The following is a 72,089-nucleotide window of genomic DNA, read 5'->3' as shown; positions in this document are numbered from 1 at the left end:
TCCACTGCTGCTCACAAAACAAAGCCAAAAAGAGAGGTAACTCTATGTGGCACTCCATCCACAAGCAATACATTCATAAATAATTAAAAAGCTCTCTACTTCATTTGTTACCCATTCAGCTGATAATTTAAATGAGTAACTGAGGCCATTTTATCAGCACTTTTAATAGAATGCGACTCAGAAACTTCACAGTGTTATTTAAGAAGAAATGCTCACGTGTTAAGGTTTTTATTTTTTTAAATCAACAAAATAATTTTCAAATATTAAAAGCAAATGTCTCCTTTTCCTCCAAGTTTCCTTGCTATGTCAAAGTTACAAATAAATACATTAAAATCGTATTTTGAGTAGTAGATAAAAACAAAAGTTTTGAAACTGTGGGTTGAGTGTCTGGGTTAACTTGTATAAATATCTGAACTCAATGTATTTAGACTTTATTAGATTTTTTTTTAGACTATTTAAAAATACATGCTGAGATAATGACAACATTATTTTATTCATTTTAATAAATAAATTATTTTATTTAATTATGTTTAGATATTTATTTATTAAATTAATGATTTAATATTTAATAATCTAAATTTGAAATATTTTAAATTCTAAAAATATTTATTTAATTAAATTGATATATTTAATATAAATATTTAATAAATTATTTAACCATTATTATAATTATGCAATACATTATGTATTGTGTAATAATTGCATTTTAATAAATAAATAAATGTATTATTTACATTATTTTATTTTATTTTATTTTATTTTATTTTATTTACTTGACATAGAGAGGGAGAACGCAAGCAAAGGGAGCTGCAGGCAGAAGGAGAGGGAGAAGTAGGCTCCCAGCTGAGTAGAAAGTTCAACCTGGGGTTCCATCCCACGACCCTGGGATCACCACCTGAGTCGAAGGCAGATGCTTAAGTGACTGAGCCATCCAGATGCCCAAGGCTTTGTATTCTTCGCTTCTAAATATTGATGCTCCTTCATCTCTGGAGTTAGTAAATTGATGTTGAGAATTCATATCAAAGAATTGATAGTAGCTGTTAAACAGAAACATGTAATTTAGGGGGAAAAAAAGAGCAGAAGGAAGAGAAAGGCCAAAAGTAAAAAAGCACATTAATATAAAATTTAATTAGATAAAAAAGCTGATATTCCTGAAGGGGGCTAATAAAAGAGCTGCAAAGAGCTGATAGGATTAGGAAAATTGTCCGCTCCTGGTCATTTCATAATTTTAAACTATTCCTTATTAATAAATATACTTAGTTCCAGAAACACAAGCACATAAGAACATTTCCACCAAGTTTCCTCTAACAGCATTTACAAATTAGACGTTCAAACAATGCAGTTCATTACATGTTGCATCTGTATCTTAAAGTTTAAACACTTTCTGTGACACATTTTCTAACAATTAAAATTAAAAATATATATATATATATATATACATATATATCTATGTATATATACATATACCTTATCCCTAAATGGAAAAAATATATATATATAGAGAGAAACCTTATCCCTAAATGAAACCTTTCTTTGTTTATTAGCATAAATAGGTAAATTAGCAACAACAACAACAACAAACAGCTAATATTATAGAGGTAGGTACAATTGACCTTTTCATTCATTGCTATTTTCTAAAAATTCCTATTTTATTTTTTTCTCAAGTCTGTCATAATAATTTTCTAAATCTCCTGCCTTATTCAATTTTTTTCTTTTAGTGGAAACCTCTATTTCATATTTATTTTCTCTTCCTCCACTCTTTGCTCTAATAATTCAATGTATTATTAGATTTTCTGTTTTTCTCTTTATCCAGATATATCTTTTCTTTCTTTCTTTCTTTTTTAAATAATTTGATTTGCTGGCATTTTACATCAGTACATGCTTTCTTATGGATGTTAGAAATGTCTGTGGAACTACTAGAAGAATAAACTTTTTTACCTTTAAGAAGTTTACAGTCTAGAGTGCCTGGGTGGCTCAGTTGGTTAAGTGTCTTCCTTCAGCTTAGGTCATGATGCCAGGGTACTAGGATCCAGTCCTGCATCAGCTGCCTGCTCAGCAAGGAGTCTGGTTCTTCCTCTCCCTCTGCCCCTCCCTCTCTCTCTCTAATAAATAAATAAAATCTTTAAAAAAAAGACTTACTGAAATCTGAGACTGAATTACTAAATTCAGTCTTAATAGAAGACAGCTAAACAAAGCAATGATCACAACTGGAAAATTTAGCGAGATCATGGTTTAACATTTTTGGTTGACACAGGACCTCTTTCAGTAACAACTTTCCCTAAATATCAATTTCTTTGTAAGGCAAAAAATTTTGACAAGAAATCCAGATCCTTCTGATCATTTTCATATCAATTTAAGGTGACATCCTCAGAGTATATAATCAAATATGTAATTATTCTATCTGTTGCCTTGTATATTGCCTGTATCTTTTTCAGACTCAAAGTTCCATTGAGGTAGAGTTTTTTTTTTTTTTTAAAGCAGAGATTTTTTTTAAAGTGTTTGATATATACAAGATGCTTAATAAGTGTTTACAAAGCCTATGTATTACAGAAGCCTTAAACAGGCTTTAAAATAATGTAGGTGATATTAGTGGTCATATCAAACAATTTTTAGGTTTCAGTCATGTAAATAACTACATTTCTCAGAGACAGAGAAACATACAAATGGTCTGGGTCCAGTAGGATAATGCTAGCATGTGTTGTAAATTCTTTTATATGACCTTATTCTTGCAAGAATTGGTTATGTGGCAGAAAAAAAGGTATCACTATCTTATACTTTATTATTTAAAGAGATTTATGGAAGTCTTAATTTCTTACACTACCCCTTTGTTTCAGTGGACCCAATTTCCGTGGTAATGGTGAGAGGAAAGTAGGCAATTTAGGCAGCAGCCAAAATCTCCTACAAGGCACTATAAAATAAGGCTTGTTCTAGATCATGGGTCTGTCCAAAGGGGAATGTTAAGGGGTAGAATGGATGATGGATGCATTGTGGACTTATAACTTTAAGATTAATACTGTTATGCCCCAATAATGGGTCTATGATTAAAGGAGCGAGACTGATGTAAAGCAAAGGTGAAGCAAAGCTTTATTTCATGCGAAGCATCAAGAATCTAACCGAACGTTTGGGGCCACACCTCTTATGAGAGAAGGCAACCCTTTGCTGTTTCACAGTCTAGCTTTTAAGGGCAAAGGCCATGCAGTCAGGCCTGGCCACGCACAGGTGACCAATGAGATTTTAACACACACAGGAAACTCCACAGTGAGGCTAGGTGACCAATTGAGGTTCAATTTACCCTAGTATAGACATTTGACCCAGCCTATTACACCTTGATTAGGATTAGTGCCAAAAAGGTTCCCAAAGAGCAGAGGAGTGGGGCATACTCATTAGTATCTAGGGAGACAATATGCAAACGCCGCCCCCCCTCTTCTGCTCATTGATGTCTCCACCTGGCCTGACCCACCCTTGTATATGGGCTTTGTTACCTGGAGCTGATTTCCAGGACTTGTTTTTAAGTGAATCCCCTGGGGGAAGGGGAGCAAGGACAGTTTAAGGGTTAACCTCAATGAAAGCCTCTTGCTAAAATATAAAAATATAAATAGGTCCTTACATTACAACAACTCAGTAGGGAAAGTCCCAGTGTGGTGATAAAAGAAGTGAGGTAACTTGCATTACACATTTTTTTTTATATTTTATTTTATTTATTTGACCGAGAGAAATCACAAGTAGGCAAAGAGGCAGGCAGAGAGAGAGCAGGACTCGATCCCAGGACCCTGAGATCATGACCTGAGCCGAAGGCAGCGGCTTAACCACTGAGCCACCCAGGCGCCCCTGCATTACACATTTTATTTTTAAAACGTGTAAGTTGTATTTTTCCGTGCCATGACATCATCCTTTATCTTCATCTCTGTCTACTAGTTTAAAACTAGTTAAACAAATTCAACTATTTTTTTAAAAATATTTTATTTATTTATTTAAGAGCAAAAGCCAGAGAGAGAGAGAGAGAGAGAGAGAGAGAGAGAGAGAATGAATGAGCAATATGGGGCTCGATGCCAGGACTCTTGAGATCCTGATCTGAGACAAAGGCAGACACTTAACTGACTAAGCAAATGAGACTCCCACAAACTCAACAATTTTATTAAATTTTTATTTGTTGGGGTGCCTGGCTGGAACAGTCAGTAAAATATGTAAATCTTTATCTTGGGGTTGTACGTTTGAAATCCACCTTGGGTGTAGAGGTTTTATTTAAAAATAAAATCTTTAAAAATTTTTTTTTCATTTTTTTATTTAAGCCATTGTATGGCAGTGTTGATCACTATATTGTACACCTGAAACTAATATTAACCTTATTTTAACTAACTGGAATTTAAATAAAAACTTTAAAAATAAAATAAAAATAATAATCATAAAAATAAAAAAGAGGAAAAATTATTTGGCAGGAAATTTTCTTAATTGCATTATTATTTATTATTATCATAGTCTGTGTGTGTCGGTGGGAAGTGGCTGGTATTACAGTGAGTTCCATATCTGTGTTACACTGAGTTTCATGTCTGTAGTCAGTCTTTTTTTTCTTTTAGTTTATTTTCAGGGATCCAAAATTCATTGTTTATGCACCACACCCAGTGCTTCATGTAATAAATTCCCTCCTTAATACCCACCACTGGGCTCACCCAACCACCTGCCACCCTCCTCTTCAAAACCCTCAGTTTGTTTCTCAGAGTCCACAGTCTCTCATGGTTTGTCTCTCCCTCTGATTTCCTCCAGCACACTTCTCTCCATCTCCCAGTGTCCTCTACGTTATTCCTTATGTATTGATTCTTATAAGAACTTTTATTTCTTTCCCTATTCTGCTTTGCATATGCTTACCTTAGATGTTAAAATGTTATAAACCTCTCCTGCCTGGTCCATTTTCTCTCTCTTCTCTCATGATTTCTCATGCTCTCCCTGCCAACCCCACATGCCTTACAATATCTGGATATGACTAATTTCTTCCTGAGCTACTTTATTCTACTCTGCCATATGGTTGCCCTTCCCTCTTCTGTACCATAACTTCTATCCCCTGCATTTGTGCTTTAACAATACCTAATTCTTTTCACTGCATCTGTATCTTTGAGGTCAATACTCAGTAGTGCAATCGCTGGGTCATAGGCTAGCTCTATTTTACTGGAAAGAAGGGCCATATGCACCCCAGTGTTCATAGCAGCAATGTCCACTATAGCCATTCTGTTGAAAGAGCCAAGATCCCCTTCAACAGACAAACGGATAAAGAAGATGTGATCTATGGATACAATGGAATATCACTCAGCCATCAGAAAGGATGAATACCCAAATTTGCATCAACATGGATGGGACTGGAGGAGATTATGTTAAGTGAAATAAGTCAAGCAGTGAAAGTCAATCATCATATGGTTTCACTTATTTGTGGAACCTAAGGAATAGCATGGAGGACATTAGGAGAAGGAAAGGAAAAATGAAGTGGGGGGATTGGAAGGGGAAATGAAACATGAAAAACTATGGACTCCAAGAAACAAACTGAGGGTTTTAAAGATGAGAAGGATGTGGGGATGGGTGAGCCTGGTGATGGGTATTAAGGAGTGCACATATTGCATGGGGCACTGGGTGTTTTACACAAACAATGAATCATGGAACACTACGTCAAAAACTAATGATGTATTGTATGGTAACTAGCATAACAGAATTAAAAAAAAAAAGGAGGGGGACAATACCTAACACTCAATCTTTGCTAGTTTCTTGTTTACCTCCTTTTAAGAGTAAGCTCATTAGTGTTTTTTTTTGTTTGTTTGTTTGTTTTTGTCTCAACTAAAAGAAGAAAAATAATACACATTATTTTGAAAACTTTTTCTACAGTGTACATACGTTAGTCAAGTCCACAATGTCTCATCTCTTCTTCCTCCTAACATGGCTAAGTTGAAAAACCCTTTATCTGGGAAAAGATCATTCTCCTGCCACCTTGTGTAAGATTTTGGCTTTAGCTTAGATTATCCTTTCTTTCCTTTTCTGAAAATAAGTTGAAAATATTAATAGCCTCAGTTTCTTCTTCCAAAATATGACTGCTTCTTTACCAAGTGCAAAAGCAACCCATTTTGACCATAGTAAACAGCTTGGACCTACTTTTTTTGGCTCACTGTTTTAGTGAGACAAGTGGAGTGAAGATGACACACCATTTCCAAATGTATTAATAATTGGTAGACCATACTTCTAAATTGAAGATTTGTTGCCATTAAACTACGACCAGACTCGCTATAATTACAGAGGTAAATTCTTTATATTTACTATATTTGAAATTACCATATAATACCAAAATAAAATTATGATTATGTGAAGAGTCTGTAATATTAAGAAGATGACTTTGAAATGATTGCTTATCTAAATGAAATTTCCCATTTTATAATCTTGTATAAGCTTCCGTTGTCATTTCCTATTTAAAATCTATTAGAAGGCACTCTTATTTTCCCTTAAGTGGGAAGTCAAATGTGGAACAAATTCATCCCAAAGGAACTGATTCTATATTCCACTGAAGACCAGGTGGCTTCCAAGTGGCATTTTGCCTCTTGCATATTGTTCATCTCCTACAACAAATGGGGGTATGCTCTTTAGTAAACTAATTCAACTCAATTAGAGGCATTCTCTTCAAGGGATAACATCATAGAGACTAGAATCAGAATCATACTTTTGGGAAAATTGGGCCCAGGATTTTTGTTTTGTTTTGTTTTGTTTTAAGATTTTATTTATTTATTTGACAGACAGAGACCACAAGTAGGCAAAGAGGCAGAGGGAAGGGGGAAGCAGGCTCCCTGCTGAACAGAGAGCCTGATGCAGAGCTCGATCCCAGGACCCTGAGATCATGGCCTGAGCCGAAGGCAGAGGCTTAACCCACTGAGCTACCCAGGTGCCCCTGGGCCCAGGTTTTGATGGCTTCTTTCCTCAATCTTATAAAACCTATGTGAACTCTACTGGATGCCAGAACTGCTTAAAAATATTTGGTCCCTTGTAATTTTAACCTTCCAGTATTCAATGCACCTGATCTATGTAATATCCTATAGTATTTTTGTCAAATGAAGACTCTCAAAGTGTGTTTCTTGGGAGACACTTTTCAATTGGTTGCTTACATTTCTGCATTTATTATTTGTTCTAGGCCATCCTTTGAAGATTGTTGTATTGAATAGACTTAGAAGACAGAAATAGTATCTTTTTTTTAACTTAACCTGTTGTGTTTGCAAATATTATCTGCCTCTGTTTTGATTCTTCTTGTGGGAACTAAGGCTCAGAACTGATATATAACTCCCACCCCTACACACACACACACACACACACACACACACACACACAAATACTGTTAATATTCTGGCTACCTCTATTGCTGTGAATATTAAACTATAATATTTCTGAACCATGAGTCTGCGTCTTCTATCAACACCCAAGAAACTATGGCAGACTCATACACCAGCTTTCAAATAAGGGAAAATAATCTCAGATGCTTTATATTTTTTGATAGTGTTACCTACTTCTGAACATATGACTGAACACATATAAAGCTGGAGCCCTGACCATTTAGAGCTTCTTCTGTGGAAGAACTATGCATTCACTAGTAAGCAAAAGTAGTTTCATCTTTTTTTTTTCCTCCTGGACACCATTTCCTCTCTCACACTGTTGCTCAAATTGGATGGAGTCTAAGGTCCTTTGAGGAAATTTTTATTTAGTGACTCAAAATAAAATAGGAAGAGTCTAAAGTGCTAAAAATACTTCTAGATAAAAGGTATAAGATCATGCCAGAAAGGATAGTAATTTTATCTAACAACTGCCTGTTCACCCCTTATTTGTTCATTAACTAATCTCCAAATTCCTGACTAAATCCCTTTTGTAAGCCAGAATGGGAGCTAAAAACTGGGATTTTAAAAAATTTTCATTTGAAATCCAGTTAGTTAACATATATGGTTGTATTAGTTTCATGTGTACAATATAACATATAGCACTCAGTGCTCATCATGACAAGTGCTCTAATTAACCCCATCACTTATTTAATCCATCACTCCTTTCAGATCCCCTCAAGTAACCATCAGTTTGTTCTCCTTAATGAAATGTCTGTTTCTTGCTTTGTTTCTCTTTCTATGTCTTATTATTTCCCCTTTGCTTGTTTGTTTTGTTTCTTTTATTCCATATATGAGTAAAGGTATTTGTCTTTCTCTGACTGACTTATTTCACTTTTAGCATTATACTGTCTAGTTCCAACCATGTTATTGCAAATGGCAAGATTTCAGTCTTTTTTATGGCAGAATAATATTCCATTGTATATACATACCACTTATTCTTTATTTATTCATCAATTGATGGATACTTGGGCGCTTTCCATATCTTAGCTTTATAAATAATGCTGCTATAAACATAAGGGGTGCTAGCATCCCTTTGAATAAGTTTTCTTATATTCATTGGGTAAATACACACCAACAGGATTGTTGGATCACAAAGGACTTCTCTTTTTAAATTTTATGGAAATTCCATACTGTTTTCAAATATGGCTGTATCAGTTTGCATCACCACCAACAGTTCACAATTGTTACTTTTTCTTTTTTTTTTTAAGATTTTATTCATTTGACAGAGAGAGATCACAAGTAGAGAGAGAGAGAGGAGGGAGCAGGCTCCATGCCTGGCAGAGAGCCTGATGAAGGGCTCGATCCCAGGACCCTGAGATCATGACCTGAGCCCAAGGCAGAGGCTTAACACACGGAGCCACCCAGGCGCCCCCAGATGAAATACATTTCTGACTTAGAAACTTCAGATAGAATTATTTTGTCCATGATGACAACTGAAGAAAATGTGTCATCCCTAAACCTAACCTTAAACCCTACCAACACTGAAACCTAAGCTGACCTTAAAGCCCAAACTAGAACCCTGAATCCCAAACCTGGAATGGAACCCAAAGCCTGTACCTGAGCCCTGGATCCAAGCCCTGAACCAAGAACCCAAACCCTAAACCAGACCTCCAAGTCATGAAACCTGAACCCAAATCTCAGCATGAAGTCAAACCCCAAATTTGACCTTGAACTTTATCCCATAAGCCCTGAGTCTTAAAGCCTAAATCATAAACTTAAAGCCCTAAACTATAACTCTGTTCCCTTGTCCTTCACTCTAAATCCTCACCCTAACACTAAACCCAAAGCCTGATCTAGAACTCTGACTAAAACCTGAACCTGAACCCAAATTCAAACCCTTTACCACACTTTGCTTATGCACTTGCCATTGATGGATATTTGCAGTTTCTACCTCTTGATTTTTGTGAACATTGTTTGGGTTGGGGGCTAGGGTTAGGGTCTTGGATTAGGGTAGGGTCCAGGCTTGAGACCAAGTTGAGGTCAGAGTGTGGGTCCGCATCAGGGCCATGTTCAGTGACACTGTTTGGGTCAAGGACAGTTGTAATTCCACATTGTTTCCAATTCATTGTTCCTTAGCTATTTGGGGGGAAGTTGGGGGGTATTGGGCTCCATGCAGCTTGAATTTCCGGAATGAAATGGCGTCAGCTGGACCCCAGGAGGGAGCAGGACCTTCCACTGAAGGGTGAGCTCCCACAGTCCTGCACTGCCTTGCACCGCCTGCAGAGGGCGCCAGACCCCAGCTCCCGCCCTGAGCCCAGGCTGCACAGCCACAGTTGGGACCTGAGCCCTGCCTTTTCAGGACCCACTGTGGAGACTTCTGGAGAATGTGGGGCGCCTCCAACCCTGACAGGACAAGCTGAGGAGGGAGTGGCTCTGCATCCACACTGACCGGACCCGTTGTGGAGGACGCGCCCACACTGGCAGCAGTCCAACCTCCTAAGGACCAGACGCTGGAGGAGGTGAGGAGAAGTCCCTTAGTGGACTGTCAAGGGGTTCGTGGTCTCAGGACCCCACAGAGAAAGGGCGCACTGTGTAGACACTGGGGCTTCCGTCGTTTTGTGTGAGGAGACGTGGACTCCTGCTGTGCTGTGCGCGGGGCTGTGGGGTCCCCACTTTCTGGGCTCGGGTGATCCTTGGTCCTTGTCTGTGTTTGTGTGCTCGCGGATTGGGTTCCTGGGGCTCCTCAGATGGTCTGCAGTCAGGGAGCGTCTGCCTTCTTTGGTGCTTGTGCTCTCCCCACCTCAGCCCTGCGGGGTCCTTCCCGTGTCCACACCCACTCCAGGCTTGCGCCGAGTCCGGAAATTCGGGAGCCAGAGTGAGGACTCTGTAGCCGGTTTTGGGGGAGAGTAGGTATTTTCCCAGTGTGGGTTCTTCCCTGAGCACAGTGCCTCCCCATCTCCGTGTGTACCCCTCCCTGTCTGTCGTCATTGTTGCAGGGCTGTCACTTTCTTGGTTCAGGGGCCTCCTGGGTATCTTGCTATCTTGGATGCAGGTGTAAATGAGATCGTTCTCAGCAGTCTCTTTCTGATGGGTCCTTCCGAGCACCTAGGAGTGCCACTAATTTGTGCATATTGATTTTGTTCCTTGCAAGTTCTTGAATTTATTAGTTCAATTGGCCTTAAACTTAATCTGCCAGTTATTTGACCAGCAGCATGGGTTTAATTGGGAAGAGCAGAGAATGGCATTCTGGGCTGAGCAAGCTAAGGTCCCATCACAGGCAAGTGCGAGAAACAAAGGAGAGGAACATTATTTCATGGAGGAGGAAGAAGTTGGGAAGGGTGCTTGAAGGAAAGTCCCTTGGAGAAAGGCAGGGTGATGGAGAATTCTCACCAGCTGAGCTGCAAAGCTCCTACAAAAAGTCAGGAGATGAACCTCCAGCTTCCCCTGTGGGGCCTAAAATTGGTGAGTCTCTCCTGTGGGGGATTGCAATGTGGGGTCTGTAATGGGCACTGAGCACCAGGCGCCCCCTTCCAGCCTCCCCTTCTGGCATCCCCAGTCCACTTTACTGGGGCTTCCCTTCCTGCTTTTGCACAGTTCTAACCAGCTTGTGGTGGAACGTTGTGGAAAAACTGAAATTCCAAATCCACTGCTTCTACTGCACATGAGATACAGGGGCCCATGATTTAATCCTCCCACGAGTCTCTTGCTAGCCCCATCTGTCCGTTACTCATTTTGATAGTTGATATTACCAAAGTACTGTAATTCTAAAAATTTCTGAATTAGCTGTATTATTTCTTTTTAGGTATGAAGTTAACTTCCAATTATATGAATTTAATATTTTGGTCATTGTTTTCTAATTTTATTGCCTTATTCTTGGAAAATATAGCCTGATATTTAACTCTAGGAATTTATTGGCATATACTTCTGGCCTAAATAATGGCCTGTTTGTGTAAATGTTCAACTTATGCTTATATACTTACTGAAGACTCTTGTTTTGGGGTCAGGATGGCTACATTTATTAATAGATCAGGACTATTAGATTCTCTAAATTTTGATGTCTCTTAATTTAATCTAATTAAATTATCAGTTAATGAAAGAAGTTAAATTTTTTATGTACTACTGCATCTAAACTTATCAAAGTCTTTGCTATAATTAGACAAGTATGTCATCCTGTTTTTATACCAAGTCTCACATTAAAAAAATCATACTATCTGAAATATTATTTATTTTTATTATTATTTATTTTTTTTAAAAGATTGTATTTATTGGGGTACCTGAGTTAAGTGTCTACCTATAGCTCAGGACATAATACCCGGGTCCTGGGATAGAGCCCCGCAGGGGGTTCCCTGCTCAGTGGCGTGCTTCTCCCTCTCCCTCTGTTATTCCCTCTGCTGTGTGCATGTTTTTCTTTTCTCACTCTCTCTCAAATAAATAAGTAAAATTTAAAGATTATCTCTCTCAAATAAATAAGTCAAATTTTTTTTTTCTCAATGGGAGGGAGAAGCAGACTCTCCACTGAGCAGGGAGCCTGATGCAGGGCTCAATACCAGGACCCTGGGATCATCACCTGAGCTGAAGGCAGACACTTGAACCGACTAAGTCACCCAGGCACTCCAGCTGTTTATTTATTTATTTATTTTTATTATGCATATGTTTTATCTCTCTTTTCTACAAGTCTTTTTTTTGATCTTTTTACTTTTTTCATAAAACTGAATTATTTCAAGATGACTTGGTCATCCTCTTTTCCCCAACCTCAAAGATCATAGAGTATATTTTAACTGTTAAAATAATATTAGTATTTAAGTGCTGCCTACACAAATTAAGGCAAATTATCTGTGGTCTGTATTCCTGAAAATATTTTTTTTATTATGCCTTCCTATGCCAATGACATTTTATAAGGATCTAAATGTTTCCATTTGTGATTTTTTTTCAAGATAATAAAGCTATTACTTCATTCTTTTTTATATCTGATGTTATTTAAAAATTTCTGTCAGTCTGATTCTTCTTTCTTTATTAATGAATTATTTTTTTTCTCTCTAACACTTGTGATTTTTTTTGTGTGTCTTTGGTATGTATGCCCTAGTTTGGGATTCATAGAGTCAACTCTAGTTATGAATATTTTCTTTCTTTTCTTGTATGTAAGTTTTAATCCAGTGTCTTGACTATTTTATGCTTGAGAAATAGATGTACATTAATATTCAAATATTTCTTTCCTTTTTCTTCTTTCATTTAAAAAAAGTCATTTATTTTATTTTATTTAAAAATATTTATTTATTTATTTGGAGTAGAGAGAGAGGGTCATGAAGAGTGGCTGATTATATACTTTCAATTTGGGAGGAGGTTAGGGATAGCACAAGCCTCCAAGGTATTTTATAAACAAGGTTTCCAGGACCTTGAGGGGGCTAGCTATTGTTAGGGAAAGGTCATTTATTACTATTTAGTAAAAACTCAGGGAAGAGACTCTTCTGATGTGTATCAGTGGGTATATGCTTGGGAGATGATTGCCAATTTATATCTTGAGGGCAGGGGTGGGGAGTAGAGATAAAGAAGTTTCCAAAGTAATTTTTACATGTGAAAGTAGATTTTCAGTATCCTGGGGGGAGGACTAAGAATGCTTTTTGCCCTGAGTGGATGTGTCCACATGGAAGCAGCTGAGTCCCCAGAGGAGCTTCAAGGACTTGTCAACAGGCTATGAGTAGTAAGGAAATCTAATTTCTTCTCTAGCTTTTGTTCCACACACATCACCTACATCTTACACCTCTTTTATATTGATAATTTTAATGCTTTGCTGGTATCCAGATGACTATATCCTTAAGTGACTTCTTATCTCTATTGAATCCATTACATATTCTATCCATTGTATTCTTAATTCAACTAGATTACATATATTTAATCTATTAGTACCACTAGGTTCTTATTCTTGTTTTTATTTCAAAATCTTTCCTTATTTCCTTACATTATTTATTGGGTATATTTTAAATCCCTGAAATACTCACTTATTATATATAAGCTGTCAACCGTATTCTTATTTTGAGGTAGCTATATCTTTTTGGGTTTTAGGACATCATACCAACAATGCCAAATAATTTTCAGACAACAGCAGGATCTCCAAGAATTCAACTAAATTCTGACACTATCTACCTGAACATAGTGTAAGATTTCATCAGTTAAGGGATCAGTCCTCCAAGACTATCTCCAACCCCACCTCAGATGCCAGTCTCACTGTAGGCCCCAGGTTATTACCTGTGCTTGTGACAGAGCAACTACAGGTTGGAGGTCCCAATGGCCTACTTCTTACGTTCTTTTAATTTGCTACAGGGACTCACAAAACTCAGAAAAATACTTACTTTATGTTTGCCAGCTTATTAAAAGATATAATAGAAGATTTAAATCAATAGATAGATAAAGAAGTGCACAGGGCAAGGTATGGAGAATGGGCACAGAGCTTCTATTACCTTCTGTAAGACTGCCACTCTTCCTGCCTTTTCATACATTTCACAAACTAAAAGCTTTCTGAACCCAGTCCTTTCAGCTTTTCTGTGGAGGCTTCATGACATAGTCATGACTGACTAAATCATTGTCATTTGCTGATCTAATCTCCAGATCCTCTTCCCTCCCCAGATAATCCTGTATTGGGAGGAAGGGGAGGCACGTTGGGCAAAAAGTTGTGAAGGCTTTCACCAAGTGGTTGGTCCTTCAGGCAAACAGCCCTTGCCTTGAGTGAGGTCTGAAGGTCACTTCATTAACAGAACAAAACACACCTCTCTCACCCTTATCACAGGAAATCCCAAGAGTTTTAGGAGCTGTGAGTCAGTAGCCATGGTTGAAAACCAAATATTCAGATGACCAAAATATATTTCTTGTAAACCACTATATTACACTACATGCTTAAGTATTTAATTATGTGATCTTTTAAACTAATATTTTTCTAAGAGTATAAACTGTTCTGGCAGTAATCTGGATTGGGGAGTGATGTATTGCCAAATTTCTGTCGTTTTAGTCCAGGAAGTCAAAGAGAAAGAACAGGAGAGCCCCGTAGGGCAGGAAGTTCAAAGTAACAATGTTGACTACTACTCCCTTTTCTTGATTTTTTTTTTAAACAAGCAAATCTTCTCTTCAGAGTTGCAGTTTAAAGCCAAGAACATGCGGAATTGGGAGAAAAAATAGTTAAATTTGGAGACTTGCAGAGGTAGAATCAGAGTAGTGAAAGCCATTACAGCAACTGACCTAACTGAGGTCAGTCTTTGGTGAATCACAGAAACAGGTGGAGTTGTCAAACAAAGGAATCTTTGTTTACAACATACAAGGAGATCACAGGGAATAAGTTCCAAAGCCTTGACTGTTTGAACAGGAGAGAGATTTTTATTTAGTATTTAAGATGAATACTCAGAAGGGAGAGTTTTATTATTCCATGTATGGTTGGTCATAAGGTTGTGGCTGCATGCACATCCACATATGTATTTGTGCAATATGTATTGCATGTTCACCTGAATGAAGCTTGTATTCCACCGAGGGCAGAAACTTCAACGTTAGAATAAAGCAGAGGTAACTGTTGGACAAGGGAAAGGGACTCTGCAGGCTTCAAGAGCAGATAGAAACTAGATGGGGTCTTGGGCTCATTTTCTGGGACAAGGAATGCAAGGCCTTGATTGCTTTTGAAATAGCACTAGGAGTTTTGCCACTGATTTATTGTCTCAATAGCTTAGGCTATTTCCTGCTCTGGTGGTGACTGTTAGTTTTCCCATTGCCTTGTTCCCTCAAAATCCTTAAGGAGTGAGGTTTTTGCATTTCTTTGTAAGAACCTCCCAGGAAGTTTTGGAAGAAGTGTGCTTGGGCAAGTACACAGGTGGGGTATAGATCATTGAAAATAGCTGGGGACCAAAAATGACTTTTCTTATGTCAGGAAAACTATATGTCATCTTAATTTTCTGGGAACCTCTAATTCTTTCTGCTGATGTTACCAGCAGGCTTCTGAGATATTACTGATTGTTCTCTTGAACCTAAGGAAAAAGAAATGTAGAAAGCAAAAGACAAAACTTTAAAATCTATCCTCCAACTCATCAATTCACTGCAGCCACCTCTCTGTCTTTCCCTTTCTCTTTTTCTTTATCTTTCTCTCTCACTTTCTCTCTCACATATGCACAACACACACAAATCATCTTAAAACAATTTTTAATTTTCCCTATTCCATTTTAATATACTTGAGGCATGATCATTTTCTTAGTAAATACAAGAAAAAAAAATCTAGGATTCCATCATTCTGTGTGATTAAAGTATAGAGGAATTTACTTCTAATAGCACTTATAAAAACACATTTTATTTATGTAATATTATATAATCAGGTGCCTGCATTTTTCTTATTCTCCAACTAGTGTTATTTGGCAATTAATATTTTGTCAATCAATATTCCCCTATATCTGAATGTGTGGGCAGTGAGAGATGAGTTAGAGGCAAGGATGGTGAACACTCCCAACAACTGCAGACTACATATATCTTAAGCCATGATTTTCTTTGCAAAGGTCAACATTGATAATGTTCTAGTCATACCTCCGTGTACCAGGAAAGAAGTAGCATATTTCTTGAAAGACACAGCTATCAAAGCTCCATTGAGAATCCGTAAAGATGGAGAAGGGATTTGCAAATTAAATATCTGATAATGGACATCTACTCTGATTATTTAAATATGAATAAAAATAAAAAACCTTACTAATAACCAAACAGAGTATCCAATTTTACATGTGAAGGAAATAATGGAAGAGACATGTCACCAAAAGTATATGGATGGCTTATAGGCACATGACAAATTTCTGAACATTTAGACATTAAAGAAATACAAATTAAAATCATAATGAGACATGCTTACATATCTATTAGAATGGCTAAAATTATAAAGGCTAATTGTACTTGGTCTGAGCTAGATTGAGAAGCAACAAAAAATCTAAACTGTTGTTGGCATATATCATGATACAACCACTTTGGAAAATAGTTTGAAAATTTTTTTAAATGCAAAATATGTTGCAGTTACAAAAATAGCCATTTTACTTCTAGGCATTTAACCAAGAGAAACAAACCCTATGTTCATACAGGGACTTGTATATGAATTTCATAGCAGCTTTATTTTTAAGAATTGAAAACAGTGGAAATGTTCATCAATGTCCATCCATAGAGCAAAGAAAAATTATGATCTATTCATTAAAGAGATTACTATTCAACATCAAAATGAACTATTTACAATTGGAGATTCTCAAAGTAATGATGTTGAGAAAAGAAAAGCCAGGCAATGAATAGTTTATACAGTGTGATTCCATGACTATAAAAAATCTAGAAAATACAAATTTATATATAGTCACAGTCATCAAATATATTGGTGTGATTTTAGTGCCTTCTTCTGTGATCCTATAGCTTCCTACACTTGTATCTCTGAGCATTTGTTACACCATGTGTAAATATGAACTCTTTCTCTTCATTCTGTCTTACTAGAATAAGAGTCCTTGAAATTTTATGGACAATTGAACTCTCAGTTATTAGCAGAAATTCTATCACACAGTAAGTTTCCAAATATAAAAGCCAGAGTTTTACAATGACTTCTAAGCTTTACATGATCTAGCCACTCATTTAACCTCTGTGACCTCTTTCCCTGCTACTCTTCAGTCACTCACAGTGGCCTCCTTGCTATTCCTCAGATATGCCAGGCATGATCCAACCTTATGGCCTTCAAGATAGCCAATTCCTTTGTCTGGAGTGACCTTATTGCTGATAGTTCTGGGCAAATTCATCACCTTTCCATACCTTTGTTCAATTGTCAGCTTCATTGTAACTACCCTGATCTTCCTATTAAAAATTTTAACTCCCCATCCCCTGCCTAGCAACCTTGATTTTTCTCACCCTGATCGAGTTTTTCTTTTTCCCCATTGTACTCATCCTTTTTGAATGCACTATGCCATTTTTATTAAGGTTTATAGCTTTGAATTGTCTCACCCATTAAAATAAAAGTTCTACAAAGCCAAGTATTTCATTTACCAGTGTAGTCTGAAGTAATATCTGCCATATAATAGTTCAGTAGACAACTGGTAAATTTCAAAATAAATTAATGTTGAGAATATACTGAATTTCACAAGTCATTTCAATATTTATTTCCAAAAAATAAACTATGTAAAACATACCTTAAATTTACTTTCAAAATATTTTATAGCATATAATGGACAATATACATAAGCCTTAAAGAAACAATCCTATAAATAACCATTTCATACCTACTTAAAAACTACATAATACCACACTCCTAGATCCTCTCTGAACGCTCTAAAATAACCCTAAAGGAAATACATTTTTAAAAATAACAGATTTTTTGTCAAATAATTTAATAAAATAAAAGTTTCATTCATCTATGTAGATCATAATAAATGTTTTTAATAAGCATGAAATTATAACTCTGAAGTGTGCTAAAATGAAACCACCTGCTAAGGGTGAGAGAATAAAAATAAACATCATGTTTCCAAATAAGAGGAATTTATTACCTTTGAATCAAAGCATGTGGATTTGTTCAAACTGGCAATAAAGGAATATGGAGACACAAACCATAGAAAGTCATATTTTAGATTTCTAAAAGACTTCGAAGTGAAGAGTATACATTCACTTCTCACTTATTGCTCCTACATATTCATGAATTTGAGAGAAAATATAGGCCCTGTGTGTCTTAGCATCTAATGGGATATTTTTTGATATTTACATGCTTACACATAGTATGTGTTATAGTCTTCTCTTTTACATGCTGTAAAAAGGTTAACCCCTTTTCTGCAGAGATCTGAAAATGTGAAACAGTGCCTGAGTAGCTGAATTCATCTAATTCAAATTTCTTGCAGGTCTAAGACCTATTGTTTTTCACTTGACTGCCTCCTTTTTCATCTGTCAATTGGTTACAAATTCTGGTACTGAAGAGAATACATTGGGGCTGGTGGCTCAGTGTGTTAAAGCCTCTGCCTTCAGTTCAGGTCATGATCTCAGGATCCTGGGATCGAGCTCCACATCGGGACATAATGTAACGACAGATAGTTTATATGGGAGCCCTTTGGGTACTCTGGTGGATGAATGTTTTTAAATTAGTTTTTCATGGACATGGGGAGTTAGAGACGAGAAGGGAGGTGGGGGAAATTGGAAGGGGAGCTGAATCATGAGAGACTATGGACTCTGAAAAACAATCTGAGGGTTTTGAAGGGGCGGGGGATTTGGAGGTTGGGGTACCAGGTGTTGGGTATCATAGAGGGCACTGCTTGCATGGAGCACTGGGTGTGGTGCAAAAAGAATGAATACTGTTATGCTGAAAATAAATAAAAAATTAATTTAAAAAATATTAGTTTTTCGTAAACTACAAAAAAAAAAAAAAGAAAAGCGCTCCCATTTATAGCGTACACTTTATGGTTCACAAAGCACGTGCCAACAATAAAAATAATAATGGGTTACCGTTACACTTCATAGAAAAGGAGGTACAGGGAAATTGAATGAAAGGGAATAACAAAGTAGGTTCATAAGTCAATCTTCCTTGTAAAAAAATTAACCTGAAAGTGCGTTTCTGCCACCTCTCTCCTGTGTGACATTTTATCGATGGGAGATGGAAAATAAATGGTCTGGTTAACCTTTCCCTCCCCCTCAAAACCCATTATTTGAAAACACAAAAAGGGAAGTGAAGGGAGAAATCCTCCCACTCCCATTCCCACTCACCTCCATAGCCACCTCCTCTTCCAAGAACCTAGCAGACAAGGTGCCAAGAAGTGTTAGGTACCAGCAGTGGTCTCAGATCTCATTCAAGGATCATGGTGAAAGGCATTCAAAGAGATTGTGGGGGCACAGGGATCCAATTAAGGGGGACAAGTTTAAGGTTTGCCTGTTCCCCTAAAAACTAATGGCACTAGAGAAGATGACCTTTGGGAACTATAGCATAATGGATACAATGTGTAAAAAGCTTCAGTGAGTCATGGTGGGAAGAGGCCAAGAGGGCAGCAAACACAGTCTTAGATGATGTTATTAATAGCACTACAGGCTCTAGATTTCCTGTGGTGGTGTTCTTGGCAAGACCAGCCCGGCCAAAGTGGATACTCTCAACCTGGAACAGAGGGTCTTGGAGATGCCAGCACGTGAGGTATGATGAGAGGGTAAAATGATAGGAGGTGTCCTTTGGAAGGACTGACTCCTTGACTTTAAAAGGGAGAACCCAAATCTGTAGGTGAAATCTTTCTGGCTACAAAGAGGGCCAAGGCCTCCTAAGGTCAAGGTCTCCTCGTCACTTGCAAAGATGTCGAAGAACATATTCAGACATTTCAAAGATGTCCTCATATCATTGGTTCCCACTCTGGAATTCTATCAATAAGGTGAGAGTTCCTCTAGTTGAAAAAGAGATCTAAAAAGACTTCCCTTTCTCATGTAATTTCTGTAACCTCCAGGACACACCCACCTCCCCCTTCCAGCTCTGTAATGAAGCCACAGCTGGTGCCAATTTGTGGAACTCCTTAAAGGCTATTCTCCCTTATATACCCCGGGACCAAGTTCCCATGCTCCCTCACCCGATTTCCTGCACTCACCTCCCACCTGGTGTGTTCACACCTGCAAGTGCCTTTTACCAACCCCTTTGCCAAAAGGCAGCCAGAGTGACCTTTCAAAGACCTATCAGTTCCTGGCATTTGTCTCCATAGAAATCTGCACTGATCTTCTAACAAATTCTCAGTCCTCCAAAGGCACCCATAATCCTCCCATCAGTCTATTCATACCCCTCCAACTGACTGATGCCTGTTCTGTCCCATCTCTCTGCCCTTCAACCACACTGCCTCCTTCTTCCTGTGGAGACCTCTCATGCCACCTGCCTCCAAGCACAGGTGATTCCCATTGATGGGAAGACCCTCTTCTCTCCCCCATCTCCCCACTCCAGTTACTCCCACTTATTCGTGAGCTCACAAGCCCCATGGTACACACTCTCCATGCAGCCTGCTCTCTCTTTTCTAGCACTGGCCTCCGTTTCTAGCTGTGCTTGTGTCATGGATGTCCCTCCCCAGCTAGCCTCCAAGCTCTCTTTCCCTTTAGCTCCAACACCTGACACAGTGCCTGGCACGTAGTAAGCCCTGGCTAGCTTCTAAGAGCCTCACTGAGGGACTGAAAGCATTTTAAAAATGTCACCACGTAGGCTCCAAACTGTAGGCAGAAAAAGCTTTGCCTGGATTGACATTTTAGAGACGTATTCGTCAAGTTGGATATGTTCACTGACTTTACCTTGTAAAATTTAAAAAAAAAAAAAAGTCCTCTGTATCGCTTCGCATCTACCGAAGGCGCATGTATACTCCTAGACCACGTTATGAGCTTAATGGAAGGAGACAAGATGTTTTCGCTAAGAAAATGTATAAGACTGTTGAGGTCAAGTGGGAGGAAACAGTCCGTTTGTTGGAGCATTGCTATCTTACTCTATCACAGCCACTCATAAAAATCTGACACGGGGTGAGTCAGAATTGTCTGTCGGAGATGAGTTAGATCTGGCTCATGTTCCTACAGACATGAAAGCCAGAAACGAAGAAGGAGGCTTTGAAAGCGTGGGTTGAGGAGGCCGTGTGGTTCACTGCGATGAGCTAAGTGCCCAGGGCCACCAGCAGACATGCTGGCCTGTATCCTTCCTTTGTTCTGGGGTCCCTCTTGCACCATGTGGTGAGGCTGGTGGCTGGGAGCAGCTCAGGACAGTACCCGGTGGCATCTTAATTCTCCCACCCTCCTGTGGGCTCCAGTGGGCTCCAGTAGGTCCCAAGGGACAGCCTGCCTTCCTTGAAAAGCCCAGTAGCACTGGGAGCAGAAACTGGGGCCAAAGAGTGAGCACCCTGTTTGACAAGCTGTACCAGCCACCTCTTCTTCAGATGCAGGGGGAGCCCTGGCATGCTGACTCCTCCCTTCTCCCTTTCCCCTTTCCTCTCTTCCTCCCTCTTTCCTTCCCCTCTCTCCTTCCCTGGTGGTGCCCTTTCCCAATGCCCACTTCATCCCTTTTCCTTTCTACATACCTGTCTTCTAGAGTTTCTTCTCTTTCCTCCCCATTACTTCCCTTCATCTGAATCTCCTCTTTGGTCCCTTTGTCCCTGCTCTCTGCTCCTCCTCCCCTTCCCTGGCCCCTGTTCAGCTCCATACTGAATGCAGGCAGAGCTGGACTAACATGCTCACTTGCTAGCTCAGCCACCCTCCAGAGAAGTCACTCTTCGGTGGCCACCTTCCTGACCCCCTGGTCGCTTCTCCACTTGTTCAGATATTGCTCTGAAGTCTGAGGAGGACAGAGCGGGGCTGCCACAGAAGCAGGCCAGAGGAGAAACCAAAACATGTGTCCACACTGTCCCCCAGCACTGCTGCTCTGAGAGCTTTCAGAGTCCTCAACAGGGTTAGGATTTAGGGGCTTCTTCAGAACCGGGAGTGAAAACAACCATAGGTCAAAAGAAAAGCTATGGCACCCACAAAAAATAATAATCACAAATGAAAACTATGTTAACTCTGAGTCCCAAAGTCGAAAAATTGCCTTGAATCTGTCACTAGAAAGCACCCAAGGCCTCACTCTCTGGGTTCTGGGTGCCCTGGAAATGGCAGGAGGCTCTGAAAAGCGCGTGGGGGTGCCGAACTATGGGGGCTAGCCTGCCCTCTGGCGGGGGGGGGGTACCTCCTGTGGCGCTGTCCCCGCCTGACCCCCTGCGGACAGGGTGTGGCACAGCGTCTGGGGTGGTCCTGGTGCCCTGGGGTTGGTGGGAGGCTGGGGCCCAAACATCCCATGCCCAGCTCCTGGACCGCGTTTTCTGCTTCAGGTGAGGGCGCGTCGTGGTGTCACTTTACCTGTGAGCAGAGGGTCCTCCAGAGAAGCCATTGGGCGGGGAGGGGCAGCAGGCGGCGGGAAGGGGAACAGGACACCACGGCCTCATGGGCTAGGCTGGAGCATGAGAGTGCAGGGGCAGCGAGTATGGTGGGTCCTGCAGTCCCGAATGGGCTGCAGCACAGCACCCTGGCGCTGCGCGCCCCTCCTTCCCGCCTGGGCAATTAGCAAAGCCCCTTCTCCCGGCCGCCCTCCGACCCGCCCCCGCCCCCGCCCCCCTCCCTCCTGAGTCCTCTGAGAGCTCACTTCCAGCTTTGGAAATTAGCAAAGACCCTTCTCTACGCTGGCCCCACCCCCTCACTTCTGAGGCCGGAGCCCATGCTGGGGTGCGGGGCTAAGCCCTGGCATGCTGCTGCATTGCCAGCGCCTGCGCTGGGCAGCCGCCTAGCCTGGCTCCCTGAGCGGGTGTCCACGCGCAGCCTGGCTGCCAAAAGATCATCAGTCCTAAACGCCGGCTGCACTCTTGGGTCAGTTTGCTGGCTTCCAGTTTGCGCCCAAAGCCAGGAACCAGCTTCCCCAACACAGGCCTGGGCTGAGATGCCTGCCTGGGATCTGTCTGAGCAGTCTCCTCCACTCCAGGCAGGGATGGCACTTCGACCTGGATGTTTGAGTTTTTGGTTTGTTTTTTTGGTCATTGGTTATTACATGACCTCCAGGGTAGGTGCTCCACAAAGGGAGTGAAAACAGGACGGCATATATAGCATACAGCCATTCTAGAAAAATAGCTTGGGGTTCTCTCGGGAACGCGGCATTGGTCCTTGCACTATGGTTTAATAGAAAAGGGATTATGCACCAAGTTACTTAAATGAGCATAGGTTGAAATCGTTTACTGAGAGTAAATATTTTAAATAGTTATATTTTAACTAAATCTATTATCAATCATAAATCTATTACACGAAGGTTACAGGCAATTTAAAAGCAAGAGCACTCTCTTCAGGGTTTTAAATAACCCCTGTCTGTCTTGGCACAAGAAATGCAAAGATAGGAAATGGTTTGTAAAAGATCATATAATAGATTTTACTAATTCTATTTATTTGACAGACAGAGATCACAAGTAGGCAGAGAGGCAGGCAGAGAGAAAGATGGGGAAGCAGGCTCCCGGTCAGGCAGAGAGCCTGATGAAGGGCTCGATCCCAGGACCCTGAGATCATGACCTGAGCCCAAGGCAGAGGCTTAACACACGGAGCCACCCAGGCGCCCCCAGATGAAATACATTTCTGACTTAGAAACTTCAGATAGAATTATTTTGTCCATGATGACAACTGAAGAAAATGTGTCATCCCTAAACCTAACCTTAAACCCTACCAACGCTGAAACCTAAGCTGACCTTAAAGCCCAAACTAGAACCCTGAATCCCAAACCTGGAATGGAACCCAAAGCCTGTACCTGAGCCCTGGATCCAAGCCCTGAACCAAGAACCCAAACCCTAAACCAGACCTCCAAGTCATGAAACCTGAACCCAAATCTCAGCATGAAGTCAAACCCCAAATTTGACCTTGAACTTTATCCCATAAGCCCTGAGTCTTAAAGCCTAAATCATAAACTTAAAGCCCTAAACTATAACTCTGTTCCCTGTCCTTCACTCTAAACCCTCACCCTAACACTAAACCCAAAGCCTGATCTAGAACTCTGACTAAAACCTGAACCTGTACCCAAATTCAAATGCTTCACCACACTTTGCTTAGGCACTTGCCATTGATGGATATTTGCAGTTTCTACCTTTTGATTCTTGTGAACATTGTTTGGGTTGGGGGCTAGGGTTAGGGTCTTGGATTAGGGTAGGGTCCAGGCTTGAGACCAAGTTGAGGTCAGAGTGTGGGTCTGCATCAGGGCCATGTTCAGTGACACTGTTTGGGTCAAGGACTGTTGTAATTCCACATTGTTTCCAATTCATTGTTCCTTAGCTATTTGGGGGGAAGTTGGGGGGTATTGGGCTCCATGCAGCTTGAATTTCCGGAATGAAATGGCATCAGCTGGACCCCAGGAGGGAGCAGGACCTTCCACTGAAGGGTGAGCTCCCACAGTCCTGCACTGCCCTGCACCGCCTGCAGAGGGCGCCAGACCCCAGCTCCCGCCCTGAGCCCAGGCTGCACAGCCACAGCTGGGACCAGAGCCCTGCCTCTTCAGGACCCACTGTGGAGACTTCTGGAGAATGTGGGGCGCCTCCCACCCTGACAGGACAAGCTGAGGAGGGTGTGGCTCTGCATCCACACTGACCGGACCCGTTGTGGAGGACGCGCCCACACTGGCAGCAGTCCAACCTCCTAAGGACCAGATGCTGGAGGAGCTGAGGAGAAGCCGCCTGAGTGGACTGTCAAGGGGTTCGTGGTCTCAGGACCCCACAGAGAAAGGGAGCCCTATGTAGACACTGGGGCTTCCGTCGTTTTGTGTGAGGAGACGTGGACTCCTGCTGTGCTGTGCGCGGGGCTGTGGGGTCCCCCCTTTCTGGGCTCGGGTGCTCCTAGGTCCTCATCTGTTTTGTGTGCTCGCGGATTCGGTTCCTGGGGCTCCTCAGATGGTCTGAGGTCAGGGAGCGTCCGCCTGCTTCGGTGCTTGTGCTCTCCCCACCTCAGCCCTGCGGGGTCCTTCCCGTGTCCACACCCACTCCAGGCTTGCGCCGAGTCCGGAAATTCGGGAGCCAGAGTGAGGACTCTGTAGACGGTTTTGGGGAGAGTAGGTATTTTCCCAGTGTGGGTTCTACCCTGAGCACAGTGCCTCCCCATCTCCGTGTGTACCCCTCCCTGTCTGTCGTCATTGTTGCAGGGCTGTCAGATGACAGGTCTGTCACCTTCTTGGTTCAGGGGCCTCCCGGGTATCTTGCTGTCTTGGATGCAGGTGTAAATGAGATCGTTCTCCGCAGTCTCTTTTTGATGGTTCCTTCCGAGCACCTAGGAGTGCCACTAATTTGTGCATATTGATTTTGTTCCTTGCAAGTTTTTGAATTTATTAGTTCAATTGGCCTTAAACTCAATCTGCCAGTTATTTGACCAGCAGCATGGGTTTAATTGGGAAGAGCAGAGAATGGCAGTCTGGGCTGAGCAAGCTAAGGTCCCATCACAGGCAAGTGCGAGAAACAAAGGAGAGGAACATTATTTCATGGAGGAGGAAGAAGTTGGGAAGGGTGCTTGAAGGAAAGTCCCTTGGAGAAAGGCAGGGTGATGGAGAATTCTCACCAGCTGAGCTGCAAAGCTCCTACAAAAAGTCAGGAGATGAACCTCCAGCTTCCCGTGTGAGGCCTGGAATTGGTGAGTCTCTCCTGTGGGGGATTGCAATGTGGGGTCTGTAATGGGCACTGAGCACCAGGCGCTCCCTTCCAGCCTCCCCTTCTGGCATCCCCAGTCCACTTTACTGGGGCTTCCCTTCCTGCTTTTGCACAGTTCTAACCAGCTTGTGGTGGAACGTTGTGGAAAAACTGAAATTCCAAATCCACTGCTTCTACTGCACCTGAGATACAGGGGCCCATGATTTAATTCTCCCACGAGTCTCTTGCTAACATGTGTCCTCTCCATGTTGGGTGACCTGGATTTGGGAGGGCTTGGCCTCCATCCCAAAGTCTGATGTTCTCGCTGCTTCCGTGTCATCGTGCTAACATGGATATTTGGAAGATTCATTTCCTCTGTGGTGATTTCAAAGTGCAGTCAGCTTGTTATAGCAGCACAAATACGTGCTGTCTCCACACTCAGATTCCCCAGCCGTCATTTCTTTACCACGTTTGCCACTTCACACGGGATGCTTCAGTGTGTTTGATCCCACACCAGGACAATGTCCTGCAGAACCACCACATAACCTGAAATGAGGAGATCATTACAGAAACCATCCAAGGGTTAGTGTTAGGAACCAGGGACATGGCAGGGCTGATCTGAAGACCCCATGGAGAGCTGTCTGGGTGGCTGAGTTGACAGTGGAGGTGAGGGTGAGTGTCTGGCTCTGGCTTTGTGTCCAGGAGTCAGCTCTGTGTGGGTGTGTCCTTAGCTAGGCATGCAGATTTCTGCTCCTCTGAATCCTTTCCGGAGTTCCAAATGGCACAGTTTCCTTCTGGGCAGCAGGCTGAGTCCTCTGGGATTGCCCATGTGTCCCCAAATTGTAGGGCACCTACTGCAAGGCCTTTGGGGTCAGAATCTTGAAAAGCAAACCAAAGGTTATGGTTAGGGACCACAACATGGCAGGCCCGATCTGCCAGCACTCTGTCCATCTTTCTGGGGGAGGGGGCAGTCGAGGGATTTGTTCAGGTTGAGTGTCAAGCTCCAGGTTTGCATCCAGGGGCCTGCTGAATATGGGGCTGTCCAGAGGTAGGAATGCAGATTTCAGTTCCTCTGAATCCTTTCTGGAGTTCCAAATGGCATGGTTCCTTTCAGGGTGGCAGGGTTAGTCCTATGGTGTTCCTCACTGTCCCCAATCTCTGAGGCTTTGGAGCCAGGCCGTCGGGGACAGACAAACACAGGCTGGAGAGCTTTAATGTCAGAAATGTATTTTCGCACAGATCTGGAGGCCAGAAGTTCCAGATCAAGGTGCCAGCAAGGTTGGTCTCCAGTGAGCTTTTTCTTGTTGTTCTATAGATCACTACCTTTTCAACTGTGCCCTCAGATGACCTCTTCTCTGTGGGCCCCCAGAGGGGAGGTAGGGGGAGTGCTTTCATGTGTTTCACCCTTATGAGGACACCAGTCCTAGCAGATTAGGACTCCTGTGACCTCACCAAGCCTTCAGTACCTCCTTCTAGGTAGGCCCTATCTCCAGATGCAGTCACACTGGAGATTAGGAATTCTTCATATGACTTTTGTGGGGACACAATTCAGTCCATAACAATTAGTACAGGAGAAAAGCCATGGAGAGAATTCTAGAGGAGTCACACGTTGATGTTATAAGGTAAGTGGGTATAAAAGAGCACCTCTGAAGTCCAATAGGTCATTAGAGCTAGAGGCTGACAGGAAAGTCCCGTACGTGCCACAGTTTTGAGTTTGATGCAAGCGCAACTCTGAAGGGAAGATATTTGGGAGGCCTTGGCCGACCACTACTTCCAGCCAGGGGTGATTCTGGAGGGAGTATCTCTCGGAGTGCTGCCTAGAATCAAGACTTTGGGGTTGGAAAAGTGCCACTTCCAAAGCTGGAGAAGGATGGTGCTGTAAGTTACTTGAAGAGTACTGTTCTGGGAGATAGGAGATCTGGGGTGTCTTCTTTGTTCTGCTGCTGACCAGATGTGAAAATGCAGATTAACTCCCTAACCATCTCAGTTCTACCACCATGTGCTGCTGTCATGTGTCCCAAGCCCCAGAGTTAGTTTGATCCATAAGCAGAAGCCGGTCTTTTAGTTCCCAATCTCTTAATCGGGCTGATCGTCACAATATATAGCGGACACGTGACAGCCACCGGGGAGAAGTAAGGGTTGTCTTCCCCTCAGGGAGAGTGGAAAAGCTCTAGGAGAGGGCATACCCGTAGACCAAAGGCAGCCAGTGCTGGGGAGTGGAGCCACGGGGAAGAGTGTGCTGATGACAGCCTTGTGGAGGGAGGGCAGAAAGAGCCACCACCATGACACTTGAGTTACAGATCGAGCTTGGGGATAGAGAAGGGATCAGGGCACGGTAGAGCAGCAGCTGGCAAAGTGATTCTGTTGAGCTTAAGCTCATAGTGCCTTAGCGAATTAGAATGGGAAATGCCTTGCTATTGTCTGTGACTCTGTGATTGTGTGAGTATGAGTGACAGAGTGGGGACAAAGAGAGAGGGAGAGAGAATACATTAAATTTTAAAGAAGGACAATAAGGGACGCCTGGGTAGCTTACTCAGTTAAGCATCTACCTTTGGTTCAGGTCATGATCCCAGGGTCCTGGGATTGGATCCCATACCAGGCTCTAGTGGGGGGCCTGCCTTCCCTCTGCCTGCAGCTCCCCTTGCTTGTGATCTCTCTCTTCCTCTGTAACAAATAATAGTAAAAAATAAACAAGGGCGATACGTTATGTTTACTTTTGTTTCTGATGCCAGACATGGGTTCAGAGGATTGAAGAGGGAGATCCAAGGAGCTAGCCTCTCAAGAGGAGTGAATACCTAGTCACTGGTAAGACCCCTGGTCCTGCAATACAATATGGCTCCTGTGATCTGGGTCCTGTTAAATGCCCCTCGCCATCCTTCACCCGATAGTTTGATTCTTCATTGCGTTCAGTGTGGGGAACTGGGAGAAGCTATGACACTTGGCCCTTTGTGGAGGAATGTTAGTAGTATAAATAGCAATAGTTATCAGTTCTGGAGCACTTCCATGACTCTGCTGCAGGCACTCTGCTGTGACCTGGGTTTATAGCAGTGAGATAAACATAGAAATAGATGTGGGCTCTGTTCCCAAGAATCTGAAACCCACTATTCTCCTTGTCCCCTTCCCATTCTGTCTTCTTCAGCCCTTGTGCAATCCCACCAAGCAGGAAGCTTGCTTCTCCCCTTCCCTCTCCTGCTCCCCCTGCTTGTGCTCTCATTCCCTCTCTCTGACATGTAAATAAATCAAATGTTTTAAAAAATTATAAAAAAGGCAAAACAAATAACCATTTTTGGAGAGTGATTTTCTGAATGCAGTTATGGGCAGTGCTGGGTACTGAAGAAGACGCTCTGCTGACCAGAGGAGTGGGGAAATTACAGAACAAATTCCACAGGTCATTGAATATATCACATTCATCACCCCACCCATAGCACTCATTAATCTCTAGCCCAGCCAATATGTTGGTTATAAAAATGAGCTTTCTCCAAACTGACAGGAAGTTCTCGTTTTAGCAATGTAAATCATTCTGATCTTTATCACTAATGTGATCTAATCCTGTCTAGTAAAGAAACTTGAGAGTTCTATATCTCTGTAAGCATTTAAGAAAAACAATGGACTCTACTCTAATTACTTTTTAACTAACTTGACTTGCCAAAGGAAGGAGAAAGTAAATATCAGAAATCTTACCACTAAGCACAAGTTGCAAGTTATACCTGCCAAAATGTGGTTCAAAATATAAGTAACCAGTCTCCTTAGAAGCCTTTTACCTTCTTATATCTGTTATGTTGGGTAAATGAGTAGTTACTAGAATACAGCTGGCTCAGTGATCACAATTCTGCTTACCCTCAGAAATATAAATAGATTACATGTTTAGCCCGGTAACTGGACACTGATATAGAATTATTCACTGGCTGATTCCTAGATCAGAAACCACAAAAAATTTTTCTTTTTTATGGAAGTATGGCTGTTACAATAGTCTCACCTGTACCTCATAGTGATTGACTTAACTACTCTATACGTTACAACTCTAGATGTAACATTTTAATAAAACAACAATATCTTTGATGGTATCATGGAAATGTAAGTGCCTTGTGCACTTTTCTTAATGTGTATAATTACCTAAACATCATAGTAAGTAAATCAAGGCCATTGTCAAGCTTCCGTCAAGGAGAGTCCTTAACTAGAGGGATTTCCCATTGCTCTCAGGATGATAACCTCTGAGTTACAGGTTCCGTTAGTTGGCCACACACATTTGGAGCCTTGTGGACTTTCTGACAGCTGAGCAGCATATCTGTTTCAAGCATTGTGATCCCTGTTCTTACTGCAAGAGTGACAGTTGTCACTTTTCCTTTGACCCCTGTCTTTAGGAAAGTGTCTGACTCAGAAAGTCGAGTCAGTACCCCCCAAAAATATTTTCAGGAGAACCACCTCAAAGATGATCACCTGAGATACTGTCAAGAAAAAAAAAAACTGAAATTCTAAGCAACATCCATAAAAAGTATTTTCATGTTGATAAGGAAAGATTTTCCCCTAAATACCAGAGAGGCTCCATGAAAGTGAGATTTTTACCTATTTTGTTCACCGTGTCACCAGTCCCTAGAAGAGCGCCTAAGACATCACTCAAGATTAGGTTGCTTTGAATGAATCAAATGAATGAATGAACTGTAGCCTTTGATAGTGAGGTAGTTTATGGTCCTTAGGCAAGAGATGTGATTTGTGTTGGGATTTCAAGAATGGGAGGTGCCGAAGAGAAAATTGAGAAGCTAAATGTGAAAATATGCAATTTACTGACTGGAGTAGTTCTGAATATATTTCAAACATAATTAAACTATGGCTGTGGGTCTATATGCGTTTTCATAATTTTCCCTTGAAAATGTGAGGCATACAGATGTCATCTCCAATGAATTCTCCTTGTCCGTATACAGAATCACCAAAAAAAAAAAAAAAAAAAAAGGCATTCTGACAGTCTTCAGACCATCCACTCCAGGATTGTGACTCTTTCTTCTCCATGTTCTTTCTGACATCATGGACTTTCAGGTTGACCTCTCTCATCTTGGGTCCCACTCTCATTAGCTGTAGAAGTCATGCGATGTTTGTGATGTGAGGGTGGCAATACTCTCTGACTTTTGGTTACAATATGTCTTTGAAAGCCAGTGTTTATTCTGCTTTTACAGCATTTCTCCATTTGAATTGGCCACCTTTTAAGTGGTCATTAGCCACATGTGGCTACTAGCCATGGAACTTGGACAGCAGAGGTGTGGAAAGTCCGCACATTCTTCCACTCAAAGGATATTGTGAGTTATGCTACATCTTTTTTTTTGAAGTGCCTTTTTTAGATATTTAAATTCAATTAGCCATTAGATAGTACATCATTGGTTTCAGAGAATTCAGTAACTCATCAGTTGTGGATAACCCTTGGTGCTCATCACATCACATGTCCTCCTTAATGCCTATCACCCAGTTTCTCCATGTCTCCCACTCCCCTCCCCCCCAGCAATTCTCAGTTTGTTTCCTATAGTTAAAGGTGCCTCATGGCTTGTCTCCCTTTCTGATGACTCCCATTCAGATTTCCCTCCCTTCCCTCTGATCCTCTGTACTACATCTTAATCTCAACAGTCAAGCAGTGGTAGTAATTCAGTCATGGAGTCATGCATATTCTAAATCTAATGAGGTGGATTCCCATACTGCCTTTGTCTCTTCCAGAGCGCTTACATTTGTTATATTATTGCTGCTGTGTTCATGTTTCTCGTTCACTGAATGTCTGATAAAAGAATTAGTAAAATGTGTGACTGCAGAAAATACAATGGTCATGGATGATGAAGATTTTCTCCTTGACCAGACTCGAGTCAAGTTCCTCTGAGTCCTCTTTCTGTCTACCTTGACCTTAGGCTCCGCCCACTTAGCCCAGTTTTAGCAAGAAATCTGCTTGGTCATTTTTCAGCAATCTTCTATCCTACTCTTGATATCTGATCAAATTCCTTATCTCTCACCCCTGGTATCTTACCACTTTTTTTTTTTAAGATTTATTTATTTTGACAGAGAGAGAGCCTGAGCAGGGGGAATAGCAGAGGGAGAGAGAGAACCAGACTCCCCACTGAGCAGCAAGCCCAATGCCAGGCTTGATCCTGGGATCAGATCATGACCAAGCCAAAGCCAGAGATTTAACCAACTAAGCCACCCAGGTGCTTCAGTATCTATAACCCTTAATATCTGATCCAATCCCTTATTCCCAGGGCACCTGGTTGGTGCAGCTGGTTGAACGTTTGACTCTTGGTTTCTACTCTGGTCATGATCTCACGGTCCTGAGATTAAGCCTCACCTCAGGCTCTATGCTCAGTGAAGAGTCTGATTAAAATTCTCTTTCCCTCTCCCTCTACCCCTACCCCTGCTCCCTCTCTCTAAAATGTATTAATAAGTCTTTTAAAAAATTCCTTATCCCCTGATCTCAATAGTTTATGACCCTAGCCTTCCTTCAACAATATTACTGTCCAGATGGTTTAGCCAGAATCCCTTCATCCTTACCCTTGATGTTCCATCTTAATTTTACATTCAGTGATCCCCACCATGCTCTTTAGCTGTAAATCTCCATTTGTCTGAGCTGAGCCAGATTTCTCTCCCATACTATACAATAAAATCTCATCATAGTAGCATCCCTTGAATAAAATCTTCCTTACTCTCTTTAATGGGTGTCACAATATTTTTTTTTTCTTTAACAGTCAGGAGGGTGCTAATGGAGTACCATGACAAAAGGCCTAACTTCCTATAATGGACATTTCTTTGGTTTACCTGACAAATACTCTTTCTCTCTTCTAAGGAAAATTTCCGGTTCTCAGTATAACTGCCAACTGGCCCAGGGGTGGACAAGTGAGGCAGATGAGACCAAAATGAAAATTCTGTTGAGACACTGGACCTTGAGGATTCAAGCCAAGGACATAAAAGTGTTGGTACTCCATTATTCTGATGGTCCGTTAACTCTTGCTTTTTTGGTTCCTGTGTCTATCACTGCCCCTGCCTTTTTGAAGATAATGACCATTCATCTGAGTACACGGTTCACAGAATCCCTTAGCAGTGGCCCATGCGGGCCAAGGTAGTAGAACATAATAGATCTCTGTAAGTTTTTAAAAAATGTCTTTGTCCCTGTTGCCCATGGCCATTAAAGACCAAAGGTCGGGGGTAGGGGGATATTGGAAAAGGTGAAGTTATAGTTACTCACTGATTTTTTGATTGGTAGAGAGAAAGCAACACCTACATACAGGGCCAGTGGGTGAGTGGAGGAAACATCTTTGGCTCTAGGAGGAATGGGGGAAGGAGGAATATTAATAATCTTTGTCTTTGGAACTGCCCCTGAAGACTTCCCCACACAGGAAAATGACCTAGCGTGACTCTCCTAAACTTCGGCAAGCCCCTTAAATTTAACTGACTTCTAGATCTGATACTCCCTGCTGGATAACTCTGATCATTATTGGATTGTTACTTATTTTATTTTAAAATTATTTTTAAAGAAAATTTTAATCTAAATACAATTAATTAACATATAATACTAGTTTCAGACATACAGGTTAGTGATTCATCAGTCTTTTGTAACACCCAGTGCTCACTGTATCACATGCCTTCCTTAATGTCCATCACCCAGTTACCCCATCCACCCATCCCTCTCCCCTCCAAGAACCCTCAGTTTGTTTACTGTGATTAAGAGTCTCTTCTGAGGGGTACCTGGCTGGCTCAGTGGGTTAAAGCCTCTGCCTTCAACTCAGGTTATGATCTCAGGGTCCTGGGATCGAGCCCCACATCAGGCTCTCTGCTCCCTGGGGAGTCTGCATCCTCCTCTCTCGCTCTTCCTGCCTCTCTGCCTACTTGTGATCTCTGTTTGTCAAATAAGTAAATAAAAATCTTTTTTTTTAAAGTCTCTTCTGGTTTGTCTCCCTCTTTGACTTCATCTTGTTTTATTTTTTTCCTTTACTCCCCTATGATTCTGGTTTGTTTCTTGAACTCCACATATGAGTGAGATCATATGATAATTGTCTTTCTCTGACTGACTTATTTCGCTTGGCATAATACCCTCTACTTTCACCCCTGTCATTGCAAATAATTGCCATTTATTTTAACTCGACAGAGAAGGCCACTAGAAACAGCAGGTGATGGCCCCAGCTCCTGTTCCTCCATGCAGAACATCTGTCAACACCTGTGGACATCTTTTCCTCCCCCCATTCCTATGAATGTTGCTCAGTTGTTACATGGCATGGACAAATGCTGTTGGCTGGTGGCATGGACACACTGGACAAGCTTGGCCTTCGGTAAAACAAAGACTGGCTTCAATTACTCCAACTGAAACAGGAATGCTTGGATGAACAAGCCTGCCAGGAAGTCCCACTGGAGGTACTCAACCTGTGCCCCTTCCCTCCTTGGACCAAGAACCTGAACTTGAGAGATGAATGGCTTATCCAAGGTTATGGCAAGGTTACACAGAGCTGAAACTAGACACAGGTGTACATGCCTATTGATCAAGGCTGGCTGAGAAATCGAACTGCCTCAAATCTTGATTCTTTTTGCCACTTCTTATTCTCTGACCCTGTTTTTCATAGATTAGGATGTAGGAATAATAAAAATATCAGCTAATGGGGTATCCTGACTTTTTGATCTTTTAGTTCTTGTCAGACATTTACCATAATGCTTAGCACATGGATATGTGTGTGCACACACGTGCACATGCATGACACTCAAAAAATTGTTCCCTGATATTAACTTTATCAGTGCACTTTGCATCCACCACCAATTGGCTGTTTTGTCACAAACTGATTAAAGCAGAACTGTCAAGTGAGGAACTTCAAAGCCAAAGCATTAAGTGCTTTGAAAAACCAGCACCTGGGAGGATTTGTCTCAGCATCTGTGATTAGAAGGCAGCAAAAAGAGACTTTGGGGACACAGTTCACCCCTTCATGAAGCAGCCATTCAGAACTTTCTCCGAAGGGCTAATGCCTAATCTTCCAAAGACCAGCAAGAACAAGCTTATGGTCTGTTAAAATCAGATTTTTAAAAGATTTTTATTTATTTATTTGAGAGGGAGAGAGAGAGAGTGAGAGAGAGAGCATGAGAGGGGAGAAGGTCAGAGGGAGAAGCGGACTCCCCATGAAGCTGGGAGCCTGATGCAGTCCTTGATCCTGGGACTCCAGAATCAAAATCAGTTTGATTGACTCAATACAGTCAGGGAGGACAGTCCTCAGGAGTCACAGAATGCTGGTTGCCATGAGGGAGGAGTCTTTTACAAAGTCTGGGCTCTCACAGAAGGAGTCTGAAGCACGTGTATGGAAAGCAGAGGTCAGTTCTGGATTAGAAGCTCTTTCTGAGGGGAAATGAGTAGAAGCAGGGATTAACCAGGACTTGGGCTCTGCTTTATTCAGTTCAAGTTGCTGCAACAAATGATGACAGACTGGGTGGCTGAAACAGCAAAACATGTACTATTCCTTGCAGTTCTAGAGACTGAGAAGTCCAAAAGCAAGATCCTGGGAGATCTGATATCTAGCAAGAGACTGCTTCATTATCTACAAATGCCCATATTTCTGTTGTAGACTTGCATGGATGACAGCTGGCAGAACAATCTCTCAGGTCGTTTCTCAGAAGTGCTTTTATCTCATTCACAAGTGTTCCAATCTCATGACCTCACCACCTCTCAAAGCCCATACCTCCTGATGGCACTCCTTGAGGGTCAGGGCTTCAACATCTGAATTGGGACAAGACACAAACATTCAGTCCATTAGCAAGTGTTGTCATGAGGACAGCATAGCTTATCAACTGGGTATCCCCAGGAATCCATGGGACTAGCAAAGCAGAATCTGGGGGTGTCACTGGTAGGAAAGCAGGAGGTCCCCAAGAGACAGTCCTCATAGCATTTTACAGAGACAGCAGGACCCTTGAGAAACAATAGTTTCCGTGACCCATACACCAGCCTTTATCTATGCCTGTCCTCCCTGCTGGATTCACAGCAAGCCTACTTCTTTCTTTTCCAGTACAAATGGATTTCCACTCTCTGAATCCTGATGAATTTTTGCTCTTTTGCAGTTAGTAGGTTGTCCCTCAGGATTCTGCATGTCTGGATTTGCAATCGTGGAAACTGCCAAAGGTCTAGGGACCTGCATGGCAGAACCCGGCCTCTACCACTATTGCCCAAGGTAGGGACTCTGGTCCCTTGAGTGTCCTGTGCTGCTGTCAAAGGTCTGTGTGCATTGGCTTATTGTTTTTTTTTTTTTTAATGTAATTGCTTATACGTGTGTTTCATCATGCTCAAGTGGCCTTTCTGTGAAAAAGTGGCCAAGCTACACCTAGAAGTCACTGAAGAAAGTTCTAAGAACTCCTGGTTAGTATGAGGCTAGAGAGAGAGAGAAAGAGAGAAAAGAAATCTGCCTCTCTGCATTTTGCAAGTCCCTGGGCAAAATCTGTTGGCTGTGCACTCCTCACACGAAGATTCCAGGCAGGGAGACCCTCCTGAGCCTCATCTCCCTGAGTTCCTCTTCCAGAAGCAATCCCTAGTTTGAGACCAGGGTTAGCGAAAATAGAGCAGCAAAGCAGGGTCCAGAAGGAAGGACTGCCACAGACCATGGAGCACCAGGGGGACAGGCTGGTACCTCCTCACGGTTGGGGTACAAATGGGCTCAGCTCAGCAGGTATAGGGGTGCCCTTGGCCCCTCTGGTGGGCTTTGCAGTGCCCCAATCTCAGGAAGAAAAAAGGCTGGCTCATGTGACTTATTTTTGACTGGGAATGAGCTGACAGCAATGGAAATAAACAAGTAGGGAATGATGTTGGAAAGTTGGAGGGTTTGTCCTTTATATCTCAGCTTTCTCTCCTATCTTCCCCTGCTCTGTAGTGTGTTATCAAAGAAGTTTTTGGCATGATATTCCTGTTCACTGATTAACTCTTGAGCTGTGTCTTTTCTGCTGTTCAGCTCATCTGGTGAATTCTTTTACTGTAAAAAGTATCTTGCCCTTGCAAGGGCAATGGCAAGACCTGAGAAATCCCAGAGATTTCAGCTTGCCACCCAGAAGGAAACCAGGCTATTTGGAATGCTGGAAAGGATTCAGAGTAGGGGAAATCGTCTTGGACATCTGAGACCACCCCCACATTCAGCGGTCCACTGGACACAAACCCAGACCTTGATACTGATCCTGAACCATGCTCTCAACTCAGACCCCTGTGATCCTCGCCACAGTGCTTTCAGATCAGTGCAGCCATGCCCATAGGCACAAACTCTTAAGCCTAGATTCTGTCCTGAGAGGTGTGTCCCCGACGGCCTGGCTCCAAATCCTCAGAGATTGGGGACAGTGAGGAACACCATAGGACTCACCCTGCCACCCTGAAAGGAACCATGCCATTTGGAACTCCAGAAAGGATTCAGAGGAACTGAAATCTGCATTCCTACCTCTGGACACCCCCATATTCAGCAGGCCCCTGGATGCAAACCTGGAGCTTGACACTCACCCTGAACAAATCCCTCGACTGCTTCCTCCCCCAGAAAGATGGACAGAGTGCTGGCAGATCGGGCCTGCCATGTGGTGGGCCCTAACCATAACCTTTGGTTTGGTTCGGTTCTCAGGATTGTGACCCCAAAGGCCTTGCAGTAGGTGCCCTACAATTTGGGGACACATGGGCAATCCCAGAGGACTCAGCCTGCTTCCCAGAAGGAAACTGTGCCATTTGGAACTCCGGAAAGGATTCAGAGGAGCAGAAATCTGCATGCCTAGCTGAGGACACACCCACACAGAGCTGACTCCTGGACACAAAGCCAGAGCCAGACACTCACCCTCACCTCCACTGTCAACTCAGCCACCCTGACAGCTCTCCATGGGGTCTTCAGGTCAGGCCTGCCATGTCCCTGGTTCCTAACACTAACCCTTGGATGGGTTCTGTAATGATCTCCTCATTTCAGGTTATGTGGTGGTTCTGCAGGACATTGTCCTGGTGTGGGATCAAACACACTGAAGCATCCCGTGTGAAGTGGCAAACGTGGTAAAGAAATGACGGCTGGGGAATCTGAGTGTGGAGACAGCACGTATTTGTGCTGCTATAACAAGCTGACTGCACTTTGAAATCACCACAGAGGAAATGAATCTTCCAAACAACCATGTTAGCACGACGACACGGAAGCAGAGAGAACATCAGACTTTGGGATGGAGTCCAAGCCCTCCCAGATCCAGGTCACCCAACATGGAGAGGACACATGTTAGCAAGAGACTCGTGGGAGAATTAAATCATGGGCCCCTGTATCACAGGTGCAGTAGAAGCAGTGGATTTGGAATTTCAGTTTTTCCACAACGTTCCACCACAAGCTGGTTAGAACTGTGCAAAAGCAGGAAGGGAAGCCCCAGTAAAGTGGACTGGGGATGCCAGAAGGGGAAGCTGGAAGGGGGCGCCTGCTGCTCAGTGCCCATTACAGACTCCACATTGCAATTCCCCACAGGAGAGACTCACCAATTCCAGGCCTCACACGGGAAGCTGGAGGTTCATCTCCTGACTTTTTGTAGGAGCTTTGCAGCTCAGCTGGTGGGAATTCTCCATCACCCTGCCTTTCTCCAAGGGACTTTCCTTCAAGCACCCTTCCCAACTTCTTCCTCCTCCATGAAATAATGTTCCTCTCCTTTGTTTCTCGCACTTGCCTGTGATGGGACCTTAGCTTGCTCAGCCCAGACTGCCATTCTCTGCTCTTCCCAATTAAATCCATGCTGCTGGTCAAATAACTGGCAGATTGAGTTTAAGGCCAATCGAACAAATAAATTCAAGATCTTGCAAGGAACAAAATCAATATGCACAAATTAGTGGCACTCCTAGGTGCTCGGAAGGAACCATCAAAAAGAGACTGCGGAGAACGATCTCATTTACACCTGCATCCAAGACAGCAAGATACCCGGGAGGCCCCTGAACCAAGAAGGTGACAGACCTGTCATCTGACAGCCCTGCAACAATGACGACAGACAGGGAGGGGTACACACGGAGATGGGGAGGCACTGTGCTCAGGGTAGAACCCACACTGGGAAAATACCTACTCTCCCCAAAACCGTCTACAGAGTCCTCACTCTGGCTCCCGAATTTCTGGACTTGGCGCAAGCCTGGAGTGGGTGTGGACACGGGAAGGACCCCGCAGGGCTGAGGTGGGGAGAGCACAAGCACCGAAGAAGGCTGATGCTCCCTAACTGCAGACCATCTGAGGAGCCCCAGGAACCGAATCCGCGAGCACACAAACACAGACGAGGACCCAGGAGCACCCGAGCCCAGAAAGTGGGGACCCCAGAGCCCCGTGCACAGCACTGCAGGAGGCCACGTCTCCTCACACAAAACGACGGAAGCCCCAGTGTCTACACAGGGCGCCCTTCCTCTGTGGGGTCCTGAGACCACGAACCCCTTGACAGTCCACTCAGGCGGCTTCTCCTCAGCTCCTCCAGCATCTGGTCCTTAGGAGGTTGGACTGCTGCCAGTGTGGGCGCGTCCTCCACAACGGGTCCGGTCAGTGTGGATGCAGAGCCACACCCTCCTCAGCTTGTCCTGTCAGGGTGGGAGGCGCCCCACATTCTCCAGAAGTCTCCACAGTGGGTCCTGAAGAGGCGGGGCTCTGGTCCCAGCTGTGGCTGTGCAGCCTTGGCTCAGGGCGGAGCTGGGGTCTGGCGCCCTCTGCAGGCGGTGCAAGGCAGTGCAGGACTGTGGGAGCTCACCCTTCAGTGGAAGGTCCTGCTCCCTCCTGGGGTCCAGCTGATGCCATTTCATTCCGGAAATTCAAGCTGCATGGAGCCCAATACCCCCCAACTTCCCCCCAAATAGCTAAGGAACAATGAATTGGAAACAATGTGGAATTACAACAGTCCTTGACCCAAACAGTGTCACTGAACATGGCCCTGATGCAGACCCACACTCTGACCTCAACTTGGTCTCAAGCCTGGACCCTACCCTAATCCAAGACCCTAACCCTAGCCCCCAACCCAAACAATGTTCACAAGAATCAAAAGGTAGAAACTGCAAATATCCATCAATGGCAAGTGCCTAAGCAAAGTGTGGTGAAGCATTTGAATTTGGGTACAGGTTCAGGTTTTAGTCAGAGTTCTAGATCAGGCTTTGGGTTTAGTGTTAGGGTGAGGGTTTAGAGTGAAGGACAAGGGAACAGAGTTATAGTTTAGGGCTTTAAGTTTATGATTTAGGCTTTAAGACTCAGGGCTTATGGGATAAAGTTCAAGGTCAAATTTGGGGTTTGACTTCATGCTGAGATTTGGGTTCAGGTTTCATGACTTGGAGGTCTGGTTTAGGGTTTGGGTTCGTGGTTCAGGGCTTGGATCCAGGGCTCAGGTACAGGCTTTGGGTTCCATTCCAGGTTTGGGATTCAGGGTTCTAGTTTGGGCTTTAAGGTCAGCTTAGGTTTCAGCGTTGGTAGGGTTTAAGGTTAGGTTTAGGGATGACACATTTTCTTCAGTTGTCATCATGGACAAAATAATTCTATCTGAAGTTTCTAAGTCAGAAATGTATTTCATCTGGGGGCGCCTGGGTGGCTCCGTGTGTTAAGCCTCTGCCTTGGGCTCAGGTCATGATCTCAGGGTCCTGGGATCAAGCCCTTCATCAGACTCTCTGCTTGACCAGGAGCCTGCTTCCCCATCTTTCTCTCTGCCTGCCTCTCTGCCTACTTGTGATCTCTGTCTGTCAAATAAATAGAATTAGTAAAAGCTATTATATGATCTTTTACAAACCATTTCCTATCTTTGCATTCTCATGTGCCAAGACAGACAGGGATTATTTAAAACCCTGAAGAGAGTGCTCTTGCTTTTAAATTGCCTGTAACCTTCGTGTAATAGATTTATGATTGATGATAGATTTAGTTAAAATATAACTATTTAAAATATTTACTCTCAGTAAACGATTTCAACCTATGCTCATTTAAGTAACTTGGTGCATAATCCCTTTTCTATTAAACCATAGTGCAAGGACCAATGCAGCGTTTCCAGGAGAACCCCAAGCTATTTTTCTTGAATGGCTGTATGCTTATATATGGCGTCCTGTTTTCACTCCCTTTGTGGAGCACCTACCCTGGAGGTCATGTAATAACCAATGACCAAAAAAAACAAACAAAAAACCCAAACATCCAGGTCAAAGTGCCATCCCTGCCTGGAGTGGAGGAGACTGCTCAGACAGATCCCAGGCAGGCATCTCAGCCCAGGCCTGTGCTGGGGAAGCTGTTTCCTGGCTTTGGGCGCAATCTGGAAGCCAGCAAACTGACCCAAGAGTGCAGCCGGGGTTTAAGACTGATGATCTATTCGCAGCCAGGCTGCACGTGGACACCCGCTCAGGGAGCCCGGCTAGGAGGCTGCCCAGCGCTGGCGCTGGCAATGCAGTAGCATGCCAGGACTTAGCCCCGCACCCCACCCAAGGCTCAGGTTTCAGATGTGAGGGGGCGGGGCCAGCGCAGAGAAGGGTCTTTGCTAATTTCCAAAGCTGGAAGTGAGCTCTCAGAGGACTCAGGAGGGAAGGGGGGGGCGGGTCGGGGGCGGCCTTGAGCAGGGGTTTCGTTAATTGCCCAGGCGGGAAGGAGGGGCGCACAGCGCCAGGGTGCTGTGCTGCAGCCCATTCGGGACTGCAGGACACACCATACTCGCTGCCCCTGTGCTCCCACGCTGCAGCCTAGCCTCTGACGCCGCGGTGTCCCTTTCCCGTTCAGGCCTTCAGGCCCCCTGCTGCCCCTCCCCGCCCCATGGCTTCTCTGGAGGACCCTCTGCTCACAGGTAAGGTGACACCGCGACGCGCCCTCACCTGAAGCAGAAAACGCAGGACAGGAGCGGGGTGTGGGGTGGTCGGGGCCCAGCCTCCCGCCAATGCCAGGGCACCAGGACCACCCCGGACACCGCGCCACACCCTGTCCGCAGGGGGTCGGGCCAGGACAGCGCCACAGGAGGTACCCCCTCCTCCCCCCCGCCAGCTGGCAGGCTAGCCCCCATAGTTCCGCACTCCCAGGCGCCTGTCAGAGCCTCCTGCCATTCCCAGGGCACCCAGAACCCAGAGAGTGAGGCCTTGGGTGCTTTCTAGTGACAGATTCAAGGCAATTTTTCGACTTTGGGACTCAGAGTTAACATAGTTTTCATTTGTGATTATTATTTTTGTGTGGGGGCCGTCGCTTTTCTTTTGACCTATGCTTGTTTTCACTCCCGGTTCTGAAGAAGCCCCTAAATCCTAACCCTGTTGAGGACTCCGAAAGCTCTCAGAGCAGCAGTGCTGGGGGACAGTGTGGACACATGGTTTGGTTTCTCCTCTGGCCTGCTTCTGTGGCAGCCCCGCTCTGTCCTCCTCAGACTTCAGAGCAATATCTGAACAAGTGGAGAAGCGACCAGGGGGTCAGGAAGGTGGCCACCGAAGAGTGACTTCTCTGGAGGGTGGCTGAGCTAGCAAGTGAGCATGTTAATCCAGCTCTGCCTGCATTAGCGATGGAGCTGAACAGGGGCCAGGGAAGGGGAGGAGGAGCAGAGAGCAGGGACAAAGGGACCAAAGAGGAGATTCAGATGAAGGGAAGTAATGGGGAGGAAAGAGAAGAAACTCTAGAAGACAGGCATGTAGAAAGGAAAAGGGATGAAGTGGGCATTGGGAAAGGGCACCACCAGGGAAGGAGAGAGGGGAAGGAAAGAGGGAGGAAGAGAGGAAAGGGGAAAGGGAGAAGGGAGGAGTCAGCATGCCAGGGCTCCCCCTGCATCTGAAGAAGAGGTGGCTGGTCCAGCTTGTCAAACAGGGTGCTCACTCTTTGGCCCCAGTTTCTGCTCCCAGTGCTACTGGGCTTTTCAAGGAAGGCAGGCTGTCCCTTGGGACCTACTGGAGCCCACTGGAGCCCACAGGAGGGTGGGAGAGGTAAGATGCCACCAGGTCCTGTCCTGAGCTGCTCCGAGCCACCAGCCTCACCACATGGTGCAAGAGGGACCCCAGAACAAAGAAGGGACACAGGCCAGCATGTCTGCTGGTGGCCCTGGGCACTTAGCTCATCGCAGTGAACCACACGGCCTCCTCAACCCATGCTTTCAAAGCCTCCTTCTTCGTTTCTGGCTTTCATGTCTGTAGGAACATGAGCCAGATCTAACTCATCTCCAACAGACAATTCTGACTCACCCCGTGTCAGATTTTTAAGAGTGGCTGTGATAGAGTAAGATAGCAATGCTCCAACAAACGGACTGTTTCCTCCCACTTGACCTCAACAGTCTTATACATTTTCTTAGCGAAAACATCTTGTCTCCTTCCATTAAGCTCATAACGTGGTCTAGTAGTATACATGCGCCTTCGGTAGATGCGAAGCGATACAGAGGTCCTTTTTTTTTTTTTTAATTTTACAAGGCAAAGTCAGTGAACACATCCAACTTGACCAATACGTCTCTAAAATGTCAATCCAGGCAAAGCTTTTTCTGCCTACAGTTTGGAGCCTACGTAGTGACATTTTTAAAATGCTTTCAGTCCCTCAGTGAGGCTCTTAGAAGCTAGCCAGGGCTTACTACGTGCCAGGCACTGTGTCAGGTGTTGGAGCTAAAGGGAAAGAGAGCTTGGAGGCTGGCTGGGGAAGGACATCCATGACACAACCACAGCTAGAAACGGAGGCCAGTGCTAGAAAAGAGAGAGCAGGCTGCATGGAGAGTGTGTACCATGGGGCTTGTGAGCTCACGAATAAGTGGGAGTAACTGGAGTGGGGAGATGGGGGAGAGAAGAGGGTCTTCCCATCAATGGGAATCACCTGTGCTTGGAGGCAGGTGCCATGAGAGGTCTCCACAGGAAGAAGGAGGCAGTGTGGTTGAAGGGCAGAGAGATGGGGCAGAACAGGCATCAGTCAGTTGGTGGGGTATGAATAGACTGATGGGAGGATTATGGGTGCCTTTGGAGGACTGAGAATTTGTTAGAAGATCAGTGCAGATTTCTATGGAGACAAATGCCAGGAACTGATAGGTCTTTGAAAGGTCACTCTGGCTGCCTTTTGGCAAAGGGGTTGGTAAAAGGCACTTGCAGGTGTGAACACACCAGGTGGGAGGTGAGTGCAGGAAATCGGGTGAGGGAGCATGGGAACTTGGTCCGGGGGTATATAAGGGAGAATAGCCTTTAAGGAGTTCCACAAATTGGCACCAGCTGTGGCTTCATTACAGAGCTGGAAGGGGGAGGTGGGTGTGTCCTGGAGGTTACAGAAATTACATGAGAAAGGGAAGTCTTTTTAGATCTCTTTTTCAACTAGAGGAACTCTCACCTTATTGATAGAATTCCAGAGTGGGAACCAATGATATGAGGACATCTTTGAAATGTCTGAATATATTCTTCGACATCTTTGAAAGTGACGAGGAGACCTTGGCCTTAGGAGGCCTTGGCCCTCTTTGTAGCCAGAAAGATTTCACGTACAGATTTGAGTTCTCCATTTTAAAGTCAAGGAGTCAGTCCTTCCAAAGGACACCTCCTATCATTTTACCCTCTCATCATACCTCACGTGCTGGCATCTCCAAGACCCTCTGTTCCAGGTTGAGAGTATCCACTTTGGCCAGGCTGGTCTTGCCAAGAACACCACCACAGGAAATCTAGAGCCTATAATGCTATTAATAACATCATCTAGGACTGTGTTTGCTGCCCTCATAGCCTCTTCCCACCATGACTCACTGAAGCTTTTAACACATTGTATCCATTAAGCTATAGTTCCCAAAGGTCATCTTCTCTAGTGCCATTAATTTTTAGGGGACCAGGCAAACCTTAAACTTGTCCCCCCTAATTGGACCCCTGTTCCCCCACAATCTATTTGAAAGCCTTTCACCATGATTCTTGAATGAGATCTGAGACCACTGCTGGTACCTAACACTTCTTGGCACCTTGTCTGTTAGGTTCTTGGAAGAGGAGATGGCTATGGAGGTGAGTGGGAATGGGAGTGGGAGGATTTCTCCCTTCACTTTGCTTTTTGTGTTTTCAAATAATGGGTTTTGAGGGGGCGGGAAAGTTTAACCAGACCATTTATTTTCCATCTCCCATCGATAAAAAGTTTACCACTCCCCACTGGAAGAATTTATATCTTTCCTTTGAATCTACAGGAAAATCTCCCAAACCCAGACCACCACCATGTGGATTCAGCCATCTTCTGATTCACCTCCAGATTGTCTCCTCCGAACTGCTCAAGCCACAGGTTAAGGGCGAAATGTTCAATGCCCAAGCAATTAAGTGGGGAACACGTTTATCTAAGCAATTGCATGCAGCTCTCTATCTGCATACAGGGGGTCTCTCCCAAGCATTTCCAACCTCAGCATAAGAAGACAAAGCCCCAGCAGTCTGGGGTATATATCATTTATTCATTCCTGTGTTCAACACTCATGGCGGATCCCCACCAAAACAGTGGGAGAGCAAGGACTGGAGAAATCCTGGAAGCTGAAGTCTGAGGAGGATTTCAAATTCAAGTCAGAGATGAAAGAAACATCTGGACTTGGTCCTCAGGTACATGCAGTATTCTGAACTGAGGCTAGAACCAGAGACCATTCTAATGAAAGGCCTCTACAGGTGGGCTCTCACAGGTGGGCCCCAACTCAGTTTCGTGTATATTCATTCATGAAATAGCTCTTTGGGTCAACATGCAGAAGAAAACCATTTCAGAAAACTGACAATGAGGAGAGGAAAGGGAAGCCAAAAGGCTTGTGAATGGGGAGAGAGGAGGAGCCAGGGCAGAAAACCAAGAATCCCTCCCTGCCCTCCTTGCTGCCAGGGAGGTCTGAGGGACTAGTTTCCACCTGGGATCCCAAGTCCAGAACAAAAGCAGCGGGGCCACGGCGGGGGAGGGAAGGGGGTCCTCAGCACGGGCGCATGGGGCTGCGGAAAGATGGGGGCTAGCGTGCCTGCTGGCGGGGGGCACCTCGCAAGGCGCTGTCCCCAGCCCGACCCCATGAGGACCCGGGTTTGGCGCAGCGTCCGGGGTGGTCCCGGTGCCCTGGGGTTCCGGGAGGCTGGGCCTCCACAACCTCCCTCTCCGCCCCCAGGTCGGGTCCGCGCTTTCTGCTCCAGGTGAGGGCACGGCGCGGTGTCACTTTACCCCTGTGCAGAGGGTGGTCCGGAGAAGCCTTGGGGCAGGGAGGGGCAGCAGGCAGCAGGAGCGGGACAGCGGAGCCTCACATGGGAGCGTAAGGGCGGCGAGTCCGGTGGGTCCTGCAGTCCCGACTGGGCCGCAGCACAGCACCGCGGCGCTGCCCGCCCCTCCTCCGCCAGCCCCTCCACCTCCTCCCAGACTCTCAGCCACATCCTCTGTGAGCTCACTTCCAGCTTCGGCAATTAGCAAAGCGCCTTCTCCCCGCCGCCCTCCACCCGCCCCCGCCCCCCTCCCTCCTGAGTCCACCGCGAGCTCCCTTTTCGCTTTGGCAATTAGCAAAGCCCCTTCTCCGCGCCGCCCCGCCCCCCTCCCTCCTGAGGCCCCGCCCTGGCTGGGGCGCGGGGGGAAGCCCCGGGGGCTGCAAGCTTTGCCAGCGCTGGCGCTGGGCAGCCTCCTAGCCTGGCTTCTTGAGCGGGTGTCCACCCGCGGCCTGGCTGCAAAAAGATCATCAGTCCTGTTAACCCTGGCTGCACTCTCCCGTCAGTTTGCTGGCTTCCTGATTGCGCCCAAGCCATGAACCAGCTTCCCCAACACAGGCCTGGGCTGAGATGCCTGCCCAGGATCTGTTTGAGCAGTCTACTCATCTCCAGGCAAGGATGGCACTTCCACATGGATGTTTGGGTTTTTTTATTGTTTTTTGGTCATTGGTTATTATTACATGACCTCCAGGGTAGGTGCTCCACAAAGGGAGTGAAAACAGGATGCATGATATACCCCTCACCTCCCATGCTGTCTTTCTCTTAAATAATAAGCACTGCTGAACTATCTTAGATTCTGTACCTTCTCTCCAGCCATGAACCTATCACTGTCTTTAACTCTTGAAAACTTCATTAGACAAATTAATGTGGTGAAGGAAGCAATATGAGAAAGCCTATTAATCTGATGAGCATGGAACTGAACAAACCCTATAGATACTTTCCCTTTGATTTCTAGCCTATCAATACCTACAGTGAGTCAAATACACTCAAGATTATTGTTTTTATTGTATACTTCATATATTCATTGATTTTGGACTCGTTATCATTTCGTTGAAGTGTTAAACTATGGTAATAAACAAACTTTTAATTAACTTTTCCTCCTATGATACAAATATAACTTGCACTTGAGCTTTAGCTAATTTTATGTTCTAAAATTGCCAAAACAAAATGATCAAGGTTTCTAGATTATTTACTGTCTTTTCTACTATATAATATTGTTCTATCTCTTCTGTATAAAGAAAATGAATGCTTGGGGCTCTTGGGTGGCTCAGTGTGTTAAAGCCTCTGCCTTCTGCTCAGGTCATGATCCCAGAGTCCTGGGATAGAGCCCCACATCAGGCTCTCTGCTCAGCAGGGACCCTGCTTCCCTTCCTTTCTCTCTGCCTGCCTCTCTGTCTACTTGTCATCTCTGTCTGTCAAATAAATAAATAAAATCTTTAAAAAAAGAAAATGAATGCTTGATAACTAAATGAATGCTTTACTGAACAAATTAAATATGGCAATAGCATTTTATTTTATCATGCTTCACATGTTAAACAATAATATTATATCACTAGTCTACAAATAATCTACTCGCATAGTCATTTGGAAGCTTTTAGCAAAAGAATTCTTCCTCCTGATTGTAGTATAAAAGCCACAGAAATATACAGAAGACTCCTAGGATAGAAAGTGAAATCCAGTTATCCGTGATGCCTTGAGGAGGACCTGACCTATGTATGTCCTGGGATGCACTAGTAACTGTTACATGTGATAGGATTATATTTAATATATACAGTTTCATTTACTTCACAAAGGACATATAAATTTGAGAATAAAATATTTGATGAATCTATAAAGTCTATATCTATTTGTAACTAATGTGGTAGAATTAAGATGTTAATTTGAAAAAAAATTCATTGAACACATACACATATTCAATTGTTTTTATATATATAAACAGCATTATTTATTTATGTAAATAAATGCATTGTCTGTAAAATCCATTTACTTATCAATCATAAGGGTAATTTTAAGTACTAAGAATAAGAAATATGTGAAAAGATAAGTGTTCAAGAGTGCAGTTTGTGGTAATTAATACAATATGATAGGCTCATGAAAAAGATATATTACTTGAACTTAAAAGCTTCTATAATTAAGCGATGACCACTTGAAATTTGTAATTAGTCTTGCTGCAGTTTTTCCTTGCACTTATTGCCCTTCCCCAGAAGTTCATTAAGAATTTCTGTGAATGTCCTTATGTTTAATCTCATTCATAGATTCCACTGCTGCTCACAAAACAAAGCCAAAAAGAGAGGTAACTCTATGTGGCACTCCATCCACAAGCAATACATTCATAAATAATTAAAAAGCTCTCTACTTCATTTGTTACCCATTCAGCTGATAATTTAAATGAGTAACTGAGGCCATTTTATCAGCACTTTTAATAGAATGCGACTCAGAAACTTCACAGTGTTATTTAAGAAGAAATGCTCACGTGTTAAGGTTTTTATTTTTTTAAATCAACAAAATAATTTTCAAATATTAAAAGCAAATGTCTCCTTTTCCTCCAAGTTTCCTTGCTATGTCAAAGTTACAAATAAATACATTAAAATCGTATTTTGAGTAGTAGATAAAAACAAAAGTTTTGAAACTGTGGGTTGAGTGTCTGGGTTAACTTGTATAAATATCTGAACTCAATGTATTTAGACTTTATTAGATTTTTTTTTTAGACTATTTAAAAATACATGCTGAGATAATGACAACATTATTTTATTCATTTTAATAAATAAATTATTTTATTTAATTATGTTTAGATATTTATTTATTAAATTAATGATTTAATATTTAATAATCTAAATGTGAAATATTTTAAATTCTAAAAATATTTATTTAATTAAATTGATATATTTAATATAAATATTTAATAAATTATTTAGTCATTATTATAATTATGCGATACATTATGTATTGTGTAATAATTGCATTTTAATAAATAAATAAATGTATTATTTACATTATTTTATTATATTTTATTTAGTTGACAAAGAGAGGGAGAACGCAAACAAAGGGAGCTGCAGGCAGAAGGAGAGGGAGAAGTAGGCTCCCAGCTGAGCAGAAAGTTCAACCTGGGGTTCCATCCCACGACCCTGGGATCACCACCTGAGTCGAAGGCAGATGCTTAAGTGACTGAGCCATCCAGATGCCCAAGGCTTTGTATTCTTCGCTTCTAAATATTGATGCTCCTTCATCTCTGGAGTTAGTAAATTGATGTTGAGAATTCATATCAAAGAATTGATAGTAGCTGTTAAACAGAAACATGTAATTTAGGGGAAAAAAAAGAACAGAAGGAAGAGAAAGGCCAAAAGACAAAAGCACATTAATATAAAATTTAATTAGATAAAAAAGCTGATATTCCTGAAGGGGGCTAATAAAAGAGCTGCAAAGAGCTGATAGGATTAGGAAAATTGTCCACTCCTGGTCATTTCATAATTTTAAACTATTCCTTATTAATAAATATACTTAGTTCCAGAAACACAAGCACATAGGAACATTTCCACCAAGTTTCCTCTAACAGCATTTACAAATTAGACGTTCAAACAATGCAGTTCATTACATGTTGCATCTGTATCTTAAAGTTTAAACACTTTCTGTGACACATTTTCTAACAATTAAAATTAAAATATATATATATATATACCTTATTCCTAAATGGAAAAAATATATATATACATATATATACATAGAAACCTTATTCCTAAATGAAACCTTTCTTTGTTTATTAGCTTAAATAGGTAAATTAGCAACAACAACAACAACAAACAGCTAATATTATAAAGGTAGGAACAATTTACCTTTTCATTTATTGCTATTTTCTAAAAATTCCTATTTTATTTTTTTCTCAAGTCTGTCATAATAATTTTCTAAATCTCCTGCCTTATTCAATTTTTTTCTTTTAGTGGAAATCTCTATTTCATATTTATTTTCTCTTCCTCCACTCTTTGCTCTAATAATTCAATGTATTATTAGATTTTCTGTTTTTCTCTTTATCCAGATATATCTTTTCTTTCTTTCTTTCTTTTTTAAATAATTTGATTTGCTGGCATTTTACATCAGTACATGCTTTCTTATGGATGTTAGAAATGTCTGTGGAACTACTAGAAGAATAAACTTTTTTACCTTTAAGAAGTTTACAGTCTAGAGTGCCTGGGTGGCTCAGTTGGTTAAGTGTCTTCCTTCAGCTTAGGTCATGATGCCAGGGTACTAGGATCCAGTCCTGCATCAGCTGCCTGCTCAGCAAGGAGTCTGGTTCTTCCTCTCCCTCTGCCCCATCCCTCTCTCTCTCTAATAAATAAATAAAATCTTTTAAAAAAAGACTTACTGAAATCTGAGACTGAATTACTAAATTCAGTCTTAATAGAAGACAGCTAAACAAAGCAATGATCACAACTGGAAAATTTAGCGAGATCATGATTTAACATTTTTGGTTGACACAGGACCTCTTTCAGTAACAACTTTCCCTAAATATCAATTTCTTTGTAAGGCAAAAAATTTTGACAAGAAATCCAGATCCTTCTGATCGTTTTCATATCAATTTAATGTGACATCCTTAGAGTATATAATCAAATATGTAATTATTCTATCTGTTGCCTTGTATATTGCCTGTATCTTTTTCAGACTCAAAGTTCCATTGAGGTAGAGTTTTTTTTTTTTTAAAGCAGAGATTTTTAAAGTGTTTGATATATACAATATGCTTAATAAGTTTTTAAAAAACCTATGTATTACAGAAGCCTTAAACAGGCTTTAAAAAAAGAAGGTGATATTAGTGGTCATATCAAACAATTTTCAGGTTTCAGTCATGTAAATAACTACATTTCTCAGAGACAGAGAAACATACAAATGATCTGGGTCCAGTAGGATAATGCTAGCATGTCTTGTAAATTCTTTTATATGACCTTATTCTTGCAAGAATTGGTTATGTGGCAGAAAAAAAGGTATCACTATCTTATACTTTATTATTTAAAGAGATTTATGGAAGTGTTAATTTCTTACACTACCCCTTTGTTTCAGTGGACCCAATTTCCGTGGTAATGGTGAGAGGAAAGTAGGCAATTTAGGCAGCAGCCAAAATCACCTACAAGGCACTATAAAATAAGGCTTGTTCTAGATCATGGGTCTGTCCAAAGGGGAATGTTAAGGGGTAGAATGGATGATGGATGCATTGTGGACTTATAACTTTAAGATTAATACTGTTATGCCCCAATAATGGGTCTATGATTAAAGGAGCGAGACTGATGTAAAGCAAAGGTCAAGCAAAGCTTTATTTCATGCGAAGCATCAAGAATCTAACCGAACGTTTGGGGCCACACCTCTTATGAGAGAAGGCAACCCTTTGCTGTTTCACAGTCTAGCTTTTAAGGGCAAAGGCCATGCAGTCAGGCCTGGCCACGCACAGGTGACCAATGAGATTTTAACACACACAGGAAACTCCACAGTGAGGCTAGGTGACCAATTGAGGTTCAATTTACCCTAGTATAGACATTTGACCCAGCCTATTACACCTTGATTAGGATTAGTGCCAAAAAGGTTCCCAAAGAGCAGAGGAGTGGGGCATACTCATTAGTATCTAGGGAGACAATATGCAAACACCGCGCCCCCCCTCTGCTCATTGATGTCTCCACCTGGCCTGACCCACCCTTGTATATGGGCTTTGTTACCTGGAGCTGATTTCCAGGACTTGTTTTTAAGTGAATCCCCTGGGGGAAGGGGAGCAAGGACAGTTTAAGGGTTAACCTCAATGAAAGCCTCTTGCTAAAATATAAAAATATAAAATAGGTCCTTACATTACAACAACTCAGTAGGGAAAGTCCCAGTGTGGTGATAAAAGAAGTGAGGTAACTTGCATTGCACATTTTTTTTTAAAACGTGTAAGTTGTATTATTCCGTGCCATGACATCATACTTTATCTTCATATCTGTCTACTAGTTTAAAACTAGTTAAACAAATTCAACAATTTTTTTAAAAATATTTTATTTATTTATTTAAGAGCAAAAGCCAGAGAGAAAGAGAGAGAGAGCATGAGCAATATGGGGCTCGATCCCAGGACTCTTGAGATCCTGATCTGAACCAAAGGCAGACACTTAACTGACTAAGCAAATGAGACTCCCACAAACTCAAAATTTTATAAAATTTTTATTTGTTGGGGTGCCTGGCTGGAACAGTCAGTAAAATATATAAATCTTGATCTTGGAGTTGTACGTTTGAAATCCACCTTGGGTGTAGAGGTTTTATTTAAAAATAAAATCTTTAAAAAATTTTTTTTCATTTTTTTATTTAAGCCATTGTATGGCAGTGTTGATCACTATATTGTACACCTGAAACTAATATTAACCTTATTTTAACTAACTGGAATTTAAATAAAAACTTTAAAAATAAAATAAAAATAATAATCATAAAAATAAAAAAGAGGAAAAATTATTTGGCAGGAAATTTTCTTAATTGCATTATTATTTATTATTATCATAGTCTGTGTGTGTCGGTGGGAAGTGGCTGGTATTACAGTGAGTTCCATATCTGTGTTACACTGAGTTCCATGTCTGTAGTCAGTCTTTTTTTTTCTTTTAGTTTATTTTCAGGGATCCAAAATTCATTGTTTATGCACCACACCCAGTGCTTCATGTAATAAATTCCCTCCTTAATACCCACCACTGGGCTCACCCAACCACCTGCCACCCTCCTCTTCAAAACCCTCAGTTTGTTTCTCAGAGTCCACAGTCTCTCATGGTTTGTCTCTCCCTCCGATTTCCCCCAGCACACTTCTCTCCATCTCCCAGTGTCCTCCACGATATTCCTTATGTATTGAGTCTTATAAAAACTTTTATTTCTTTCCCTATTCTGCTTTGCATATGCTTACCTTAGATGTTAAAATGTTATAAACCTCTCCTGCCTGGTCCATTTTCTCTCTCTTCTCTCATGATTTCTCATGCTCTCCCTGCCAACCCCACATGCCTTACAATATCTGGATATGACTAATTTCTTCCTGAGCTACTTTATTCTACTCTGCCATATGGTTGCCCTTCCCTCTTCTGTACCATAACTTCTATCCCCTGCATTTGTGCTTTAACAATACCTAATTCTTTTCACTGCATCTGTATCTTTGAGGTCAATACTCAGTAGTGCAATCGCTGGGTCATAGGCTAGCTCTATTTTACTGGAAAGAAGGGCCATATGCACCCCAGTGTTCATAGCAGCAATGTCCACTATAGCCATTCTGTTGAAAGAGCCAAGATCCCCTTCAACAGACAAACGGATAAAGAAGATGTGATCTATGGATACAATGGAATATCACTCAGCCATCAGAAAGGATGAATACCCAACTTTTGCATCAACATGGATGGGAATGTAGGAGATTATGTTAAGTGAAATAAGTCAAGCAGTGAAAGTCAATCATCATATGGTTTCACTTATTTGTGGAACCTAAGGAATAGCATGGAGGACATTAGGAGAAGGAAAGGAAAAATGAAGTGGGGGGATTGGAAGGGGAAATGAAACATGAAAAACTATGGACTCCAAGAAACAAACTGAGGGTTTTAAAGATGAGAAGGATGTGGGGATGGGTGAGACTGGTGATGGGTACTAAGGAGTGCACATATTGCATGGGGCATTGGGTGTTTTACACAAACAATGAATCATGGAACACTACGTCAAAAACTAATGATGTATTGTATGGTAACTAACATAACATAATTAAAAAGAAAAGGAGGGGGACAATACCTAACACTCAATCTTTGCTAGTTTCTTGTTTACCTCCTTTTAAGAGTAAGCTCATTAGTGTTTTTTGTTTGTTTGTTTGTTTTTGTCTCAACTAAAAGAAGAAAAATAATACACATTATTTTGAAAACTTTTTGAACAGTGTACAAACGTTAGTCAAGTCCACAATGTCTCATCTCTTCTTCCTCCTAACATGGCTAAGATGAAAAACCCTTTATCTGGGAAAAGATCATTCTCCTGCCACCTTGTGTAAGATTTTGGCTTTAGCTTAGATTATCCTTTCTTTCCTTTTCTGAAAATAAGTTGAAAATATTAATAGCCTCAGTTTCTTCTTCCAAAATATGACTGCTTCTTTACCAAGTGCAAAAGCAACCCATTTTGACCATAGTAAACAGCTTGGACCTACTTTTTTTGGCTCACTGTTTTAGTGAGACAAGTGGAGTGAAGATGACACACCATTTCCAAATGTATTAATAATTGGTAGACCATACTTCTAAATTGAAGTTTTGTTGCCATTAAACTACGACCAGACTCGCTATAATTACAGAGGTAAATTCTTTATATTTACTATATTTGAAATTACCATATAATACCAAAATAAAATTATGATTATGTGAAGAGTCTGTAATATTAAGAAGATGACTTTGAAATGATTGCTTATCTAAATGAAATTTCCCATTTTATAATCTTGTATAAGCTTCCGTTGTCATTTCCTATTTAAAATCTATTAGAAGGCACTCTTATTTTCCCTTAAGTGGGAAGTCAAATGTGGAACAAATTCATCCCAAAGGAACTGATTCTATATTCCACTGAAGACCAGGTGGCTTCCATGTGGCATTTTGCCTCTTGCATATTGTTCATCTCCTACAACTAATGGGGGTATGCTCTTTAGTAAACTAATTCAACTCAATTAGAGGCATTGTCTTCAAGGGATAACATCATAGAGACTAGAATCAGAATCATACTTCTGGGAAAATTGGGCCCAGGATTTTTGTTTTGTTTTGTTTTAAGATTTTATTTATTTATTTGACAGACAGAGACCACAATTAGGCAAAGAGGCAGGGGGGGAGGGGAAGCAGGCTCCCTGCTGAACAGTGAGCCTGATGCAGAGCTTGATCCCAGGATCCTGAGATCATGGCCTGAGCCGAAGGCAGAGGCTTAACCCACTGAGCTACCCAGGGGCCCCTGGGCCCAGGTTTTGATGGCTTCTTTCCTCAGTCTTATAAAACCTATTTGAACTCTACTGGATGCCAGAACTGCTTAAAAATATTTGGTCCCTTGTAATTTTAACCTTCCAGTATTCAATGCACCTGATCCATGTAATATCCTATAGTATTTTTGTCAAATGAAGACTCTCAAAGTGTGTTTCTTGGGAGACACTTTTCAATTGGTTGCTTACATTTCTGCATTTATTATTTGTTCTAGGCCATCCTTTGAAGATGGTTGTATTGAATAGACTTGGAAGACAGAAATAGTATCTTTTTTTTTAACTTAACCTGTTGTGTTTGCAAATATTATCTGCCTCTGTTTTGATTCTTCTTGTGGGAACTGAGGCTCAGAACTGATATATAACTCCCACCCCTACACACACACACACACACACACACACACACACAAATACACACACACACACAAATACTGTTAATATTCTGGCTACCTCTATTGCTGTGAATAATAAACTATATTATTTCTGAACCATGAGTCTGCGTCTTCTATCAACACCCAAGAAACTACGGCAGACTCATACACCAGCTTTCAAATAAGGGAAAATAATCTCAGATGCTTTATATTTTTTGATAGTGTTACCTACTTCTGAACATATGACTGAACACATATAAAGCTGGAGCCCTTTCCATTTAGAGCTTCTTCTGTGGAAGAACTATGCATTTACTAGTAAACAAAAGTAGATTCATCTTTTTTTTTTTTTTCCTCCTGACACCATTTCCTCTCTCACACTGTTGCTCAAATTGGATGGAGTCTAAGGTCCTTTGAGGAAATTTTTGTTTAATGACTCAAAATAAAATAGGAAGAGTCTAAAGTGCTAAAAATACTTCTAGATAAAAGGTATAAGATCATGCCAGAAAGGATAATAATTTTATCTAACAACTGCCTGTTCACCCCTTATTTGTTCATTAACTAATCTCCAAATTCCTGACTAAATCCCTTTTGTAAGCCAGAATGTGAGCTAAAAACTGGGATTTTAAAAAATGTTCATTTGAAATCCAGTTAGTTAACATATATGGTTGTATTAGTTTCATGTGTACAATATAACATATAGCACTCAGTGCTCATCATGACAAGTGCTCTAATTAACCCCCATCACTTATTTAATCCATCACTCCTTTCAGATCCCGTCAAGTAACCATCAGTTTGTTCTCTGTAATGAAATGTCTGTTTCTTGCTTTGTTTCTCTTTCTATGTCTTATTATTTCCCCTTTGCTTGTTTGTTTTGTTTCTTTTATTCCATATATGAGTAAAGGTATTTGTCTTTCTCTGACTGACTTATTTCACTTTTAGCATTATACTGTCTAGTTCCAACCATGTTATTGCAAATGGCAAGATTTCAGTCTTTTTTATGGCAGAATAATATTCCATTGTATATACATACCACTTATTCTTTATTTATTCATCAATTGATGGATACTTGGGCGCTTTCCATATCTTAGCTTTATAAATAATGCTGCTATAAACATAGGGGTGCTAGAATCCCTTTGAATAAGTTTTCTTATATTCATTGGGTAAATACACACCAACAGGATTGTTGGATCACAAAGGACTTCTATTTTTAAATTTTATGGAAATTCCATACTGTTTTCAAATATGGCTGTATCAGTTTGCATCACCACCAACAGTTCACAATTGTTACTTTTTTTTTTTAAGATTTTATTCATTTGACAGAGAGAGATCACAAGTAGAGAGAGAGAGAGGAGGGAGCAGGCTCCATGCCTGGCAGAGAGCCCGATGTGGGACTTGATCCCAGGACCCTGAGATCATGACCTGAGCTGAAGGCAGAGGCTTAACCCACTGAGCCACCCAGGCAGCCCCCACAAGTGTTACTTTTTCACATCCTCTCCAACACCTTTTGTTTCTTGTAGTGTTGATTTTAGCCATTCTGACAGGTGTGAGGTGGTATCTCTTTCTAGTTTTGCTTTGCAATTTCCTGATGATACATGATGATGGACATCTTTTCATGTATCTACTGAACATTTGAATGTGTGCTTTGGGGAAACACTTGTTCATGTCTTCTATCCATGGTTTTATTGGATTATTTGTTTTTGGATGTTGACTAAAAACTGGATATTAAGTAACACACAAGACAGGTTTCTTGAGCTTAAATTTTATTTGCATGAGTATCATTAACAGGAAAAAATATGCATATGGGTATGTACAAGTGTGTTTATGTATACATCTATCTATCTATCCTCTATCCCATGTCTTCTAATTGTGGTAAATCCTGTAAGGTGGGGAATGGGATAGTCTGAAGAAATATGCTTCTGGATATGCTGGGTAAGCAAATTTAATTGCACTCAGATGCATTGGATATAAGTGAATCACTCAAATGAGTTATTTAATATTATATAGAAACAAATTAAAAGTTTATGTAGTTGAAAATAATAGGTAGTTAAAATAATTTTTTTGTTTGTTGTTTTTGTGTCTTTTTTTGTTTATATATACTATGGTGTGAATGTTTATGTCTCCCAAAATCATATTATGGAATCTAACTCTGGAAGTGATAGTATTAAAACTTAGGGGCCTTTGGGAGGTGATTAGGTCATAAGTGGGATTACAGTCCTTTTAAGGGAGACCCCAGAGAGTTCTCTTGATTCATTCATCATGTACGTTTACAGTGAGAAGATAGCCATCTATGAGGAAGTGGGCTCTCCCTGGATCTGCCCATTCCTTAATCTTGAACTTCTCCGTTCTAGAACTGTGAGAAATAAATTCCTGTTCTTTATAAGCTATTAAGTCTATATCATGTCCGTTATAGCAGCCTGCATGCAGAAGGACACTATGACCTAAAATGAGAGCAATAAATATAAAGTTTCAGTAAAGTCAGTTGGTACAATGTTTTTTTTTTTTTACTTAGAGAAGACATGCTGCTTCATGTTAAACCTTGATATTGTATATGTTTCTTGAAGGGCCACTTCTTACTCCTTTGTGTGTTTTCCACAAAGTCCAGGATGATGCCTTACATAAAGGTAATATTTTATAAATACTGTTGGAAATATATACTTCTCTAAAATCTTATTTTGCCTACAGATTACTTGGATCCACTTTGCCTTGTGTAGAATATTTGAAATATATTAAGTACAGAATGTCTCTCTAAATAACATTTAGAATCATCATTAGTTTATGACTCCTGACTCATTTGTTTATACAGTGATACTTACTTCAAGAACACTGAAATTTGTAATATAATTTTGAATTAATCACCAAGCTAGTTTATTTTAACTTATGAAAAAATAATTTCTCATGTTGGTTTAATTCTGCTCTTATGTTATGGTCATGACATTTTCATTAAAATAAAGTAGAAAATAGAAGTAAATAATTAATGAAAAATAAAAAATAATAAATAAAAAATAAAAGCAAATCTCTTGTGAAATGTTAAACTTTTCTTACTTATTTTGTTTTGCTTTTCCTCTACCATGCTGGCAAAGCTGTATGTTGCAGATAAGTATAATTTTCTAGGTGGTAGGTTTGTTACTTTTACTAAAATTTTCAAAATATAAAGAGTTGAATAGTCATGGATTGTTTATTAAACTCCTTATCTACACATATAAAAATAAAACAATGATGGTGACCTGGGTATTTCTAAAATTGTATTCTGTTTTTCCATATTATGGTTTACAATGTAATTAATAAAGATTCTGCATATATTAACATCCATCCCCTTCTATCTCATCTGTATGTCCATACAGAGCATGTATGATTTCTATTCATTTCTATGTTGTGGTGAAGAGATTGTCTGAAGTAGCCTATATTATATGCAGGTAGATCTTAAGCTACGGTGCTCTTGTTTATTTGCTTGTTCGTGATCAGTATGTCTGAAAGATGATAACTATTGCATCAGGTGTGACGATTAAAAAATATTATTGGTGCCTGATACACTGTGATGAAATAGGTAAGTCAATTCATAATTTGTTAATTAAATTAGAAAAGAAATTCCTTTGGATTTGTTCTTTATTAAAGTTTTTTTTTAACGAATTCCTTGGGATGTTTTTTGTGTAATATATATCACATGCCTCAACCTTTAAATTTGAATGTAGAAAAGAGTTATCAGAATGAGCCTAGAAAATATTGTTATGGGGGCGCCTGGGTGGCTCAGTGGGTTAAGCCGCTGCCTTTGGCTCAGGTCATAATCTCAGAGTCCTGGGATCGAGTCCCACATTGGGCTCTCTGCTCAGCAGGGTGCCTGCTTCTTCCTCTCTCTCTGCCTGCCTCTCTGCCTACTTGTGATCTCTCTCTGTCAAATAAATAAATAAAATCTTAAAAAAAAAGAAAACATTGTTTTGAAATATTTTTGTTCTGTTATATTATGTTAACTTAGGAAATAATGGTAGTTATTTTTATTAGCATTTCCTACTTTCCACATGCCCTTACAGATGAGATATCATGTTTTTCCTACTCTTTTTATCGTGGTTGTTATATTCTTCATGATCAATAACAATCAATAAAAATTCACAACATTAATTTTCTTTGGGAAAGTGATATTTTAGCAAGAATCCATGACCAAAAATTTTAGCTGTTGTTCTTCCAGGAGATGAGACTATCAATGTTCCCGAAATTTCAAGAAATAGAACTTATTAATTGTGTTGGTTGATGTTTATTGTCTCTGAACTTAGAGGTGCATAATTCAATTTAAAATTTATTTTGGGGGCGCCTGGGTGGCTCAGTGGGTTAAAGCCTCTGCCTTTGGCTCAGGTCATGATCCCAGGGTCCTGGGATCGAGCCCCGCATCGGGCTCTCTGCCTAGCAGGGAGCCTGCTTCCTCTTCCCTCTCTCTCTGCCTGCCTCTCTGCCTACTTGTGATCTCTATCTGTCAAATAAAATAAATAAAATCTTAAAAAAACCGGAGTGGACATTATGGGGGTGCTTATCTGAAATTGAGGGACATTATAAAAAAATAAAAAATAAAATTTATTTTGAATTGAAAACAAGATCTTACTGAAGTTTAGGCATCCCACATTATATCAGGCCTCCAGTACATTCTAATTTATTTATAGAAAATATCATAAACATGAATGACACTTTTCCTATTGCATTTATATGAAACTACAATGACTCAAAGATGTCAGATTTGAAAAGCACTACCTTTCTATAATTTCTGTTTCCTAGGAGGAATGGATATACCATTTTAGCTCAATTATCCAACAGTATTCAAAACCACCATGAATTTTAAAACATAGTTATTACACCCTAAAAATCAAGTATGAAAATGTATAAACAACCAAATCTCTATCTGTAAATGAAATACTCCCACACAGACGGGTTTTAAAACTTTCTAACTTAAGGAATTTGATAGCACAGACTCAGGGTAGTAGTTTCAGTGCCTACAGTATACTTTCAGGGAGAGAGTAATGTAAGCTCTGAGTCACTTTCTGCCTAGAGATGACCTAATAGTGGTTCTGGCATTGTTTGTTTGTTTTTGAAAATACGTTCCTGGGCATCATTCAGAAAATGCAGAGTTTGGCATCTATATAAATTAAGGATGATCTTTTTGAACTTTTGTCTTTCATTACATCAAATTACCATAATTGGACAGAAATTCCACTAAATTAAGCATTGTTAGGAAATGTGTAAATTGGAGCTACTCAAATTAGTTGCTCTTTGAACTATGTGCTGTTGGTTCAGGATTAGATAAGGATTTTGAAGGCAAACCTAAATCATTGCTTCCTTTTTTGAGAGATTCTCAGCATATTTTCTTAAAATTAGCTGAAATAAACAATGTGTTTAGTCGCAAAGTGATTTGCATTTTTGCACAAACTCCCTATCTCCTTGAGAATTATAACAGATATTTCATGAAACATCATTGATCTTTACTTTGTTACACTGCTGTAAAGTACATTCAGAGTTGCCAGTTAAAGGTGTTAGTGTTGAGATGAAATGTCATGCATTTTTTTTCACTTCCATGCAAATGAACACAGTAATTTATTAAGACACAATGAAGAAAAAAAAATTGACAATGAGTTCCAGATTTTAAAAATCACTTGCCATTCAATCCAAATTGTGAGTTTGATCGGTTACCGAACACTTTATAATGCACCCCCGGTAATTTTACAGAGATTACTTTTTTCTTACCAATTCTTGATTATTCTGTCTTGCAATGCAGAGAAAGCTAACTAATTTAAAATAAACTTCCGTTAATTTTGATTGTTATAAACTTAAAATTGACTAATTTCCATATACAGAGTTTAAAATGTTCACAATTTACATTAAATATATATTCTGTGTATACCTTGGAAAAATTATACTGAAAATTGAAATTAAAATGATGTTGTATATAGCTGCAAGAAGCCGCCTGTCCCATTTCATCTTACTATATAAGTTGTGTCAGGTAATTTATAAAATCCCTGCTGCATAACAAATCTATTTTTTGTTGGAATGGGTAGTAATGTTTCTTCTTATTTCGAAATAAGAGTTGGTCTATGAGTGCCTCTGCAACTGTATTTTTCCTAAGTGGCTTCATGGTCTTGAACTGAGAAAGTTCAGAGCATTAAACATCAAAGTAATATATTTTGACATAATTAGACATCAAGGAAATGCAATTAAAATGACACTGAGATATCACTACACACTTACCAGAATGGCTAAAATAAAATATAATGACAAGCCCAAAAGAAAAAAATATACCATTTGATGATACACAATGGCAAGTTGTACCATAACTTAACCATCTCTGACTAGTGTAGTGTTAAATTTGTTTTTCTAAGCCATGTTTTGGGTCACTTACCACTTTTCAAGAATATAAAGTGCTATCATTTTACTTAAAACTGTGAAATTTGGTCAGATTTAAATTTCAATTTATGTTAAAACATTCTGTAAACTGTGTTAGACTTTGACATTTGTTCCCTCAGTTCAGTGAATAACACTATATCATATTCTGAAAAATACGCTAATTTTTTATTATTTTGAAAAATATCCCTTTTTCCTCTTATGGTAATTATGAATATGAATTAATAGTAGAATTTGATATGGTCCAGTATGACCATAAATACTTTATTGTATATTATCAAATTTAATAATGAATATAATGTACTTCTTTGGACAATTTTTAAAGACCAGTCTACTCTTAAAACAAAAAAAATGGAGATGCACTTCTTTAGTTCACACAAATTTCATTTTATTATATATGACCTCAGATAAATTTCAACAAATCATAATTTATTAAAATCATGTCTACTTAAAAATCTCATAGAAGAGTTAAACCATCAAAAATAAAAATAAACACACACAACACACACACATCACCCATGTATTGGCAAATCACAATTGCTGTAACAATACATTAGGCATTCCACAGTTAAGGGCTATCAAAATTTCCATCAGTGACAAAAAGATTTGTATCCAAATGGACTGATTTTCCAGAATCCAAGAAAAAGTCTCCTAGGATTTATTTAAAGGTAAATATTTGAACAAATACTTCTTAAATTTAGGAAATTCAGAACATACGATTAAAGAATATTTGCAGTGCAGACTATATTCAATCCTTCCTTCAAAATGTGCCTTTGAGTACATAATTCTGTTTTCTCGATCTCAATTGAGCTGTCTTCCAAGGAAGTTTTCCAAAATGTGTGTCTCTGTGTGATAAATGTTCTAAGACCTAACATGCTTCATTGTATTTTTACTGTGCTCTCAAATTTAATCAATAATTTGGATTGATGTATAATACCTAGTTTCAAATATCTTTTCCATCTATAAAAACTCCCAGCTGTCTCTTTATATGCTATTACTATTGAGAATTGTGCTGTCAGTATTATTCTTGTACATTTTAGGTGATCTGTTCTTCTCTTGGGCATCATTTATGCTCTTCTCTGTTTTTGATATTCTTAAAACTCACCATAATGTATACGAGTGGTTTTTAGTGTGTGTAGTTTTTGTTTTGTTTTGTTTCTGATATCTCATGTTTGGCATCATTTTAAGTCTGGTATCTTTTATCTTTCTTTAATTCTCCAAAATTTATCTCAGTACTTATTTAAATATTTTCTTTATTTTTTTTTCTCTTCTGCTGTATTTGGGCAGAAGTCATTAATTTGTTTGTTTTTCCCAACTCATTTATTCATTTTACAGCTATATTCATCTTAGTCTCCATTTATTGTATTCTTTATTTCAACAATTTTCACTTAATTTATATTCACAGTATAGTATCTTTCTTTTCCTTGTATATGTATATCATTATTTTATCATATACTTTTAAGCTATTTTTAAAAATATTTTATTTATTTATTTGACAGTGAGAGATCACAAGTAGGCAGAGAGGTGGGCAGAGAGAGAGGAAGAGAAGCAGGCTACCTGCTGAGCAGAAAGCCGGATGTGGGGCTTGATCCCAGGACCCTGAGATCATGACCTGAACGGAAGGCAGCGGCTTAACCCACTGAGCCACCCAGGCGCTCCTTTTAAGCTATTTTTTAAAAGTACAGTCATTCTTTTTTTTTTTAAGATTTTATTTATTTATTTATTTGACAGAGAGAGATCACAAGTAGACAGAGGGCAGGCAGAGAGAGAGAGAGGGAAGCAGACTCCCTGCTGAGCAGAGAGCCTGATGCAGGACTTGATCCCAGGACCCTGAGATTATGACCTGAGCTGAAGGCAGTGGCTTAATCCACTGTGCCACCTAGGCGCCCCTAAGCTATTTTTTTAATTCCTGTTCCAATAACACTTGGATTGGCATATAAAGTTAACCACATCATATTTTTTAGGTAAGTAATTGTACTTTTTATGTGCATAGTTATTTTGGTCCATGAGTTCAGCTCTTCTTAGGATCATCAAATCTCTGTAAAGTCTGGGTATGCTAGGATTTTCTAAGCAACAATAAAATACATTGAAACCTGGTAGCTTAATTATAATAATGTTTTTTTTCTCAATCATTCATAATAGTATTCCATTCTGAGTAGCTTCCTTCTATTTTGCAGCTTTAGTGTTTGGAAAAACTTGAAATGTGATATTACTGTGATAATGTGAATTAGTCAGGGTTTTTCAGAGAATCGGGAAGAGAAAAAAAGGAAGATATTCTCCAGGTCCAACTCTAGAAGTGACTATTAAAACATCTGTCCAAATTCAATTGAACAAAACTCAGAAATGCCATCTCCAGTGAAATACAAAAAAGATTATATATAGTTCTGGGCACACACATCTCATTTGACCCAATGATGTATATCAATGAAAGACTGAAGGCCAATCACCACTCCATGGGAGAATTTAAAAATAAATTTACTAATGAGGCCAAGAATTCAGAATCACCAATACTTCAGAACTAATAATAACTGCCTTCACTTGATTTTATTCTATAAGATAAATCCTATGATCAAGTTTCAATTTTAAATTCTTACAATTTTAAATTCTTAAATCCTTATGAAGAAGCATCATTTGGAGGGAGCAGTTTTCATAATTTATCATCCATCAGCCTTTTTTAAAAGATTTTATTTATTTATTGGACACAGAGAGAGAGAAAGAGAGAGAGAGAGAGATCACAAGTAAGCAGAGAGGCAGGCAAGCAGGGAGGGAAGCAGGCTTCCTTTTGAGCAGTGCCCGATGTGGGGCTGGATCCCAGGACCCAGAGACCATGACTTGAGATGAAGGCAGAGGCTTTACCCACCACCCACGTGATGAGAGAGCCACTCAGGTGCCCCTCATCCATCAGTCTTAATTGATTGGAGGAAAATGTGTGGAGGAATAATGCCTTAGGGAGCTAATCTCTCTAAAGAATTTTCAAGTCTTTACCCCTTGAAGGTTTTTGTAAAGTTCTGATAGCCTCTAAACATCTAGTGGATTTCTACAGTGACAGGCCTGTTAAAACCTGTCTTCAAACCAGGAATAGAGCTTGAAACATACCAGTCAAGGGCAACTTTGAGTCCTTTAAGGAATTTATCATCATTTCTTTCTTTTTGGTTAATATCTGAAATAGTTCCATATTACACTGGCATAATTTCTCCAGAGCTGACTTTGAAGGAGGCATTCAGTTCCAGCTAGTTCCATATTTTGGCAAGAACTATACTTCTATATTAAAAAAAAAACATATTTTAGGGCACCTGGGTGGCTCAGTGGGTTAAAATCTCTTCCTTCGGCTCAGGTCATGATTCCAGGTTCCTGGGATTGAGTCCTACAGTGGGCTCTCTTCTCAGCTGGGAGCATGCTTCCATTCCTCTCTCTCTGGCTGCCTCTCTGCCTTCCTATGATCTCTGTCAAGTAAATAAATAAAATTTTTAAAAAAACATATTTTATACCAGTTATCCATGTTTATTAACTAAGATATCACAATACAAATAATACAAACAGTTGCTCTTTATTAATTCCTTCAACCAAGATCAAAAAATATGTCATATTTTCTCCAAAAATTTTATATCATCTGATAGGTCAGATATATATATAAAATTACTTTTAAAGTTTTAAAAATATCAGCAAATATTTTCATTTAAATGCAAATTTGAAAAAAAATCTACTTTTCCAAACACGACTTTTTATCCTATTTATTTTGAATTTTGTCAACAACTGATAAAATGTTTAGCGAGACTATAAATGTTAGATCGAAAAAAATGATTAATAGATGTAGGTTCAAATTATTATGTTCCATTAAAAATGATTTAGTCTTTGATGAACATCTGTTTGGTAATATGTTGTATCCAGATATAGTAAATTAAAGACATATATAAAATTATAGGGAAATGACATCTTCCGTTCCATTATGAGTAGAGCTTTTAAAATGCTATTTGCCACAACCTGTCATCTTGTCATTATGTAGCATTATGTAGCAATTAAAAAATGTATACTCTTCACTTAGAAGTCTTTTAGAAATCTAAAATATGACTTTCTATGGTTTGTGTCTCCATATTGCTTTATTGCCAGTTAAAACAAATCCACATGCTTTGATTCAAAGGTAATAAATTCCTCTTATTTAGAAAAAGGATGTTTATTTTTGTTCTCTCACCCTTAGCAGGTGGTTTCATTTTAGCACACTTCAGAGTTATAATTTCATGCTTATTAAAAATATTTATTTTGATCTACATAGATGAATGAAACTTTTATTTTATTAAATTATTTGCCAAAAAATCTGTGAGTTTTAAAAATGTATTTCCTTTGAAGGGTTATTTTAGAGCATTCAAAGAGGATCTAAGAGTGTGGTATTATGCAGTTTTTAAGTAGGTATGAAATGGTTAATTATAGGATTGTTTCTTTAGGCTTATGTATATTGTCCATTATATGCTATAAAATATTTTGAAAGTAAATTTAAAGTATGTTTTATGTAGTTTATTTTTTGGAAAAAATATTGAAGTGACTTATGAAATTCAGTATACTCTCAACATTGATTTATTTTGAAATTTACCAGTTGTCTACTGAACTATTATATGGCAGATATTACTTCAGACTACACTGGTAAATGAAATACTTGGCTTTGTAGAACTTTTATTTTAATGGGTGAGACAATTCAAAGCTATAAACCTTAATAAAAATGGCATAGTGCATTCAAAAAGGAAGAGTACAATGGGGAAAAAGAAAAATTCGATCAGGGTGAGAAAAATCAAGGTTGCTAGGCAGGGGATGGGGAGTTAAATCTTTTAATAGAAAGATCAGGGTAGTTACAATGAAGCTGACAATTGAACAAATGTATGGAAAGGTGATGAATTTGCGCAGAACTATCAGCAATAAGGTCACTCCAGACAAAGGAATTGGCTATCTTGAAGGCCATAAGGTTGGATCATGCCTGGCATATCTGAGGAATAGCAAGGAGGCCACTGTGAGTGACTGAAGAGTAGCAGGGAAAGAGGTCACAGAGGTTAAATGAGTGGCTAGATCATGTAAAAGCTTCGAAGTCATTGTAAAACTCTGGCTTTTATATTTGGAAACTTACTGTGTGATAGAATTTTTGCTAATAACTGAGAGTTCAAATGTCCATAAAATTTCAAGGATTCTTATTCTAGTAAGACAGAATAAAGAGAAAGAGTTCATATTTTCACATGGTGTAAGAAATGCTCGGAGATCCAAGTGTAGGAAGCTATGGGAGCACAGAAGAAGGCACTAAAATCACACCATATATTTGATGACTGTGACTATATATAAATTTGTATTTTCTAGATTTTTTGTAATCATGGAATCACACAGTATATACTATTCATGGCCTGGATTTTCTTTTCTCGGCATCATTACTTTGAGAATCTCCAATTGTCTTTGCTCTATTGATGGACATTGATGAACATTTCCACTGTTTTCAATTCTTAAAAATAAAGCTGCTATGAAATTCACATACAAGTCCTTGTATGAACATAGGGATTGTTTCTCTTGGTGAAATGCCTAGAATAAAATGGCTATTTGTGTAACTGCAACATATTTTTCATTTAAAAAAATTTTGAAACTATTTTCCAAAGTGGTTGTATCATGATATATGCCAACAACAGTTTAGATTTTTTGTTGCTTCTCAATCTAGCTCAGACCAAGTACAATTAGCCTTTATAATTTTAGCCATTCTAATAGATATGTAAGCATGTCTCATTATGATTTTAATTTTTATTTCTTTAATGTTTAAATGTTGAGAAATTGGCCATGTGCTTATAAGCCATCCATATACTTTTGGTGACATGTCTCTTCCATTATTTCCTTCACATGTAAAATTGGATACTCTGTTTGGTTATTAGTAAGGTTTTTTATTTTTATTCATATTTAAATAATCAGAGTAGATGTCCATTATCAGATATTTAATTTGCAAATCCCTTCTCCATCTTTACGGATTCTCAATGGAGCTTTGATAGCTGTGTCTTTCAAGAAATATGCTACTTCTTTCCTGGTACACGGAGGTATGACTAGAACATTATCAATGTTGACCTTTGCAAAGAAAATCATGGCTTAAGATATATGTAGTCTGCAGTTGTTGGGAGTGTTCACCATCCTTGCCTCTAACTCATCTCTCACTGCCCACACATTCAGGTATAGGGGAATATTGATTGACAAAATATTAATTGCCAAATAACACTAGTTAGAGAATAAGAAAAATGCAGGCACCTGATTATATAATATTCCTTAAATAAAATATGTTTTTATAAGTGCTATTGGAAGTAAATTCCTCAATACTTTAATCACACAGAATGATGGAATCCTAGATTTTTTTTCCTTGTATTTACTAAGAAAATGATCATGCCTCAAGTATATTAAAATGGAATAGGGAAAATTAAAAATTGCTTTAAGTCGATTTGCGTGTGTTGTGCGTATGTGAGAGAGAAAGTGAGAGAGAAAGAGAAAGAGAGAAAAAGAGAAAGGGAAAGACAGAGAGGTGGCTGCAGTGAATTGATGAGTTGCAGGATAGATTTTAAAGTTTTTTCTTTTGCTTTCTACATTTCCTTTTCCTTAGGTTCAAGAGAACAATCAGTAATATCTCAGATGCCTGCTGGTAACATCAGCAGAAAGAGTTAGAGGTTCCTAGAAAATTAAAGAAGAGATATAGTTTTCCTGACATAAGAAAAGTCATTTTTTGTCCCCAGCTATTTTCAATGATCTATACCCCACCTGTGTACTTGCCCCAGCACACTTCTTCCAAAAATTCCTGGGAGGTTCTTACAAAGAAATGCAAAAACCTCACTCCTAAGGATTTTGAGGGAACAAGGCAATGGGAAAACTAACAGTCACCACCAGACCAGGAAATAGCCAAGCTATTGAGACAATAAATCAGTGGTAAAACTCCTAGTGCTATTTCAAAAGCAATCAAGGCCTTTCATTCCTTGTCCCAGAAAATGAGCCCAAGACCCCATCTAGTTTCTATCTGCTCTTGAAGCCTGCAGAGTCCCTTTCCCTTGTCCAACAGTTACCTCTGCTTTATTCTAACGTTGAAGTTTCTGCCCTCGGTGGAATACAAGCTTCATTCAGGTGAACATGCAATACATATTGCACAAATACATATGTGGATGTGCATGCATCCACAACCTTATGACCAACCATACACGGGATAATAAAACTCTCCCTTCTGAGTATTCATCTTAAATACTAAATAAAAATCTCTCTCCTGTTCAAACAGTCAAGGCTTTGGAACTTATTCCCTGTGAACTCCTTGTATGTTGTAAACAAAGATTCCTTTGTTTGATAACTCCACCTGTTTCTGTGATTCACCAAAGACTGACCTCAGTTAGTTCAGTTACTGTAATGTAATATCAAGCATATCTAGTTAGTTGATCATTTTGTTCAAGTCTTACATATCTTACCAATATGATGACCATTTGTCTATGTAATCTTAAAATAAGTGTGTTGAAATTATTTTCCATTTGTCGTCCAAGGTAGAAGTTATGATTTTTGTTCTTAGTTTTTCCCTATATATCCCCAAATCTGTTGTTACGTATTAAAATTCAAGAATTATTATACTCCCGGGGCGCCTGGGTGGCTCAGTGGGTTAGGCCGCTGCCTTAGGCTCAGGTCATGATCTCTGGGTCCTGGGATCGAGTCCCGCATCGGGCTCTCTGCTCAGCAGGGAGCCTGCTTCCTCCTCTCTCTGTCTCTGCCTGCCTCTCTGCCTACTTGTGATCTCTCTCTGTCAAATAAATAAATAAAATCTTTAAAAAAAAAAGAATTATTATACACCCTGATGAATTCATCCTTTTACTCTTCTGTAATTTTGACTTGATCTTTATGTCTGATAATGAAATTTGCTTTAAAATCACTTTTCATTATCTTGATATAACCACCAAAGTTATAGTGTGATTAGAGTTAATATAGCATATTTTTTCTTTTACTTTTTAAAGCACTTCTATATTGAATCCTGACAAAGAAACAAAACAGCTTTTTAACTCTGGAAGCATCTTTCTAAATTATCCCTTTTTTTTTTAATGAAGCAGTAGCAATTTTTGTTAAGGGACCTAAACTGAAAGTAGGTTTAGAAATTTATTTATTTTTTTATTTATTTAGTAAAAGATTTTATTTTATTTATTGACAGCAAGAGAGAGAGAGAGAGAGAGAGAGAGAAGAAGCACACAAACAGGGGGAATCATGTGCAAAGGGAGAGGAAGAAGCAAGCTCCTTGGGGTGCAAGTAGTCCCATGCAGGGCTGGATCCCTGTACACTGGAATCATGACCTCAGCCAAAGGCAAACATCTGCTTAAACAACTAAGTCATCCAGGCACCCCTAGAAAATTTAAAAAAAAAAAGGCCTTTTAAAACATTTTGTTTCTTTCTTGTTTTTTTTTTTAAATATTTTATTTATTTGACAGACAGAGAGACAGGAAGAGGAACTATAAGCAGGGCAGAGGGAAAAGGAGAAGCAGGTTTCCCACTGTGCAGAGAGCCTGATGTGGGGCTTCATCCCAGGACCCTGGGATCATGACCTGAAAAGAAGGGACACTTCTTGGAGGAAGCCACCCAGACACCTCTTTTCTTTGTTTTTAATATATGGCAACTGATGCTTCCCAGCCACGAGGAGCATATTACCCATTGATTAAATCTTTGATAACAACCTATTTAAAAAGGTGTGTAAATATATACTTACTCAGATTTATACACTTTGTGTTTTCTTCATAGTTTGGGGCTGGACCCCATGGTCACAACACTGCTTCCAGTCTTTGCCTTCCCATCTTTTGATACCAGGTATTTGGTCAGCAAAGCAAATTAGTATCAAAATTGATAAGCCCTTGGCACCATATCTCTGGAGCAGGGCTTGCTCTTAGCCAAGGCCCAGAGCAGTTGACCTCCCCTCACTAGTGCTATAGCCCCAAGGACTAGGTCCCTGCCACCAGAACTCAGTCTTACATGTTATGCTAAGCAGACAAAACCAAACCAGGAAAGCTCCGACAGCTTTCACTGGCATGCCTCATCTCCAACTCTCTCGACGTCTAGGCAGTACCAGATGACAGGGAGGGGTCTTGGTCCAACATATGGGAGGGAAGGAAGTAGCCACGAGCAAGTACCTGCCTCTCTGTTCCTTTCTTTCATGAGCAGGTTGTAAGGAGGAGGAAGAGGAAGGGGAAGAGAGGTGAACTTCAAGGGGTGAAGGCCTCAGGTAGGCAGCTGGCTCCTGCCAGTAGGAAAGGGACAAAGGAGAAGGCAGTGAGTCTTGCAGGGAGGGTGGGGGGTAAGGGTTACAGCTTATGACGGAATCTGGACAGGAGTAATAGGGATACTAGTCATTTGAGTCCACCATTGGCAAGCTGGGCTGGGTGTCAGGGCAGATAGGCCTCCCTGGGCAACGGCACATGAGAGAAGGTGGAATTCTTCTCTGAGGAGCAGGTGAAGCTTTGGGTGTTGGGAAAGCATAGACAGTATTGTTCCAGGGCCAAGGACAGGTCCGGGTACTCCTGGTTGGAGGTCAAGGCCACAGTATGATCCAGGTCTTCTACCAGCAGCTTGAAGGTACCACATGCCAGCCACCCCTCATTATTGTGTATAACTCTCTGGTGCACTTATTGGCTTATCCATCAAATGACTCCTTCAGCAGCTTGAAAACCACCTCCACAGGCACTCCAGGATATGGGAGGCTTCCAGAGTGAAAATTTTGCACAGGATCACCCCCAAAAGACCAGAAGTCACTCTGGTGGATGTAGATCTGGTCAAACATGGCCTTAGGGACCATCCACTTCACAGGCAGTCCACTGTTGGTTCTCATTTTATAGTAACTGATGTGGTGATATCTCTGGCAAGGCTGAAGTCTGAGATCTTCATCATGTTGTCCTTTGTCACCAGCACTTCCCTGGTGGCCAGGTCTTGGTGTATGCACTTCTTGGAGGCAAGGTACTCCATGCCTCAGGCTACCTGGTAGGCAAAGTATACCGGGTGCTTGGAGGAGAGTTGCTCTGCTGCATTGTGGCTGATATTGTAACAGTACTCCAGGTCAGGAGGCCTCTGGGCCTGCAGGTACTCCTGTATGTTGTCTTTGGAGGCATATTCCATGATAGTGTACGAAGGACCATCCTGTGTGCAGGACCCAGCAGGTTGATGGTGTCCTTGTGCTGTCCAATCATCTTCATCATCTCCATTTCTGAGATTAGGTTTGACAGGTCTTTCTCTGCTGCATCTGACTTCAACATCTTCACAGACACTTTAGTCAAATGGTTGGATTTGTCTTTGTCCAGCCCAATGGCCTCCTCCAACACCACCTGCCCAAAGTAGGCCTCTCTTAGGGGTCTGCCTAAACTGCCTACAACCAGCCTGCCTCAAGGCAGTTATGAACTCTAGATTATCCTCAAAAACATTAAACCACAAGCTAAAAATTCTCTTCACTAGGTCTCTGTCGCAGGTCTAATTTTCTTATCTTTCATCATTTATCTTTTTCCTAATTCTTATTTTCAGTATAGTTTATTTGGCTTCCAGGTGTTTCCCCGGGTTTCTGTATGCTGTTTCATAGGGAAGAATTATCCTGTCATAAAATTATTTCTTGAGCATTCATTACATCTCTCGGTTAAAATGGGTTCTTTTATGGTATTGATTCATTTGAGTTTTCTCAAAATGGGAAGAATTTTCAAAATGGTGTTTTCCTCAAGGTTCAGAGTATGTCTTAGCCTCATCTTTACTCTTTTTGAAATTCACTTTTCAAATTCTTGTCCCTCTTTTTATCTTTTTAAATTAAAATGTTTCCTTTTACTATTTTTTTATTTGAGTGTAGTTGATAGTCAGTGTTACATTGGTTTCAGGTTTTCAAGATCTCCATACATTATTCTATGA

This window comes from Mustela nivalis, assembly GCF_964662115.1.
Source record: "Mustela nivalis genome assembly, contig: HAP1_SCAFFOLD_1454, whole genome shotgun sequence".
Classification (NCBI taxonomy): domain Eukaryota; kingdom Metazoa; phylum Chordata; class Mammalia; order Carnivora; family Mustelidae; genus Mustela; species Mustela nivalis.
The sequence above is the reverse complement of the archived record's forward strand: the minus strand, read 5'-3'. Positions refer to the sequence as shown.